We start from the raw sequence: 72,089 nt of genomic DNA on the forward strand, positions 1-72,089 counted from the left end.
GACAGACTTAATTGATATTTATACGACATTCCACCCCAAAACAACAGAATAGTGTTCAAGATGGTAGAATAGAAGGACGTGCTCTCACTCCCTCTTGCGAAAGCACCAGAATCACAACTAACTGCTGAACACTCATCAACAGGAAGACGCTGGAACTCACCAAAAAAGATACCCCACAACAAAAGACAGAGGAGAAGCCACAATGAGATGGTAGAGAGGCACACTCACAATAAAATCAAATCCCATAACTGCTGGGTGGGTGATTCACAAACTGTAGGACACATAGACCACAGAAGTCCACACACTGGAGTGAAGGTTCTGAGCTCCACATCAGGCATCCCAACCTGGGGGTCCAGCAATGGGAGGAGGAATTCCTAGAGAATCAGACTTTTAAGGCTAGTGGGATTTGATTGCAGGGCTTCAACAGGACAGGGGAAAACAGAGACTCCACTCTTGGAGGGTACACACAAAGCACTGTGTGCATCGGGACCCAGTGGAAGGAGCAGTGACCCCATAGGAGACTGAACTACACCTACCTGCTAGTGTTGGAGGGTCTCCTGCAGAGATGGGGGAGGCTGTGGCTCACCATGAGGGCAAGGACACTGGTAGCAGAAGTTCTGGGAAGTGCTCCTTAGCTTGAGTCCTCCCAGAGCCCGCCGTTAGCCCCACCAAAGAGCCCAGGTAGGCTCCAGTGTTGGGTCACCTCAGGCCAACCATCACAGCCTGACACATCAGCAGACAATTGAATTAAAGTTTTACTGAGCTCTGCCCACCAGAGCAACACCCAGCTACACACACCAGTCCCTCCCACCAGAAAACTTACACAAGCCACTTAGATAACCTCATCCACCAGAAGGCAGACAGCAGAAGCAAGAAAAACTACAGTCCTGGAGCCTGTGCAACAACAAAAAAAAAAAACGCGTTCACAAACAGATAAACAGGACGAAAAGGTAGAGGGCTATATACCAGATGAAGGGACAAGATAAAACCCAGGAAAAACAACTAAATGAAATGGAGATAGGCAACCTTCCAGAAAAAGAATTCAGAATAATGATAGTGAAGATGATCCAGGACCTCGGAAAAAGAATGGGGCCCAAGATCGAGAAGATGCAAGAAATGTTTAACAAACACCTACAAGAATTAAAGAACAAACAAACAGAGATGAACAATACAATAACTGAAATGAAAACTACACTACAAGGAATCAATAGCAGAATAACTGAGGCAGAAGAATGGATAAGTGACCTGGAAGACAGGATGGTAGAATTCACTGCTGTGGTACAGAATAAAGAAAAAAGAATGAAAAAAAATGAAGACAGCCTAAGGGACCTCTAGGACAACATTAAATGCCACAATATTCACATTATAGGGGTCCCAGAAGGAAAAGAGACAGAGAAAGGACCCGAGAAAATATTTGAAGAGATGATAGTCGAAAACTTCCCTAACATGGGAAAAGAAATAACCACCAAAGTCCAGGAAGTGCAAAGAGTCCCATACAGGATAAACCCAAGGAGGAACACGCCGAGACACATAGGAATCAAATTGGCAAAGATTAAAGACAAAGAAAAATTATTGAAAGCAGCAAGGGAAAAATGACAAATAATATACAAGGGAACTACCATAAGGTTAAGAGCTGATTTCTCAGCAGAAACTCTACAAGCCAGAAGGGAAAGGCCTGATATACTTAAAGTGATGAAAGGGAAGAACCTACAAGCAAGATATATCTACCCAGCAAGGATGTCATTCAGATTCGATGGAGAAACCAAAAGCTTTACAGACAAGCAAAGGCTAAGAGAATTCAGCACCACCAAAGCAGCTCTACAACAAATGATAAAGGAACTTCTCTAAGCGGTAAACACAAGAGAAGAAAAGGACTTACAAAAACAAACCTAAAGCAATTAAGAAAATGGTAATAGGAACATACATATCAATCATTACCTGAAACATGAATGGATTAGATGCTCCAACCAGAGACACAGCCTCACTGAAAGGATACAAAAACACGACCCATATATATGCTGTCTCCAAGAGACCCATTTCAGACGTAGGGACACACGTAGACTGAAAGCAAGGGGATGGAAAAACATATTCCATGCAAATGGAAATCAAAAGAAAGCTGGAGTAGCAATTCTCATATCAGACAAAATAGACTTTAAAATAAAGACTATTACAAGAGACAAAGAAGGACACTACATAATGATCAAGGGATCAATCCAAGAAGAAGATATAACAAATGTAACTATTTATGCACCCAACATAGGAGCACCTCAATACATAAGGCAACTGCTAACAGGTCTAAAACAGGAAATTGACAGTAGCACAATAATAGGGGGGGACTTTAACACCTCACTTACACCAATGGACAGATCATCCAAAATATAAATAAATAAGGAAACAGAAGCTTTAAGTGACACAATAGACCAAATAGATTTAATTGATATTTATAGAACATTCCATCCAAACACAGCAGATTACACTTTCTTCTCTAGGGTGCACTGAACATTCTCCAGGATACATAACATCTTGGGTCACAAATCAAGCCTCAGTAAAATTAAGAAAATTGAAATCATAACAAGCATCTTTTCTGACCACAAGGCTATGAGATTACAAATCAATAACAGGGGAAAAAACATAAAAAACACAAAAACATGGAGGTTAAACCATACTTTACTAAATAATGAAGAGATCACTGAAGAAATCAAAGAGGAATTCAAAAAATACCTAGAGACAAATGACAATGAAAACATGATGATCCAAAACCTATGGGATGCAGCAAAAGCAGTTCTAAGAGGGAAGTTCATAGCAATATAAGCCTACCTCAAGAAACAAGAAAAATCCCAAAGAAACAATCTAAATTTACACCTAAAGGAACTAGAGAAAGAAGAACAAACAAAACCCAAAGTTAGCAGAAGGAAAGAAATCATAAAGATTAGAGCAGAAATAAATGAAAAAGAAAAAAGAAAACAATAGCAAAGATCAATAAAACTAAAAGCTGGTTCTTTGAGAAGATAAACAAAATTGATAAACCATTAGCCAGACTCATCAAGAAAATGAGGGAGTCAAATCGGTAAAATTAGAAATGAAAAAGGAGAAGTTACAACAGACACCACAGAAATACAAAGCATCCTAAGAGACTACTACAAGCAACTCTATGCCAAAAAAAATGGAAAACCTGGAAGAAATGGACAAATTCTTAAAAATGCACAAGCTTCCAAGACTGAACCAGGAAGAAATAGAAAATATGAACAGTTCAATTACAAGCACTGAAATTGAAACTGTGATTTAAAATCTTCCAACAAACAAAAGCCCAGGACCAGACAGATTCACAGGCGAATTCTATCAAACATTTAGAGAAGAGCTAACACCTATCTTTCTCAAACTCTTCCAAAATACAGCAGAGGGAGGAACACTCCCAAATTCATTCTACGTGACCACCATCACCATGATACCAAACCTGACAAAGATGTCCCAAAGAAAGAAAACTACAGGCCAATGTCACTGATGAACATAGATGAAAAAATCCCTCAGCAAAATACTAGCAAAGAGAATCCAACAAAACATTTAAAGGATCATACACCATGATAACATGGGATTTATCCCAGGGAGGCAAGGATTCTTCAGTACATGCAAATCAATCAACGTGATACACCATATTAACAAATTGAAGAAGAAAAACCATATGATCATCTCAATAGATGCAGAAAAAGCTTTCCACAAAATTCAACACCCATTTATAATAAACACTCTCCAGAAAGTGGGCATAGATGGAACCTACCTCAACATAATAAAGGCCATATATGAGAAACCCACAGCAAACATTAGCAATGTTGAAAAACTGAAAGCATTTCCTCTAAGATCAGCAACAAGACAAGGATGTCCATTCTCACCACTATTATTCAACATAGTTTTGGAAGTCCAAACATGGCAATCAGAGAAGAAAAAGAAATAAAAGAACACAAATGGGACAAGAAGTAAAACATTCACTGTTCGCAGATGACATGATACTATACATAGAGAATCCTAAGGATGCCAACAGAAAACTACTAGAGCTAATCAATGAATTTGGTAAAATAGCAGGGTACAAACTTAATGCACAAAAATCTCTTGCATTCCTATACACTAATGATGAACAATCTGAAAGAGAAATTAAGGAAATGCTCCCATTTACCATTGTAACAAAAAGAATAAAATACTTAGGAATAAACCTACCTAGGGAGACAAAAGATCTGTATGCAGAAAACTATATGACACTGATGAAAGAAGTTAAAGATGGTACCAACAGATGGAGAGATATACCATGTTCTTGGATTGGAAGAATCAACATTGTGAAATTGACTACACTCCCCAACGCAATCTAAGATTCAATGCAATTCCTATCAAATTACCAATGGCATTTTTTACAGAACTAGAGCAAAAAATCTTAAAGTTTGTATGGAGACACAAAAGACCCCGAATAGCCAAAGCAGTCTTGATAAAGAAAAACGGAGCTGGAGGAATCAGACTCCCTGAATTCAGAGTATACTACAAAGCTACAGTAATCAAGACAGTATGGTACAGGCACAAAAACAGAAATATTGGTCAATGGAACAGGATAGAAAGACCAGAGACAAACCCACGCACACATGGTCACCTTATTTTTGATAAAGGAAGCCAGAATATACACTGGAGAAAAGGCAGCCTCTTCAATAAGTGGTGCTGGGAAATCTGGACAGCTACATATAAAAGGATAAAATTAGAACACTCTCTAACACCATACACAAAAATAAACTCAAAATGGATTAAAGACCTAAATGTAAGGTCAGACACTATAAAACTCTTTGAGGAAAATAGAGGCAAAACACTCTATGACATAAATCATAGCAAGATCATTTTTGACCCACCTCCTAGAGAAATGGAATTAAAAACAAATAAATGAATGGGACCAAATGAAACTTAAAAGCTTTTGCACAGCAAGGGAAAACATAAACAAGACGAACAGACAAACCTCAGAATGGGAGAAAATATTTCCAAATGAAGCAACTGACAAAGGAATAATCTCCAAAATTTACAAGCAGCTCATGCAGCTCAATATCAAAAAAACAAACCACAGAATCCAAAAATGGGAAGAAGATCTGAATAGACATTTCTCTAAAGAAGATATACAGATTGCCAACAAACACATGAAAGGATGCTGAACATCACTAATCATTAGAGAAATGCAAATCAAAACTACAATGAGGGGCTTCCCTGGTGGCGCAGTGGTTGAGAGTCCGCCTGCCGATGCAGGGGACACGGGTTCGTGCCCCGATCCCGGAAGATCCCACATGCCGCAGAGCGGCTGGGCCCGTGAGCCATGGCCGCGGAGCCTGTGTGTCCGGAGCCTGTGCTCCGCAACGGGAGAGGCCACAGCAGTGAGAGGCCCGCGTACAGCAAAAAAAAAAAAAAAAAAAACTACAATGAGGTATCACCTCACACCAGTCAGAATGACCATCATCAAAAATCTACAAACAATAAATGCTGGAGAGGGTGTGGAGAAAAGGGAACCCTCTTGCACTGTTGGTGGGAATGTAAATTGATACAGCCACTATCAAGAAGAGTATAGAGGTTCCTCAAAAATCTAAAAATAGAACTACCATATGCCCCAGAATTTCCACTACTGGGTATATACCCTGAGAAAACCATAATTCAAAAAGAGACATGTACTGAAATGTTAATTGCAGCTCTATTTACAATATCGAGGACATAGAAGCAACCTAAGTGTCCATCGACAGATGAATGGATAAAGAAGATTTGGCTCATATATACAATGGAATATTACTCATCTATAAAAAGAAATGAAATTGAGTTGCTTGTAGTGAGGAGGATCACCTAGAGACTGTCATACAGTATGAAGTAAGTCAGAAAGAGAAAAACAAATACCATATTCTAACACATATATATGAAATCTAAAAAAAAAAGAAAAAGAAAAGCATGGTTCTGATGAACCTAGGGGCAGGACAGGAATAAAGTCGCAGAGGTAAAGAATGGACTTGAGGACACAGGGAGGGGGAAGGGTAAGCTGGGACGAAGTGAGAGAATGTCATGGACATATATACACTACCAAACGTAAAACAGATAGCTAGTGGGAAGCAGCCGCATAGCACAGGGAGATCAGCTCGGTGCTTTGTGACCACCTAGAGGGGTGGGAAAGGGAGGATGGGAGGGAGATGCAAGAGGGAGGAAATATGGGGATATATGTATACGTATAGATACTTCACTTTGTTATAAAGCAGAAAGTAACACACCATTGTAAAGCAATTATACTCAAAGATGTTTTAAAAAAAATCCTTAAAAAGGCACGGATCTTCCCCAATACAGTTTACATGAATATTATAGGAAAGTCACTCCAGTGAAGTCAGAGGGTGAGAACATTAAGACTACAATAAAAGTGGGAGACTGTGAAAAAAAAAAAAAGAAGAAGCATGTACACAATATTCATTGCAGCACTATTTACAATAGCCAGGTCATGGAAGCAACCTAAGGGTCCGTCAACGGATGAATGGATAAAGAAAATGTGGTACATATATACAATAGAATATTACTCAGCCATAAAAAGGAAAGGAATTGAGTTATTTGTAGTGAGGTGGGTGGACCTAGAGTCTGTCATACAGTGTGAAGTAAGTCAGAAAGTGCAAGACAAATACTGTATGCTAACACATATATATGGAATCTAAAAAAAAAACCATGGCTCTGATGAACCTAGGGGCAGGACAGGAATAATGACACAGAAGTAGAGAATGGACCTGAGGTCACAGGGAGGGGGAAGGGTAAGCTGGGATGAAGTGAGAGAGTGGCATGGACATATACACACTACCAAATGTAAAATAGATAGCTAGTGGCAAGCAGCCACATAGCACAAGGAGATCAGCTCGGTGCTTTGTGACCACCCAGAGGGGTGGGATAGGGAGAGTGGGAGGGAGATGCAAGAGGGAGGAGATTTGGTGATATATGTATATGTATAGCTGATTCACTTTGTTATAAAGCAGAATCTAACACACCATTGCAAAGCAATTATACTCCAATAAAGATGTTAAAAGAAACAAAAAGATTGGAAATAATAAAAACAAAATCAGAAAATAATTAAGCAAATATAATAAACAATAAAATTTCAATAAAACAAAAAATTGATTTATTAGAAATTAATAAAGTTATAAATTACTATACCAATTGACCTCAAAAAAAGTGAACACCCAAATTGCCAATATGAAAAATTGAAAAAGAGAAATTGACTCAGCTACTCTAAACATTAAAAGATAAAGAATAAATGTCATGATAACTTTATCCTAAAAGTCAATTACTTTGATATAATGCACAAAGTCTTTAAAAGGTACAAGTTACCAAACCTCACTCTTAAAAATATATAACCTGCATAGTACTATATCTATTAAAGAAATTGAATTTTTAGTTTCTTTTAACAAAACAAAAACCTCTGAACAGAGAAAACCCCATGCTCAGATGGCTTCACTGATTAATTCTACCAAATATTTAAGGAAGAAATGACACCAACTCCATTGAAATTCTTCCAGAATATAGAAAGAAAGGGAACCTTCCAGGGTTATCTTCTGAGGCCAGAACTACCCTGATACTAAAGCTAGACATTAAGTTTACAAAACATAATAATATAGACTTATGATCCTCATAAACAGAGACTCAAAAATTCTCAACAAAATATGAGCAAATCAAAGTCAACAATACAAAAAAGGGTAATACATCATGGCTAATTGAGGTTTATCCTGACAATGCAAGAATCAGTCATCATTTGAAAATCACTCTATATAATTCACCACATCAACAGACTAAAAGTGAAAAATATTTCTTTTCATATCTGTAGTGTAGTGTAGTATGGTAGGCAGAATTCTAAAATGGTTCCAAGGATTTCTAGTACACCTCCACATGTACAAGCCCTCCATAGTCCATTAAATGGTCAATTTGATGGATTTTACTCCCATAATTTGGTTATGTTATATGGCACAGTTGATTTGAATAAAAGATTACCCAAGTGGGTTTGACTTAATCACAAGAACCCTTTAAAAATGGAGCATTTTCTCTGGCTGGTCCAAGAAGAGAAAGTCAGATATTCGTAGCATATGAAGGACTTGACACACTGTCACTGGCTTGAACGTAGAGTGGTATATGTGGAAAGGACTTGAGAGTGACCTCTAGGAGTTGAAAGCAATCCCCAGCCTACAGCCAACAAGAAAATAGGGACCTCAGTCCTACAAGCTCAAGGGACTGAAATCTGTCAATAACAAGAAAGAGCTGAGAAGTGACTTTTTCTTCAAATCCTCCAGATGAGAACTGAGTTGACTGACAAACTGATTTCAGGCTTTCAGGATTCTGAGCAGAGAACCTAGCTGCAGTGTGCCAGATTTCTGACCTACAGAACTGTGAACTAATAAATAGGTGTTGTTTTAAGTTGCTAAGTCTGTGGTAATTTGTTATGCAGCAATAGAAAACTAATGCAATGTAGAAAAAGTCTTCATCAAAACTGAACCATTAATGATTTTTTTAAAAAACACCCTCAGCAAGTTAGGAATAGGAGAAAACCACCTCAATCTGATGAAGGTCATCTAAAAAGAAAAAACTAGAGTTAACATCAAAGTTTATGATGAAAGACTGATACTTTCTCCCATACATCAGGGCAAATCCTCAACCAAACAGTCACTGGACACAAGGTCAATACCAAAAAAAAAAAAACAGTTAAATTTTGATATACTAGCAAGGAACAATTGAAAATGTACTGAAAACAATTGAAATTTATAAAACATTACCACTTATAATTACACCAAAAACATAAATTACTTAGGTATAAATATTTTAAAATATAGGTTCTGTATACTGAACACTACAACTACATAAAAAAATGGAAAGATATATTATGGTCACCAATTGGAATACTCAAAAATTTTAAGATATCAATTCATGCTACCCTGATCTACATATTTAATGTAGTTCCAATAAAAATCCCAGCAAGATTTTCTGTAGAATTGGGCAAGCTTCTCCTAAAATTTATGTAGAAAGACAAAGAAACTAGAGTAGCCAACAGGGTTTTGAAAATATGAGAACCATCACTACCTGATTTCCAGAATTACTATAAAGCTATAGGAATCAAGACATCATGGTGTTAGAGAAAGCACAAACACAAAGATCAATGAAACAGAATACAGAGTCCAGAAATAGACCCACACAACTATGGTCAATTAATTTTCAACAAAGTTTCTTGTACAAAATGTAACTCAAAATGGATCATAAATCCAAAAGTAAACACAAAATTTCTAGAAGAAAACACAGTAGAAATTCCTTGTGATCTCGGTTGCATAAAGATTGCTTAGATAATGACATCAAAGTGTGAGCCAAGGAATGCAAGGAATATAGCTCTAGAAGCTGGGAAAGGGAAGGAAACAGATTCTCCTCTAGAGCCTCTGAAGGGGCCACAGCCTTGCTCATACCTTGATTTCAGCCCAGTGAAACTTGCAATTTATGACCTCCAGAGCTGTGAAAGAATACATTTCTGTCATTTGAAGGCAACAAATTGTGGTAATTTGTTACAATAGCAGTAGGAAATGGATACATCCACTTTCACTAAACCATTTCAGGTCTATTGTAAAAGCTGTGCTTGGGTATTGACCTCAGAGGGTTAGCAAAGAGGTAAACTACGGGGAAATCCGGAAGTACAACCCTGGGGGGTTGCCCTTTGGAACCACTCCCTCTATTATCGCTATCAAAGCATTATCACTGTCCCCCAAATAAACAATAAACCAGGATGTTACATGCCCTTGGGCTGCAAAGGGCCTGAATATCCCCAGAAATCCAGGGGAAATATACAAAACCACACCCATAATTGCCAGCCTGCCTGAAGTAGCTTCCCATTGCTCCTGAGCTCGGCCATTACAGTCCCATCCCTATGAAACAAGTCAAATGCAGCTAGGAAGAGGATAAGTGAGTTTATGTAATCACGTTTGGGGAGCACCTTTTGATGTAATCACCTTTTGTGACAGAGAAAGAGTAGGAATAGAAAGGGCGGAGCTGAGTTGATCCTCAGCAGCTAAATACCAGTTTAGTTCAGTATGTGGGGAGGGGTTATCATGGCTCACTTCTCCACTCAGCCTATCAGGATCCCTCCAACTGTCTCTTAATGTGTCATGCTTTAACAACTGCTTTCATGGGATTGGGGTCCTGCTTATAGTGAGGCAATGATAGTTATCCTAGGAAAACAACCCTGCATATTCTAGAGTTCACGTTAAACACCCAGCTTTGGGATTTTCCCGGTGATGTTGCTCCTTAAAATTTTAGTCAGTTGCCTGTGAGCTTATTTGAGGGAATTCAGTCCTACCCTTTGAATTGCTCAGTCTATGAAAAGGGACATCCAGAATGAGACCATCCACTTAAAGCTTTTTTTTCTTTGTAATATTTCCTTTAGAAATGGTTCTCCCTTAGCTCTCAATTTAACATTATATGCCTTAGGATATAATGCCTTAGGATATAATGCCTTAGGATATGAATCAAAGCAATTAGCTGGGTGGTACTTTTAAATTTTGAGACCAGATTATATATGCATTGCTATATATTGCTTTTCCTTACAGAACATCACTGAGATTCTGCCAAGCCAACTAATATAGCTTTAACTCATTTTTAATGATGATATAATACCCTATAAGCACAATTTATTCCAATTTTCCTCACTTTTTAATCAAGAATTGGTGTTGACTTTTGTCAACTTATATAAAGATAAGTATATGATACTTTTATTTTGCTCTTCTAATAAGATATTTTATATTAATAAATTATCTAATATTGAAACAAACTTGTATTCCTGGAATAAATTCATGGTCACAGTGAGGCTGGATTCTGTTAATACCCTATTTAGTATTTTTGCATCAGTATTCATGAATGATATTAGTTTGCAGTTTTATTTTATTTTTTTGTACTACTTTTATCAGGTTTAGGTACAAATGTTGTTCTTGCTTTGTTAAAAGGATGAAGATTCCTTCCTTTTTTATACCTTCTATTTCTCTGTTAAGTTTTTCTAGCCTTCCATTTGTCTCAAGATTTTTCACACTTCCTACCTGGAGTGTGGTTATAATAGCTGCTTTAAAGTCTCTGATAATTTCAATATTCTGTGCCACCCCAGAGATGATAACTCTTCTTTTCCCTTGTGAGATGTTGAGATTATCCTTCAAGTAATTTTGGATTGAATCCTGGACATTTTTAATAGTATGTTATAAGATTCTAGGTCTTGTTTAAATCTTATGAAGAATGTTGATTTTTGTTTATGTTTTAACACAAGATTGACCCAATTAGTTTCAGGTGGCAAGTTTCTCCTTGCATTCTGTGATGCTATGGACTGCAGTTTTGTGTCCTCCCAAATTTTATCTGTTGAAATCTTAATCACCAATGTGATGGTATCTGAAGGTGGGGCCTTTAGGAGGTGACTAGGCCACAAAAGTGGAGTCCTCATGAATAGAATTAATACCCTTATTAAAGACACCCCAGAGAGCTCTCTCACCCCCTTCTACCACATGAGGATACAAAGCGAGAGAGAAGATGGCCACCTATGAACAAGGAAACAGGCTCTCACCACACACCAAGTCTTCCAGCACCTTGATCTTGGACTTTCCAGCTTCCAGAACTGGGAGAAATAAACGTTTCTCATTTAAGCCACCCAGTCTATGCTATTTTTGTTATATCAGCCCATGAATGGACTATAATATGTGAGCTGTGCTTCCAATATAAATTTAACTTTCAAAGCCTTTGTAGTGCTATTCCAACCTGTCATGCATGTATGCCATCCAACAACTTTTCTAGGCTGTGGGTAGTGGTCTACCCCATAGTTTGGTACTCAAAGCCTTTGGTAAGTTGCTTAAGGTCAGAAGCTCATACACAAATTAATGAGATGGTTTTATTGAGCTCTCTCATCTCCATTATCTCCGTGACTCTTTATGGTTATCAGGAGAACACCCCCCCCCCAACAATGGCCCTCTGACTAGAAAGCCAGGGCTTTAATTTCTCCCACTCTGCTATGAACTTCCCATCTACTACATCTGCCTCTGAGATCAAGCATCAAGGGAAAAGAGAAAAAATAAAAGCAACAGGGATTACCCCCATGTTGTTATTCTGGTCAAAGAGAAGGGTTTACCTCCCTTGGAGTTTTGTTGCCTGGCTGGACATTGCTACTATTGCTGCTACTGATGCCACAAAACTCCCTAGGAAATAGAGTGGGAGTTTATGGAAAAATAAACAGAGGATATCACCTACTGTTTCTGACCCATAGGGGTTCCCTTTCCTGCTCTTCAGACCAGAAACAGTAACCTTTCCTTCAGCCCTTTATTTACACACCAGTGCACAACTTTAGGCTGTGTTTGAGTCCAGACTGGGAGATACTGAAGGAAAAAAATTGGAAACCCACCACCAGTCCAGTTATACTTTGAGTTCTGGTTTTCTTCCCCAATTGTAAGTGGCAGGCTTACTATTTATTTAAAGAGTCCTTAGATAACTGCTAGTTGCATTCAGTGGGAAAGAAAGGGTGAAGTGTGCTTACTCTTTCTTAGTTGGAATAAAAACCCTTTTCCTTCCTTTTCAACCTTCTGGGACAATTTATAGAGAATTTGACCTGACTGGTCTTTGAAATTTTCATCGAATTCCCTTGTGAAACCATGTGACCTGGTGCTTTTTGCTTTGATATCTTTTTCTATTTCCTGTATGAAAATTCAATGCTTAAGAATTATATCCCTAATGAAGTCAATTTTAATAATCCATATTTCCTTAAGAAATTATACATTTCATCTCAGTTTTCTAACTTATTTGCATAAATATATGTAGTCTTCTATAGTTTTTGAGGTAAAATTCACATAATATAAATTAATCATTTTAAAGTATATGATACAATAGCATATAGTATATTCACATTGTGCAACCATCACCTCTATCTAGTTCCACATATTCATTACCTCAAAAGAGACACCTTGAATTCATTTAGCAGTCACACTCCATTCCTTCTCCCACAGTTTCTGGTAACCACTAAACTGCTTTCTGTATCTAAGGCTTTATCTTTTCTGGATGTCATATAAAAGGAATCATACAACATGTGACATTTTGTGTCTGTCATCTTTTACGTAGCAAAATGATTACAAGGTTCATACACCTTACGTCATATGTCAGTACATCATTCATATTTATGACTGAATAATATTCCATTGAATGAATATAGCACATTTTGATGAACACTTGTGTTGTTTCCACCTTTTGGCTATTATAAATAGTGCTGTTATGAACCTACATGTACACGTTTCTGTTTGAACACCTGTTTTCAATTGTTTTGGGTATATACCTAGGTGTGGATTTGCTGGGTCATGTGATAATTCTACACTTAATTTTTTTAGGTCAACCATACTGTTCCCCACATCAGCTGTACCATTCTACATTTGCACTAGCTATGTATGAAACTTCCAATTTCTTACCATCCTTGCCAACAATTGTTATTTCTCATCATAGCAATCCTAGTAGATATGAGGTGATATCATTGAAGTTTTGATTTGCATTTCCCTGATATCAGTGATGTTAAGCATCTTTTCATATGCTTGTTGGACATTTGTATATCTTCTTCAGAGAAATTTATATTGAAGTCATTTGCTCATTACTTATTTGTTTTTGTTGTTGAGTTGTTCTCATAATCCTTTTTATCTCTGTAAGGTTGGTAGTAATGTTCTAATTTTCATTTTATATTTTACTTTTTTTGTTTTCTTTTTCCCTAAAGGTTTATCAATTTTGTTCACCTTTTCAAAAAACAAACTTCCAGTTTCATCAATTTTCTCTATTGTTTTTCTGTTCTCTATTTTGTTTATCTTTGGTGTTATGTTTAGTATTTCCTTCCTTTTGTTAACTTTGGATTTATTTTTCTCTTCTATTCCTAGTTCCTTAAGGTATAAAGTAAGGTTATTGATTTGACATCCTTTTTTAATGTAGACATTTGTCACTATAAAATTCCCTCTTATGATTGCTTTTGCTACATCGCATAAATTTTGGTATATTGTGTTTTTGTTTTTACTTCTATCTAAGTATTTTCTAATTTCTCTTATAATTTCCTAATGGTTAATTAAGACTGTGTCCTTTAATTTCCACATATTTGAAGATGGCAGAGTAGGAAGACCCGGAGCTCACCTCCTCCCATAGGCACACCAAAATTACTATTTTCAGAGAAAGTATTGATGAGAACGACCTGAAGATTAGCAGAAAAATCTTCTACAACTAAAGATATAAAGAAGGAATCACAAGGAAAAGGGTAGGAGGGACAGAGACACAATATACTCAAGACCTCAAGACCATACCACTGGGTAGGTGATCCACAGATGGGAGGATAATTACAATTGAAGAGGTTCTCCCAAAAGAGCAAGGGGTCTGACCTCCACATTGTACTCCTGAGCCCAGAGGTCCTGCACTGGGAAAAGGAACCCACAGAACTTTTGACTTTGAAGGTCAGTGGGGCTTAGTTTTGGGAGGACCAGAGGGCTGAAGAAAATAGAGATTCTGTACTTAAAGGGTATACACAAAATCTCACATGCTCTGAGACACAGTGCAAAAGCAGTAATTTGGAGGGAGCTTGTGTCAGACAAACTTCAGATCTTAGAGAGCCTTATGTAGAGGCAGGAGGCCACTAGGACTATTTCTGGAGACATAGACACTGGCAGTAACCATTTTGAGGGACTCATTCTACCAGGAGGGAACAGCTGCTAGGAAAACCCCTTTTGGAATCCCTTCTCTAGCATATTAGGGCCAAGACCCAGCCATGGCAACCAGCCAATCAGCACCAGTTCTGGGATGCCCCAGGCCAAGCAGCTAGCCAGGTGGGGAAACAGCTCCAACCACCAGCAGACTGGCTGTTGTAGGAACCCCTGAGGCCCCAGCTGCCTCAGGACATGGCCCTATCCACTAGAGGGCTCAGGACCTGGCCCCTCCCACCAGTGACCTGACACTAGCCCCAGGATCCTGGGGCCTCACAGCCAGCCATTGGGACACAGCCCTGACCACCAGCAGGCTGACACCAGCTCTGGGACCTAGCCTCACACACCAGTGGGTGGGCATCTGCCATGGGATGCCATGGGCCATAGTCCCTTTCATCATCAAGCCTATATCAGCTCTAGGACACCAGGGCCCCACAGCCACAGACTCCAGGATGTGTTCTACCTATCAGCAGGTGAGCATTAGCCCTTGGACTGGCTTCACACACCAGAGGGCAGGCAGAAGCCCCTAGACTCCCTGGGCCCTGGCCTTGCCAACCCGTGGGCTGACACCAGGTCTGGAACCCCCTGTAGTAAGATCCTCAAGACTTATCTCCACCCACTAGTGGGCCAACACTGGTGCCAGAACATGGCCTCACCCACTGGTGGGTTGCTATCATCCAAAGGACCCCCTGAGCTACGGCACCACACATCAGCAGGCAGACAACAGCCCCAGGAGCACCAAGGTCCCACAGGGAGCAGTGTCAGGACCAGGCACACCGACCAGTGGGCTAGCACTATCCCTAAGACCACCAGGGTTTCACAGCCAGCAGCCTTGTGACCCAGGCCTGCCAACCAGTTGGCTGACCCCAGAACAAGAACTCTCTAGGATGTGCAACCAGCTGTGCCAGGACACATCCCTGCCCAGCAGCAGCCAGCAGCCTCCGCACTAGGCAGAGCCTGGCAACCAACCAAACCATAGGTCAATAATGCCTACCAGTGCACCCACAGTAGTCAACTCACCACAACAGAGGAGATAACACAGCTCAGCTAGAGGGCACCCCAAGAGCATATAGCTCTGGTAACCATAGGGGAGTGTGATGCTGGACCCCATAGGACATCTCCTACGTAAGGCCACTTCTCTAAGATTGGGGAATGGAACCAACTTATCAAATACATAGAAATAAAAACAGAAAATTAGACAAAATGAGGTGACAAAATATGTTGCAAAAGAAAGAACAGGATAAAACCTCAGAAGAAAAACTATGTGAAGTGAAGATAAACAATCTACCTGATAAACATTTCAAGGTAATGATCATAAAGATTCTCAGACAACTCAGGAGAAGAATGGATGAACACAGTGAGAAGTTAGGAAAGAGAAAATATAAAGAAAAACCAAACAGAGCTGAAGAATACAGTGACTGAAATAAAACATACACTAGAAGGAGTCAACAGTGGGTTAGATGATACAGAGGCATGGATTAGTGAACTGGAAGACAGAGTAGGGGAAAACACTCATGCTGAACAGAAAAACAAATTTAATAAGGACAGTTTAAGAGAACTCTGGGAAAATTTCAAGTGTACTAAAATTCGCATTATAGGGGTTTCTGAAGGAAAAGACAGAAAGGAGCAGAAAATATATTTGAAGACATAATAGCTGAAAACATCTCTAATCTGAGAAAGGAAACAGACATCCAAGTTCAAGAAGCACAGAGTGTCCCAAATAAGATCAATCAAAAGAGGACCACACCAAGATACATTGTAATTTAAATGGCAAAAGTTAAAGAGAAAAAGAGAATATTAAAAGCAGCAAGGGAAAAGCAACTAGTTAGGTACAAGGGAACTCCCATAAGACTATGAGCTGACTTTTCAGCAGAAGCTCTGCAGGCCAGAAGAGTGGCATGATATATTCACTGTTGAAAGGATTTTGAAGGAGAAGTAAAGAGTTTCACAGAAAATCAAAAGCTAAACAAGTTAGGCAACACGAAACCAAATTTACAAGAAATGTTAAAGGGACTTCTCTAAGCAAAAAAAAAAAAAAAAAGGAAAGGCCACAACTAGAAATATAAAAATTATGAAAGGAAAAATCTCACTAGTAAAGACAAACACACAGTAAAAGTAGTAGATCAACCACTTATAAAGCTAGCAGGAAGGTTAAAACTCAAGAGTAGTAAAATTAACTATATCCACAATAAGTATATAAGAGATACACAAAACAAAAATATATAAAATACAACATAAAAAACATTAAAAGTAAGAGATAGGATGGTTAGAATGCATTTGAACTTAAAAGACCATCAATATAAAATTATTATTATTATTATATTTCTATTTATTAAATATACAATAATTCTATATATGAAAGGAACCAAAAAGAACTACAATAAAAAACAGAAAACAATTAACAGTATTATAGCATGTTTTACATTGAAAAAAGAGGCCCATTCTAAGCTGTCTTTAAAAGTTTTGCAACATTATATAATTAAAAAATAAAATATTATTAACATCAATAAACTTTTTTCTTATAAAAAACAATTAACAAAATGGCAATAAGTATATAACTGTCAATAGTTACTTTAAATGTAAATGGAATAAATGTTCCAATCAAAACATATACAATAGATATAGAGGACCTACAAGATGGTGGAGGAGTAAGACATGGAGATCACCTTCCTCCCCACAAATACATCAAAAATATATCTACATGCTGAACAATTCCTACAGAACACCTACTGAATGCTGGCAGAAGACCTCAGACTTCCCAAAAGGCAAGAAACTCCCCACGTAACTGGTGAGGGCAAAAAAAAAAAAAAAAAACAGAAAGAAAAGAATAGGAATGGACCCTGCACCTCTGGGAGGGAGCTGTGAAGGAGGAAAAGTGTCCATACACTAGGAAGTCCCTTCACTGGAGGAGACAGGGTGTGAGCGGGGGAGGGGGGGAAGCTTTGGAGCCACAGAGGAGAGCGCAGCAACTGAGGTGCAGAGGGCAAAGTGGAGAGATTCCCACACAGGGGATCAGTGCCGACCAGCACTCAGCAGCCTGAGAGACTTGTCAGCTCACCTGCCAGGGTGGGTGGGGGCTGGGACCTGAGGGTCGGGCTTTGGAGGTCAGATCCCAGGAAGAGGACTAGGGTTGGCTGCGTGAACACAGTCTGAAGGGGACTAGTGCACCACACCCAACTGGGAGGGAGTATGGGGAAAAGTCTGGAACTGCCTAAGAGTCAAGAGACCATTGTCTTGAAGTGTGCAAGTAGAGGAGATTCAGAACACCACCTAAAGAAGCATCAGAGATGGATGTGAGCTGCGGCTATCAGCACGGACACAAGAAACGGGCATGAAATGCTAATGCTGCTACTGCAGCCACCAAGAATCCTGTGTGCAAGCACAGATCAATATCCACAGATCCCTTTCCAGGAGCCTGTGCAGCCCGCCACTGCCAGGGTACCATAATCCAGGGACAACTTACTGGGGGAACACAGGGCACACCTCAGGCTGTTGCAAAATCACACCAGCCTCTGCCACCGCAGGCTCACCCCACATTCTGTACTCCTCCCTCCCCCCAGCCTGAGTGAGTCAGAGCCCCCTAATCAGCCACTCCTTTAACCCCCTCACTTCAGGGTGAAGAACAGACGCCAGAGGGCGACCTACAGGCAGAGATGGGGCCAAATCCAAAGGTGACCGCCAGGAGCTGTGCAAACAAAGAAGAGAAAGGGAAATTTCTCCCAGCAGCCTCAGGAGCAGCAGATTAAATCTCCACAATCAACTTGATGTACACCGCATCGGCGGAATACCTGAATAGACAACAAATCATCCCAAAATTGAGGTGGTGGACATTGGGAGCAATGGTAGGCTTGGGGTTTGCTGTATGTGACTGACTAGTTTCTGATTTTTAAGTTTATCTTAGTATAGTTTATAGAACATATTATCATTGGTGGATTTCTTTATTGCTTTGGTTGCTCTTTTCTTTTTTTACCTATTTTTTAATTTTAATAATATTTTTTAATTTTTTATTTTAATAACTTTATTTTTTTCTCCCTTTTCTTCTGAGCTGTGTGGCTGACAGGGTCTTGGTGCTCCAGCTGGGTGTCAAGCCTGAGCCTCTGAGGGGGGAGAGCCAAGTTCAGAACATTGGTCCACCAGTGACCTCCCAGCCCCATGTAATATCAATCACAGAGAGCTCTCCCAGAGATCAATGTCTCAACACTAAGACCCACTTCAACTCAACAACCAGCAAGCTCCAGTGCTGGACACCCCATGACAAACAACTAGCAAAACAGGAACACAACCCCACCCATTAGCAGAGAGACTGCCTAAAATCATAATAAGTTCACAGACACCACAAAACACACCACCAGACGTGGTCCTTAACACCAGAAAGACAAGATCCAGCTTCATCCACCAGAATACAGGCATGAGTCCCCTCCACCAGGAAGCCTACACAACCCACTGAACTAAACTTACCCACTGAGGGCAGACACCAAAGACAACCAGGACTTTGAACCTGAAGCCAGAAAAAAAGGAGACCCCAAACACAGTAACTTAAGAAAAATGAAAAGACTGAGAATTAAATAGCAGATGAAAGACCAAAGTAAAAACCCACCAGACCAAACAAATGAGTAGGAAACAAGGGGTCTACCGGAAAAAGAATTCAGAGTAATGATAGTAAAGATGATCCAAAATCTTGGAAATAGAATGGAGAAAATACAAGAAACGTTTAACAAGGACCCAGAAGAACTAAAGAGCAAACAAACAATGATGAACAACACAATAAATGAAATTTAAAATTCTCTAGAAGGAATCAATAGAAGAATAACTAAGACATAAGAACGGAAAAGAGACATGGAAGATAAAATAAATGGAAATGTGGATTAAATGTCTCTGTGGAAATGACTACCAAAGAGAAGAATAAAGAAAAAAGAATGAAAAGAATTGAGGATAGTCTCAGAGACTTCTGGGACAACATTAAACTCGCAAACATTAGAATTACAGGGATCCCAGAAGAAGAAGAGAAAACAAAAGGGACTGAGAAAATATTTGAAGAGTTTATAGATGAAAACTGCCCTGATATGGGAAAGGAAATAGTCAGTCAAGTCTAGGAAGTACAGAAAGTCCCATACAGGCTAAACCAAAGGAGGAACATGCCAAGACACATATTAATCAAACTATCAAAAATAAAATACAAAGAACAAATATTAAAAGCATCAAGGGAAAAGCAACAAAAAACATACAGGGGAATTCCCATAAGGTTAACAGCTGATCTTTCAGCAAAAACGCTGGAAGCCAGAAGGGAGGGGCAGGACATATTTAAAGTGAAAAAGGGAGAAACATACAACCAAGATTGTACTAACCGGCAAGGATCTCATTCAGATTGGACAGAGAAATGAAAATCTTTACAGACAAGCAAAAGCTAAGAGAATTCAGCACCACCAAACCAGCTTTACAACAAATGCTAAAGGAACTTCTCTAGGCAGGAAACACAAGAGAAGGAAAAGACCTGCAATAACAAAGCCAAAACAATTAGGAACATGGTAATAGGAACATACATATCAAAAATTACCTTATCACAATTTGTATGGAAACACAAAAGACCCCGAATAGCCAAGACAATCTTGAGAACAAAATATGGAGCTGGAGGAATCAGGCTCCCTGACTTCAGACTATACTACAAAGCTACAGTAATCAAGACAGAATGGTACTGGCACAAAAACAGAAATATAGATCAATGGAACAGGATAGAAAGCCCAGAGATAAACCCACACATATATGGTCACCTTATCTTTGCTAAAGGAGGCAAGAATATACAGTGGAGAAAAGACAGCCTCTTCAATAAGTGGTGCTGGGAAAACTGGACAGGTACATGTAAAAGTATGAAATTTGAACAGTCCCTAACACCACACACAAAAATAAACTCAAAATGGATTAAAGACCTAAATGTAAGGCCAGACACTAGAAAACACTTGAGGAAAACATAGGCAGAACACTCTATGAAATAAATCACAGCAAGATCCTTTTTGACCCACCTCCTAGAGAAATGGAAATAAAAACAGAAGTAAACAAATGGGACCTAATGAAACTTAAAAGCTTTTGCACAGCAAACGAAACTATAAACAAGACGAAAAGACAACCCTCAGAATGGGAGAAAATATTTGGAAATGAAGCAACTGACAAAGGATTAATTTCAAAAAATTTACAAGCATCTCATGCAGCTCAGTAACAAAAAGCAAACAACCCAATCCAAAAACGGGCAGAAGACTTAAATAGATATTTCTCCAAAGAAGATACACAGATTGCAAACAAACACATGAAAGAATGCTCAACATCATTAATCATTAGAGAAATGCAAATCAAAACTACAATGAGATATCATCTCACACCAGTCAGAATGGCCATCATCAAGAAATCTAGAAACAATAAATGCTGGACAGGGTGTGGAGAAAAGGGAACCCTCATACACTGTTGGTGGGAATGTAAATTGATACAGCCACTATGGAGAACAGTATGGAGGTTCCTTAAAAAACTACAAATAGAACTACCATACGACCCAGCAATCCCACCACTGGGCATATACCCTGAGAAAACCATAATTCAAAAAGAATCATGTACCAAAATGTTCATTGCAGCTCTATTTAGAATAGCCAGGACATGGAAGCAACCTAAGTGTCCATCAACAGATGAATGGATAAAGAAGATGTGGCATATATACACAATGGAATATTACTCAGCCATCAAAAGAAAGGAATTTGAGTTATTTGTAGTGAGGTGGATGGACCTAGATTCTGTCATACAGAGTGAAGTAAGTCAGAAAGAGAAAAACAAATACAGTATGCTAATACATGTATATGGAATGTAAGAGAAAAAAAGGTCATGAAGTAAATAGGGGTAAGACAGGAATAAAGACACAGACCTACTAGAGCATGGAATTGGGGATATGGGGAAGGGTAAGGGTAAGCTGTGACAAAGAGAGAGAGTGGCATGGACATATATACACTACCAAACGTAAAATAGATAGCTAGTGGGAAGCAGCCGCAAAGCACAGGGAGATCAGCTAGGTGGTTTGTGACCACCTAGAGGGGTGGGATAGGGAGGGTGGGAGGGAGGGAGATGCAAGAGGGAAGAGATATGGGAACATATGTATATGTATAACTGATTCACTTCGTTATAAAGCAGAACTAACACACCATTGTAAAGAAATTATACTCCAATAAAGATTTTTTTTAAAAATTATGTGACGTGATGGAGGTGTTAGCTAATACTATGATGGTAATTATTTTGCAATATAAGTATAGCAAATCAAAACACTGTAAACCTTAAACTTAAACAATATTATATGTCACTTTTATCTAATACATCTAGGGAAAAACAAAAAAAATTAGCTTAAATGTAAATGGACTAAATGCTCCAATCAAAAGACATACACTCACTGAATGGATACAAAAACAAGACCCATATATATGCTGTCTACAAGAGACCCACTCCTGACCTAGGGACACATACAGACTGAAAGTGAGGGGATGGAAAAGATATTCCATTCAAATGGAAATCAAAAGAAAGCTGGGGTAGCAATTCTCATATTGGACAAAATAGACTTTAAAATAAAGACTATTACAAGAGAAAAAGAAAGACACTATATAATGATCAAGGGATCAATACAAGAAGAAGATATAACAATTGTAAATATTTACACACGCTACATAGGAGCACCTCAATACATGAGGCAAATGCTACCAGCCATAAAAGGACAACTCGACAGTAACACAACTTCAAAACCCCACTTTCACCAATGGACAAATTATCCAAAATGAAAATAAACAAGGAAACACAAGCTTTAAATGATATATTAAACAAGACTGACTTATTTGATATTTATAGGACATTCCATCCAAAAACAACAAAACACACTTTCTTCTCAACTGTTCATGGAACATTCTCCAGGATAGATCATATCTTGGGTCACAAATCAAGCCCTGGTAAATTAAACAAAATTGAAATTATACTAAGTATCTTTTCCAACCATAACGCTATGAGAATAGATATCAATGACAGGAAAAAAAAAACCTAAAAAATACAAACACATGAAGGCTAAACAATACACTACTAAATAACCAAGAGATCATTGAAGAAATCAAAGATGAAGTCAAAAATTACCTAGAGACAAATGACAATGAAAACACGATGACCCAAAACTTATGGGACGCTGCAAAAGCAGTTCTGAAAGGGAAGTTTATAGCAATAAATCCTACCTCAAAAAAAAAGAAATATCTCAAATAAACAACATAACCTTACACCTAAAGCAATTAGAGAAAGAATAACAAAATAAACCCAAAATTAGCAGAAGGAAAGATCATAAAAATCAGATCAGAAATAAATGAAAAATAAATGAAGACCTTCCTCCCCACAGATACACCAGAAATACAGCTACACGTGGAACAACTCCTACAGAACACCTACTGAACGCTGGCAGAAGACCCCAGACCTCCCAAAAGGCAAGAAACTCCCCACATACCTGGGTAGGGCAAAGCAGAGAGATTCCCGCACAGAAGAGCGGTGCCGAGCGGCACTCACCAGCCCGAGAGGCTTGTCTGCTCCCCCGCCGGGGCGGGCGGCGCTGGAGCTGAGGCTCGGGCTTCGGTCAGAGCACAGGGAGAGGACTGGGGCTGGCGGCGAGAACTCAGCCTGAAGGGGGCTAATGTGCCACAGCTAGCCGGGAGGGAGTCCGGGAAAACTCTGGAGCTGCTGAAGAGGCAGGAGACTTTTTCTTCCCTCTTGGTTTCCTGGTGCGCGAGGAGAGGGGATTAAGAGCGCCGCGTAAAGGAGCTCCAGAGACGGGCGCGAGTCGCGGCTGAAAGCGCGGAGCCCAGAGACGGGCGTGGGACGCTGGGGCTGCTGCTGCCGCCGCCAAGAAGCCTGCGTGCGAGCGCAGGTCACTGTCCACACCGCCCTTCCGGGAGCCTGTGCAGCCTGCCACTGCCGGGGTCCCGAGATCCAGGGGCGGCTTCCCTGGGAGAACGCACGGCGCGCCTCAGGCTGGTGCAACGTCACGCCGACCTCTGCCGCTGCAGGCTCGCCCCGCACTCCGTGCCCCTCCCTCCCGCCCGGCCTGAGTGAGCCAGAGTCCCCGAAGAGGCTGCTCCTTTAACCCTGTCCTGTCTGAGCGAAGAACAGACGCCCTCCGGCGACCTACACGCAGAGGCGGGGCCAAATCCAAAGCTGAGACCCAGGAGCTGTGAGAACAAAGAGAAAGGGAAACCTCTCCCAGCAGCCTCAGAAGCAGCGGATTAAAGCTCCACAATCAACTTGATGTACCCTGCATCTGTGGAATACATGAATAGACAACAAATCATCCCAAATTGAGGAGCCAGGAGTCAGTGCTGTGCCTCTGAGGTGGGAGAGCGAACTTCAGGACACTGGTCCACAAGAGACCTCCCAGCTCCACATAATATCAAACGGCGAAAATCTTCCAGAGATCTCCATCTCAACACCAGCACCCAGCTTCACTCAACGACCAGCAAGCTACAGTGCTGGACACCCTATGCCAAACAACTAGCAAGACAGGAACACAACGCCACCCATTAGCTGAGAGGCTGCCTCAAATCATAAAAAGTCCGCAAACACCCCAAAACACACCACCAGACGTGGACCTGCCCACCAGAAAGACAAGATCCAGCCTCATCCACCAGAACACAGGCAGTAGTCCCCTCCACCAAGAAGCCTACACAACCCACTAAACCAACCTTAGCCACTGGGGACAGACATCAAAAACAACGGGAACTACGAACCTGCAGCCTGCAAAAAGGAGACCCCAAACACAGTAACATAAGCAAAATGAGAAGACAGAAAAACACACAGCAGGAGAAGGAGCAAGATAAAAACCCACCAGACCTAACAAATGAAGAGGTAATAGGCAGTCTATCTGAAAAAGAATTCAGAATAATGATGGTAAAGATGATCCAAAATCTTGGAAATAAAAGAGACAAAATGCAAGAAACAGTTAACAAGGACCTAGAAGAACTAAAGACGAATCAAGCATCGATTAAAAGCACAATAAATGAAATAAAAATTACTCTAGATGGGATCAATAGCAGAATAACTGAGGCAGAAGAACGGATAAGTGAGGTGGAAGATAAAATAGTGGAAATAACTGATGCAGAGCAAAATAAAGAAAAAAGAATGAAAAGAACAGAGGACAGTCTCAGAGACCTCTGGGACAACATTAAACGCACCAACATTCGAATTATAGGGGTTCCAGAAGAAGAAGAGAAAAAGAAAGGGACTGAGAAAATATTTGAAGAGATTATAGTTGAAAACTTCCCTAATATGGGAAAGGAAATAGTTAATCAAGTCCAGGAGGCACAGAGAGTCCCATACAGAATAAATCCAAGGAGAAATACACCAAGACACATATTAATCAAACTGTCAAAAATTAAACACAAAGAAATCATATTAAAAGCAACAAGGCAAAAACAACAAATAACACACAAGGGAATCCCCATCAGGATAACAGCTGATCTCTCAGCAGAAACTCTACAAGCCAGAAGGGAGTGGCAGGACATAATTAAAGTGATGAAGGAGAAAAACCTGCAACCAAGATTACTCTATCCAGCAAGGATCTCATTCAGATTTGATGGAGAAATTAAAACGTTTACAGACAAGCAAAAGCTGAGAGAGTTCAGCACCACAAAACCAGCTTTACAACAAATGCTAAAGGAACTTCTCTAGGCAAGAAACACAACAGAAGGAAAAGAACTACAATAACGAACCCAAAACAATTAAGAAAATGGGAATAGGAACATACATATCAATAATTACCTTAAATGTAAATGGACTAAATGCTCCCACCAAAAGACACAGACTGGCTGAATGGATACAAAAACAAGACCCATATATATGCTGTCTACAAGAGACCCACTTCAGACCTAGAGACACATACAGACTGAAAGTAAGGGGATGGAAAAAGATATTCCATGCAAATGGAAACCAAAAGAAAGCTGGAGTAGCAATTCTCATATCAGACAAAATAGACTTTAAAATAAAGACTACTAGAAGAGACAAAGAAGGACACTACATAATGATCAAGGGATCAATCCAAGAAGAAGATATAACAATTGTAAATATTTATGCACCAAACATAGGAGCACCTCAATACATAAGGGAAATATTAACAGCCATAAAAGGAGAAATCAACAGTAACACAATCATAGTAGGGGACTTTAACACCCCACTTTCACCAATGGACAGATCATCCAAAATGGAAATAAATAAGGAAACACAAGCTTTAAATGATACATTAAACAAGATGGACTTAGTTGATATTTATAGGACATTCCATCAAAAAACAACAGAATACACATTTTTCTCAAGTGCTCATGGAACATTCTCCAGGATAGATCATATCTTGGGTCACAAATCAAGCCTTGGTAAATTTAAGAAAATTGAAATTGTATCAAGTATCTTTTCTGACCACTATGCTATGAGACTAGACATCAATTACAGGAAAAGATCTGTAAAAAATACAAACACATGGAGGCTAAACAATACACTACTCAATAACGAAGTGATCACTGAAGAAATCAAAGAGGAAATAAAAAAATACCTAGAAACAAATGACAATGGAGACACGACGACCCAAAACATATGGGACGCAGCAAAAGCAGTTCTAAGGGGGAAGTTTATAGCAATACAATCCCACCTTAAGAAACAGGAAACATCTCGAGTAAACAACCTGACCCTGCACCTAAAGCAATTAGAGAAAGAAGAACAAAAAACCCCCAAAGTTAGCAGAAGGAAAGAAATCATAAAGATCACATCAGAAATAAATGAAAAAGAAATGAAGGAAACGATAGCAAAGATCAACCAAACTAAAAGCTGTTTCTTTGAGAAGATAAAGAAAATTGAAAAACCATTAGCCACACTCATCAAGAAAAGAAGGGAGAAGACTCAAATCAATAGAATTAGAAATGAAAAAGGAGAAGTAACAACTGACACTGCAGAAATACAAAAGACCATGAGAGATTACTACAAGCAACTCTATGCCAATAAAATGGACAACCTGGAAGAAATGGACAAATTCTTAGAAACGCACAACCTGCCAAGACTGAATCAGGAAGAAATAGAAAATATGAACAGACCAATCACAAGCACTGAAATTGAAACTGTGATTAAAAATCTTCCATCAAACAAAAGCCCAGGACCAGATGGCTTCACAGGCAAATTCTATCAAACATTTAGAGAACAGCTAACACCCATCCTTCTCAAACTCTTGCAAACAATATCAGAGGAAGGAACACTCCCAAACTCATTCTACGAGGCCACCATCACCTTGATACCAAAACCAGGCAAGGATGTCACAAAGAAAGAAAACTACAGGCCAATATCACTGATGAACATAGATGCAAAAATCCTCAACAAAATCCTAGCAAACAGAATCCAACAGCACATTTAAAGGATCATACACCATGATCAAGTGGGGTTTATTCCAGGAATGCAAGGATTCTTCAATATACGCAAATCAATCAATGTGATACACCATATTAACAAGTTGAAGGAGAAAATCCATATGATCATCCCAATAGATGCAGAGAAAGCTTTCGACAAAATTCAACACCCATTTATGATAAAAATCCTGCAGAAAGTAGGCATAGAGGGAACTTTCCTCAACATAATAAAGGCCATATATGACAAACCCACAGCCAACATTGTCCTCAATGGTGAAAAACTGAAACCATTTCCACTAAGATCAGGAACAAGACAAGGTTGCCCACTCTCACCACTCTTATTCAACTTAGTTTTGGAAGTTTCAGCCACAGCAATCAGAGAAGAAAAGGAAATAAAAGGAATCCAAATTGGAAAAGAAGAAGTAAAGCTGTCACTGTTTGCAGATGACATGATACTATACATAGAGAATCCTAAAGATGCTACCAGAAAAATACTAGAGCTAATCAATGAATTTGGTAAAGTAGCAGGATACAAAATTAATGCACAGAAATCTCTGGCATTCCTGTACACTAATGATGAAAAATCTGAAAATGAAATCAAGAAAACACTCCCATTTACCATTGCAACAGAAAGAATAAAGTATCTAGGAATAAACCTACCTAAGGAGACAAAAGACCTGTATGCAGAAAATTATAAGACACTGATGAAAGAAATTAAAGGTGATACAAATAGATAGAGAGATATACCATGCTCCTGGATTGGAAGAATCAATATTGTGAAAATGACTCTACTACCCAAAGCAATCTACAGATTCAATGCAATCCCTATCAAACAACCACTGGCATTTTTCACAGAACTAGAACAAAAAATTTCAAAATTTGTTTGGAAAAACAAAAGACCCTAAATAGCCAAAGCAATCTTGAGAACGAAAAACGGAGCTGGAGGAATCAGGCTCCCTGACTTCAGACTATACTACAAAGCTACAGTAAGCAAGACAGTGTGGTACTGGCAAAGAAACAGAAAGATAGATCAATGGAACAGGATAGAAAGCCCAGAGATAAACCCATGCACATATGGTCAACTTATCTTTGATAAAGGAGGCAGGAATGTACAGTGGAGAAAGGACAGCCTCTTCAATAAGTGGTGCTGGGAAAACTGTACAGGGACATGTAAAAGTATGAGATTAGATCACTCCCTAACACCATACACAAAAAGAAGCTCAAAATGGATTAAAGACCTAAATGTAAGGCCAGAAACTATCAAACTCTTAGAGGAAAACATAGGCAGAACACTCTATGACATAAATCACAGCAAGATCCTTTTGGACCCACCTCCTAAAGAAATGGAAATAAAAACAAAGATAAACAAATGGGACCTAATGAAACTTCAAAGCTTTTGCACAGCAAAGGAAACCATAAACAAGACCAAAAGAGAACCCTCAGAATGGGAGAAAATATTTGCAAATGAAGCAACTGACAAAGGATTAATCTCCAAAATTTATAAGCAGCTCATGCAGCTCAATAGCAAAAAAACAAACAACCCAATCCAAAAATGGGCTGAAGACTTAAATAGGCATTTCTCCAAAGAAGATATACAGACTGCCAACAAACACATGAAAGAATGCTCAACATCATTAATCATTAGAGAAATGCAAATCAAAACTACAATGAGATATCATCTCACACCAGTCAGAATGGCCATCATCAAGAAATCTAGAAACAATAAATGCTGGAGAGGGTGTGGAGAAAAGGGAACCCTCTTGCACTGCTGGTGGGAATGTGAATTGGTACAGCCACTATGGAGAACAGTATGGAGGTTCTTTAAAAAACTAAAAATAGAACTACCATATGACCCAGCAATCCCACTACTAGGCATATACCCTGAGAAAACCATAATTCAAAAAGAGACATGTACCAAAATGTTCATTGCAGCTCTATTCACAATAGCCCGGAGCTGGAAACAACCTAAGTGTCCATCGTCGGATGAATGGATAAAGAAGATGTGGCACATATATAGAATGGAATATTACTCGGCCATAAAAAGAAACGAAACTGAGCTATTTGTAATGAGGTGGATGGACCTAGAGTCTGTCATACAGAGTGAAGTAAGTCAGAAAGAGAAAGACAAATACTGTATGCTAACACATATGTATGGAATTTAAAGAAAAATGTCATGAAAAACCTAGGGGTAAAACGGGAATAAAGACACAGACCTACTTGAGAATGGACTTGAGGATATGGGGAGGGGGAAGGGTAAGCTGTGACAAAGCGAAAGAGAGGCATGGACATATATACACTACCAAACGTAAGGTAGATAGATAGTGGGAAGCAGCCGCAGAGCACAGGGAGATCAGCTCGGTGCTTTGTGACCACCTGGAGGGGTGGGATGGGGAGGGTGGGAGGGAGGGAGATGCATGAGGGAAGGGATGTGGGAACAGATGTATATGTATGACTGATTCACTTTGTTATAAAGCAATAACTAATAATAATAATAAAAAAGACCTGTATGCAGAAAATTATAAGACACTGATGAAAGAAATTAAAGATGATACCAACAGATGGAGAGATATACCATGTTCTTGGATTGGAAGAATCAGCACTGTGAAAATGACTATTATATACAAAGCAATCTACAGCTTCAGTGCAACCCCTGTCAAACTACCAATGGCATTGTCCACAGAACTAGAACAAAAAAATTTCACAATTTATATGGAAATACAAAAGACGTGGAATATCTAAAGCAATCTGGAGAAAGAAAAATGGAGCTGGGGGGGATCAGACTCCCTGACTTCAAACTATACCACAAAGCTATAGTAATCAAGGCAGTATGGTACTGTCACAAAAACAGAAATATAGACCAATGGAACAAGATAGAAAGCCCAGAGATAAACCCACACACATATGGTCACCTTATCTTTGATAAAGAAGACAAAAATATACAATGGAGAAAGACAGCCTCTTCAGTATGTGGTGCTGGGAAAACTGGACAGCTACATGTAAAAGAATGAAATTAAAACACTCCCTAATGCTATACACAAAAGTAAACTCAAAATGGATTAAAGACCTAAATGTAAGGCCAGACACTAGAAAACTCTTGAGGAAAACATAGGCAGAACACTCTATGACATAAATCACAGCAAGATCCTTTTTGACCCACCTCCTAGAGAAATGGAAATAAAAACAAAAATAAACAAATGGGACCTAATGAAACTTCAAAGCTTTTGCACAGCAAAGGAAACCATAAACAAGGTGAAAAGACAACCCTCAGAATGGGGAAAATATTTGCAAATGAAGTAACTGACAAAGGACTAATATGCAAAATATACAAGCAACTCATGCAGCTCAATATCAAAAAAACCCAAACAACCCAATCCAAAAATGGGCAGAAGAACTAAATAGACATTTCTCCAAAGAGGATATACTGATTGGCAACAAACACATGAAAGAATGCTCAACATCCCTAATCATTACAGAAATGCAAATCAAGACTAAAATGAGTTATCACCTCACACCGGTCAGAATGGCTGTCATCAAAAAATCTACAAACCATAAATGCTGGAGAGACTGCGCAGAAAACGGAAGCCTCTTGCACTGTTGGTGGGAATGTGAATTGGTACAGTCACTATGGAGAACAGTATGGAGTTTCCTTAAAAAACTAAAAATAGAACTACCATATGACCCAGCAATCCCACTCCTGGGCATATACCCTGAGAAAACCATAATTCAAAAAGAGACATGTACCACAATGTTTATTTCAGTACTACTTACAATTTCCAGGACATGGAAGCAATTTAAGTGTCCATCGACAGATGAATGGATAAAGAAGATGTGGCACATATATACAATCGAATATTAGCCATAGAAAGAAATGAAATTAAGTTATGTGTAATGAGGTGGGTCTGTCTTACAAAGTGAAATAAGTCAGAAAGAGAAAAACAAATGCCATATGCTAACACATGTATATGGAATGTAAAAAAAAGGTTCTTGTGAACCTAGGGGCAGGACAGGATTAAAGTTGCAGGCATAGAGAATGGACTTGAAGACACGGGGGAGGGGGAAGTGTAAGCTGGGACAAAGTGAGAGAGTAGCATTGACATATATACCACATATTCTTAAGCCAATCATCTGTGGATGGACACTGGGTTGCTTCCATGTCTTGGCTATTGTAAGTAGTGCTCATATGAACATTGGGATGCATGTATCTTTTCAAATTAGAGTTTTGTTATTTCTGGTTATATACACAGGAGTAGAAATGCTGGATCATATGGTAGCTCTATTTTCATTTTTTTTTTTTTTTTTTTTTTGCGGTACGCGGGCCTCTCACTGTTGTGGCCTCTCCCGTTGCAGAGCACAGGCTCCGGACGCGCAGGCTCAGCGGCCATGGCTCACAGGCCCAGCCGCTCCACGGCACGCGGGGTCCTCCCAGACCGGGGCACGAACCCGCGTCCCCTGCATCGGCAGGCGGACTCTCAACCACTGTGCCACCAGGGAAGCCCTATTTTCAGTTTTTTTAAGGAACCTCCATACAATTTTCCAAAGTAGCTGCACCAATGTACATTACCACCAAGAGTTTAGAGGGGTTTCCTTTTCTCCATATGCTCTCCAGCATTTACTCTTTGTAGATGTTTTAATGATGGCCATTCTGTCTTTTGTGAGGTGATACCTCATTGTGGTTTCGATTTGCAGTTCTCTAATAATTAGCGATGTTGAGCATCTTTTCAGTTGCCTGTTAGCCATCTGTATGTCTCCTTTGGAAAACTGTCTATGTAGGTCTTCTGCTCATTTTTTATTGTTCTGTTTGTGGGGGTTTTTTTTTGGTATTGAATTGTATGAGCAGTTTTTATATTTTGGATATTAACCCAATATCAGTGATATCATTTCCAAATATTTTCTCCCATTCCATGCATTGTCTTTTCATTCTGTTGATGGTTTCCTTTGTTGTGCAAAAGCTTTTAAGTTTAATTAGGTCCCATTTGATTACTTTTGTTTTTATTTCTTTGCCTTGGGAGACAGATCTAAGAAAATATTGTTACAATTTATGTTAGAGAAGGATTTATCTATGTTCCCTTCCAAGAGTTTTATGGTGTCATGACTTACATTTAGGTCTTTACACCATTTTGAATTTATTTTTGTATGATGTGAGTGAGTGTTCTAATTTCATTAATTTACATGACTTACATGTCTACCTTTCCCAACACCACTTTTTGAAGAGATGGTCTTCTCTACATTGTGCATTCTTGCCTACTTTGTTGTAGATTAATTGACCATAGTTACGTGGGGTTATTTCTGAGCTCTCTATTCTGTTGCATTGATCTATATTTCTGCTTTTGTGCCTATACCATGCTGCTTTGATTACAGTTCCTTTGTAGTATCATCTGAAGCCTGGAAGACTTATGACTCCAGCTTTGTTTGGTTTTTGTTGTAATTGTTTTGGTAATTCTAGGTCATTTGTGGTTCTATATAAATTTTAGGATGATTTCTTCTAGGTATGTGAAAAATGTCATGGGTATTTTGATTAAGATTACATTAGATTTGTAGATTGCTTTGGGTAGTATGACCATTTTAACATTATTAATTCTTCCAATCCAAGAGCATGGGATAGCATTCCATTTCTTTGGGTTATATTCAGTTTCGTTTATCAATGTTTTATAGTTTTCAGAGTATAGTTCTTTCACTTCATGCTTAAGTTTATTCCCAGATATTTTATTTTTTGACATGATTTTAAACAAGATTTTCTAAACTTTCTCTGTCTGATATTTCATTGTTAGTATAAAGAAATCCAACAGATCTCTGTATATTAATCTTGTATCCTTCTACCTTGCTTAATTCATTTGTTAGTTCTAATAGTTTTTGTGTGGAGACATTAGGGTTCTCTATATAGAGTATCATGTGATCTGCAGACAGTGACAGTTATACATCTTCCCTTCCAATTTGGATATTTTTATTTCTTTTTCTGGTCTGACAGCTGGGGCTAGAACTTAAATACTATGTTGAATAGAAGTTGTGAGAGTGGACATCCTTGACTTGTTCCTGAATTTAGTGGGAACGCTTTCAGCTTTTCACCATTGAGGATTATGTTGACTGTGGGTTTGTCATAAATGGCTTTTATTATGTTGAGATATGTTCCCTCTATACCCACTTTGGTGAGAGTTTTTATCATGAATGGATATTGAATTCTGTCAAATGCTTTTTTGCATTTATTGAGATGATCATGTGGTTTTTGTCTTTCCTTCTGTTAATATCGTGTATCACATTAATTGGTTTGCATATGTTGAACCATCTTTGTGACCCTGGAATAAACCCAACTTGATCATGGTGTATGGTCCTTTTTATGTATTGTTGGATTCATTTTCCTAATATTTTGTTGAGGATTTTTGTTTTGTTTTGTTTTTGTTTTTTGTGATACGTGGGCCTCCTACTGCTGTGGCCTCTCCCATTGCGGAGCATAGGCTCCAGACGCGCAGACTCAGTGGCCATGGCTCACGGGCCCAGCCGCTCTACAGCATGTGGGATCTTCCCAGACCAGGGCACGAACCCACGTCCCCTGTATCAGCAGGCGGACTCTCAACCACTGTGCCACCAGGGAAGCCCTGTTGAGGATTTTTGCATATATATTCATCAAAGATATTGGCCTGTAATTTTTAATTTAATTTTTATCAGAGTATAATTGATTTACTATGTTGTGTTGGTTTCAGGTGTACAGCACAGTGAATCAGTTATACTTATACTTATATCCACTCTTTTTTTTTAGATTATTTTCCTATATAGGCCATTACAGAGTATTAAGTAGAGTTCCCTGTGCTATACACCAGGTTTTTATTAGTTATCTATTTTATATATAGTAGTGTGTATATGTCAATCCCAATCTCCGAATTTATCCCTCCCCCTCCCCATCCCCTGGTAACCATAAGTTTGTTTTCTACATCCGTGACTCTACTTATGTTTTGTACATAAGTTCATTTGTACCCATTGTTTTAGATTCCACATGTAAGCGATATCATTTGATATTTTTCTTTCTCTGTCTGACCTACTTCATGTAGTATGACAATCTCTAGGTCCATCCATATTGCTGCAAATGGCATTATTTTGTTCTTTTTTATGGCTGAGTAATATTCCACTGTATATGTAATTTTTTTTGTAGTTTCTTTGTCTGGCTTTGGTATAAGGGTGATGGTGGTTTCATAGAATTTGGGAGTGTTTTCTCCCTTTCAATGTGTTGGAATATTTTGAGAAGGATAGATATAAGTTCTTCCTTGTATGTTTGGTAGAATTCCCCAGTGAAGCCATCCAGTCCTGGATTTTTGTTTGCAACGAGTTATTTTAATAGAGATTTTATTTTGCTTTGAGTGATCAGTCTGTTCCAATTATCTGTTTCTTCTTGAATCAGTTTTGGGAGCCTGCCTGTTTCTAGAAACTTGTCCATTTCTTCTAGGTTGTGCAGTTTGTTGGCATATAACTGTTCATAGTATTCTTTCTTTTTCTTTTTCTTTTTTTGTATTTCTGTGGTATCAGATGTTATTTCTCCTTTTTCATTTCTTATTTTGTTTATTTGGATCCTCTTTTCTTCTTGGTGATCCTAGCTAGAGGTTTGTCAATTTTGTTTATCCTTTAAAAAAAGAACAGCTCTTGGTTTTATTGATCTTTTCTATTGTTTTTATCTCTATTTTATTTATTTCCTCTCTGATCTTTATTGTTTCCTTCCTCCTGCTGACTTTGGATTTTGTGTGTTGTTTTTTCTAAGTCTTTTAGGTGGTAGGTTAGGTTGTTTATTTGAAATTTTTCTTTATTCTTGAGGAAGGCCTGTATCACTATGAACTTTCCCCTTAGAACTGCTTTTACCCCATAAATTTTGTAAGGTTGTGCTTTCATTGTCATTTGTCTCAAGGTATTTTCTGATTTCTTCTTTGATTTTATAATTGACCAATTTTTAGTAGCATGTTGCTTAGTCTCCCTGCACTAGTTCTTTTTCCTGTTTTTCTTTCTGGTGTTGATTTCTAGTTTCATACTGTTGTGGTCAGAAAAGGTGCTTGAAATAATGACAATCATCTTAAATTTAAAATTGCTATTCTGTGATCTAGTATGTGGTCTACCTTAGAGAATGTTCTATCAGCACTTGAAAAGACTGTGTTTTCTGCTTTGTTTTGTTTTGTTGATGTAGTGTCCTGTAGATATCAGTTAAGTCCAACTGGTCTATTGTGTTATTTAGGACTTCTGTTGCCCTATTAATTTTTCTGTCTGAATGGCCTGCCTATTGATGTCAGTGGGGTGCAAAGTCTCCTACAATTATTGAATTCCTGTCAATTTCTCCCTTTATGTCTGTTAGCATTTGTTTTATATATTTATGTGGTCCTGTATTGGGTGCATGTGTGTGTGTGTGTGTGTGTGTATATATATATATATATATATATATATATATATATTATATATATATATATATATATATATATATATATATGCTTCTATCTCCTGTTCTGCTTAATTTCCATTATTCTATCTTCCAGACCACTTAATAGTTCTTCTGTATTAGTTAGTTTTTCATTTGTTGCCTTTTGCTCGGTTTTCACCTTGGCAATAGAGTTGTATAATTTTGATTGGCTCCTCTTTATAATTTCTAGTTCCTTGTCACAGTGATCTACATTTCTATCAGTAGTCTTTCTTAATTCCTTCAGCATTTTTATTACAGCCTTTTTGAACTTGGGTCTGGTAGACTGGAGAGGTCTGTTTCATTGTTCTTTCAGGGGATTTCTCTTGTTCTTTTAATTGGGACTGGTTCCTCTGCCTTTTCACTTTACTTATATTCCTCTGACTCTATGAATTTAGGAGACACATTTACCTACTGTGGTCTTGAAGGGCTGTTTTTATGTAGGAACATCCTTGTGTAGGCTGTGAGTTCAATATTTTGGTGCAAGGGCTGTATTTGGTACGGATGCCTGCCATGTCCTTTCTCAGAATGTGTTGCTCATTACTCCCTTGCTAGTGGTGTGATTTGCGTTGTGGTGACCAAAGCCTGCAGTGGATGTTGGGTGGGACCTCCTCTTTGCTCTGTCAGGAACACGGTTTGCTCCCCAGTTGTTGGAGTAGAGGTCCCCAGATCCAGTTCTACACTATGGTGTGAGATAAGTGGGACTGGAGCACTCCCACTGGAAAAGGATCTGCTGTGTTTTCCTCCCCAGGAGCTGCCCCTCAGGACATAAAATTCTATGACATCAACTGTCACCCAGTGTGTTTGCTCACAAAGTACACTGTTGTTGGCACTGTCCTTGGCCCCTCCTCCACTGTGGGGATGCTGGTAAGCAGCTCAGATTTCAGCCTTGCTTCTGCCTGTGTGCCTGCAAAGCCTGCTGCTGCTAGCACCCAACACAACTCAGCCATGAGAGCACAGTAATCAGCTCAGATTTTCCCAGGTGCTGCGCTCACAAAGCCACCAGCATGAATCTGCTGAAGTCGCACACCCACCAGGAATCCGCTTAGATTTCAGCCCTGCTTCCACGTGTGGGCAACCCTCTGGTGCTTGTACAATCTCAGAGCTCTGCTGTATCCCCCGTGAACACGCTAAGAATGAGGTTGCTATGGCAGGGCCACACCCCACACTTCACAGGCGCATTAACAGTGGGGTTCCTACAGTGGACCTAGGCTCCATAAAGTGAAACTCATAGAAACAGAGGGTAAAATGGTGATTAATGGGGGCTGGGAGGCTAGTAAAATGGGGATATGCTGGTCAATGGATATAAGTTTTCAGGTATAAGATTAATAAACTTTGGGTGTCTAATGTACAGCATGATGAATATAGTTAATAACATTTAATGTATACTTGAAATTTGCTAAGAAAGTAGATCTTTTTTCTTTTTTACATCTTTATTGGAGTATGAATGCTTTACAATGGTGTGTTAGTTTCTGCTTTATAACAAAGTGAATCAGTTATACATATACATAATTTCCCATATCTCTTCCCTCTTGCATCTCCCTCCCTCTCACCCTCCCTTTGCCACCCTTCCAGGTGGTCATAAAGCACCGAGCTAATCTCCCTGTGCTATGTGGCTGATTCCCGCTAGCTATCTATTTTACATTTAAACATTCTCACCACACACAGAGAAAAATATGTGAAGTGATGGATGTGTTAATTAATGATTGTGTTAATCATTTCACAATGTTTATGTTTATCAACTCATCAAGTTCTGCACTTTACATATATATGATTTTCTTTATCAATTATACCTCAATAAAGTGGTGGTGGGGGGAATAAAGTCCATTTAAACAGTACAAAGAAAGGATTCTCAGTTGACAGTTCTTTAAGCATCTTAAATAGGTTATTCCACTGTCTTCTGGTCTCTGAGGTTTCTGCTGATAAATTGGCTGATGATCTTATTGAGGACTCATAAGTTACGTGTTGCTTCTCACTTGCTACATTCAAAATTCTCTCTGTCTTTAGGTTTCAACAATTGAATTATATTTCTTGGTATGTATTTTTTTTGTGTTTATCTTGCTTGACATTTGTTGAGTTCTTGGACTTGTAGAGTCATATCTTTCCTTTCATTTGGCAGATTTCTAGCCATTAGTTCTTCAAAAAATCTCTTTGTCACTTTCTCGTGTTGCTTTCTGGGACTCTCATAATTCATGTATTGGCCTGCTTTATTGTGTCCCATAAGTCCCTTAGGCTCGCTTCATTGTTTTCATTCTTTTTTAATTTTATTTATTTATTTTTAGGCTTTTCCAATAAATACTTTTTTTACATCTTTATTGGAGTATAATTTCTTAACAATGGTGTGTTAGTTTCTGCTTTATAACAAAATGAATCAGTTATATATATACATATGTTCCCGTATCCCCTCCCTCTTGCATCTCCCTCCCACCCTCCCTAACCCACCCCACCAGGTGGTCACAAAGCGCCGAGCTAATCTCCCTGTGCTATGCGGCTACTTCCCACTAGCTATCTACCTTACGTTTGGTAGTGTATATATGTCAATGCCTCTCTTTCGCTTTGTCACAGCTTACCCTTCCCCCTCCCCATATCCTAAAGTGCATTCTCTAGTACGTCTGTGTCTTTATTCCTGTCTTACTCCTAGGTACTTCATGACATTTTTTTCTTCTTAAATTCCATATATATGTGTTAGCATATGGTATTTGTCTTTCCCTTTCTGACTTACTTCACTCTGGATGACACACTTTAGACCTATCCACCTCATTACAAATAGTTCAATTTGGTTTCTTTTTATGGCTCAGTAATATTCCATTGTATATATATGCCACACCTTCTTTATCCATTCATCCGATGATGGACACTTAGATTGTTTCCATCTCTGGGTTATTGTAAATAGGGCTGCTATGAACGTTTTGGTACATGACTCTCAGAATTCTGCTTTTTTCAGGATATATGCCCAGTAGTGGGATTGCTGGGTCATATGGTAGTTCTGTTTGTAGTTTTTTAAGGAATCTCCATACTGTTCTCCATAGTGGCTGTACCAATTCACATTCCCACCAGCAGTGCAAGAGGGTTCCCTTTTCTCCACACCCTCTCCAGCATTTATTGTTTCTATATTTTTTGATGATGGCCATTCTGACTAGTGTGAGAAGATATCTCATTGTAGTTTTGATTTGCATTTCTCTAATGATTAATGATGTTGAGCATTCTTTCATGTGTTTGTTGGCAGTCTGTATACCTTCTGTGAAGAAATGTCTATTTAGGTCTTCTGCCCATTTTTGGATTGGGTTGTTTGATTTTTTGTTATTGAGCTGCATGAGCTGCTTATAAATTTTGGAGATTAATCCTTTGTCAGTTGCTTCATTTGCAATTATTTTCTCCCATTCTGAGGGTTGTCTTTTGGTCTTCTTTATGGTTTCCTTTGCTGTGCAAAAGCTTTGAAGTTTCATTAGGTCCCATGTGCTTATTTTTGTCTTTATTTCCATTTCTCTAGGAGGTAGGTCAAAAAGCATCTTGCTGTGATTTATGTCATAGAGTGTTCTGCCTATGTTTTCCTCTAAGAGTTTGATAGTTTCTGGCCTTACATTTAGGTCTTTAATCCATTTTGAGCTTCTTTTTGTGTATGGTGTTAGGGAGTGATCTAATCTCATACTTTTACATGTCCCTGTCCAGTTTCCCAGCACCACTTATTGAAGAGGCTGTCCTTTCTCCACTGTACATTCCTGCCTCTTTTATCAAAGATAAGATAACCATATGTGCGAGGGTTTATCTCTGGGCATTCTATCCTGTTCCATTATCTATGTTTCTGTTTTCATGCCATTACCATACTGTCTTGATTACTGTAGCTATGTAGTATAGTCTGAAGCCACAGAACGTGATTCCTCCAGCTCCGTTTTTCTTTCTTATGATTGCTTTGGCTATTCGTGGTGTTTTGCATTTCCATACAAATTGTAAAATTATTTGTTCTACTCCTATGAAAAATACCACTGGTAGTTTGATAGGGATTTCATTGAATCAGTAGATTGCTTTGGGAAGTAGAGTCATTTTCAGAATGTTGATTCTTCCAATACAAGAACATGGTATAACTCTCCATCTGTTTGTATCATCATTAATTTCTTTCATCAGTGTCTTATAATTTTCTGCATACAGGTCTTTTGTCTCCTTAGGTAGGTTTATTCCTAGATATTTTATTCTTATTGTTGCAATGGTAATTGGGAGTGTTTCCTTGATTTCACTTTCAGATTTTTCATCATTAGTATATAGGAATGCCAGAGATTTCTGTGCATTAATTTTGTATCCTGCTACTTTACCAAATTCATTGATTAGCTCTAGTATTTTTCTGGTAGCATCTTTAGGATTCTCTATGTATAATATCATGTCATCTGCAAACAGTGACAGCTTTACTCCTTCTTTTCTGATTTGGATTCCTTTTATTTCCTTTTCTTCTCTGATTGCTGTGGCTAAAACTTCCAAAACTAGGTTGAATAAGAGTGGTGAGAGTGGGCAGCCTTGTCTTGTTCCTGATCTTAGTGGAATCGCTTTCAGTTTTTCACCATTGAGGACGATGTTAGCTGTGGGTTTGTCATATATGGCCTTTATTATGTTGAGGAAAGTTCCCTCTATGCCTACTTTCTGCAGGGTTTTTACCATAAATGGGTGTTGAATTTTGTTGAAAGCTCTCTCTGCATCTATTGAGATGATCATATGGTTTTTCTCCTTCAATTTGTTAATATGGTGTATCACGTTGATTGATTTGCATATATTGACGAATCCTTGCATTCCTGGAATAAACCCCACTTGATCAGGGTGTATAATCCTTTAAATGTGCTGTTGGATTCTGTTTGCTAGGATTTTGTTGAGGATTTTTGCATCTATGTTCATCAGTGATATTGGCCTGTAGTTTTCTTTCTTTGTGACATCCTTGCCTGGTTTTGGTATCAAGGTGATGGTGGCCTTGTAGAAGGAGTTTGGGAGTGTTCCTCCCTCTGCTATATTTTGGAAGAGTTTGAGAAGGATAGGTGTTAGCTCTTCTCTAAATGTTTGATAGAATTCCCCTGTGAAGCCATCTGGTCCTGGGATTTTTTTGTTGGAAGATTTTTTATCACAGTTTCAATTTCAGTGCTTGTGATTGGTCTATTCATATTTTCTATTTCTTCTTGATTCAGTCTTGGCAGGTTGTGCATTTCTAACAATTTGTCCATTTCTTCCAGGTTCTCCATTTTATTGGCATAGAGTTGCTTGTAGTAATCTCTCATGATCTTTTGTATTTCTGCAGTGTCAGTTGTTACTTCTCCTTTTTCATTTCTAATTCTATTGTTTGAGTTTTCTCCCTTTTCTTCTTGATGAGTCTGGCTAATGGTTTATCAATTTTGTTTATCTTCTCAAAGAACTAGCTTTTAGTTTTATTGATCTTTGTTATCATTTCCTTCATTTCTTTTTCATTTATTGCTGATCTGATTTTTATGATTTCTTTCCTTCTGCTAACTTTGGAGTGTTTTTGTTCTTCTTTCTCTAATTGCTTTAGGTGCAAGGGTTGGTTGTTTATTTGAGATGTTTCCTCTTTCTTATGGTGGGATTGTATTGCTATAAACTTCCCTCTTAGAACTGCTTTTGATGCATCCCATAGGCTTTGGGTCGTCGTGTCTCCATTATCATTTGTTTCTAGGTATTTTTTTATTTCTGTTTTGATTTCTTCAGTGATCACTTCATTATTAAATAGTGTATTGTTTAGCCTCCATGTGTTTGTATTTTTTACATATTTTTTCCTGTAGTTGATGTCTAGTCTCATAGCGTTGTGGTCAGAAAAGATACTTGATACAATTTCAATTTTCTTAAATTTACCAAGGCTTGATTTGTGACCCAAGATATGATCTATCCTGGAGAATGTTCCATGAGCACTTGAGAAAAATGTGTATTCTGTTGTTTTTGGATGGAATGTCCTATAAATATCAATTAAGTCCATCTAGTTTAATGTATCATTTAAAGCTTGTGTTTCCTTATTTATTTTCATTTTGGATGATCTGTCCTTTGGTGAAAGTGGGGTGTTAAAGTCCCTTACTATGAATGTGTTACTGTTGATTTCCCATATTATTGCTGTTAGTATTTGCCTTATGTATTGAGATGCTCCTATGTTGGGTGCATAAATATTTACAATTGTTATATCTTCTTCTTGGATCGATCTCTTGATCATTTTGTAGTGTCCTTCCTTGTCTCTTCTTGCAGTCTTTATTTTCAAGTCTATTTTGTCTGATATGAGAATTGCTACTCCAGCTTTCTTTTGGTTTCCATTTGTATGGAATACCTTTTCCATTCCCTTACTTTCAGTCTGTATGTGTCTCTAGGTCTGAAGTGGGTCTCTTGTAGATAGCATATATATGGGTCTTGTTTTTGTATCCATTCAGCCAACCTGTGTCTTTTGGTGGGAGCATTTAGTCCATTTACATTTAAGGTAATTATCGATATGTATGTTCCTATTCCCATTTTCTTAATTGTTTTGGGTTCGTTATTGTAGGTCTTTTCCTTCTGTTGTGTTTCCTGCCTAGAGAAGTTCCTTTAGCATTTGTTGTAAAGCTGGTTTGGTGGTGCTGAACTCTCTCAGCTTTTGCTTGTCTCTAAACGTTTTAATTTCTCCATCAAATCTGAATGAGATCCTTGCTGGGTAGAGTAATCTTGGTTGCAGTTTTTTCTCCTTCATCACTTTAAGTATGTCCTGCCAGTCCCTTCTGGCTTGCAGAGTTTCGGCTGAAAAATCAGCTTTTAACCTTATGGGGATTCCCTTGTGTGTTATTTGTTGTTTTTTCCGTGCTGCTTTTAATATGTTCTTTGTATTTAATTTTTGACAGTTTGATTAATATGTGTCTTGGTGTATTTCTCCTTGGATTTATCCTGTATGGGACTCTCTGTGCCTCCTGGACTTGATTAACTATTTCCTTTCCCATATTAGGGAAGTTTTCAACTATAATCTCTTCAAATATTTTCTCAGTCCCTTTCTTTTTCTCTTCTTCTTCTGGAACCCCTATAATTTGAATGTTGGTGTGTTTAATGTCATCCCAGAGGTCTCTGAGACTGTCCTTAATTCTTTTCATTCTTTTTTCTTTCTTCTGTTCTGCAGTAGTTATTTCCACTGTTTTATCTTCCACCTCACTTATCCGTTCTTCTTCCTCAGTTATTCTGCTATTGATCCCATCTAGAGTATTTTTCATTTCATTTATTGTGTTTCTCATCGTTGCTTGATTCATGTTTAGTTTTTCTTCGTCCATGTTAACTGTTTCTTGCATTTTGTCTCTTTTATTTCCAAGATTTTGGATCATCTTTACCATCATTTTTCTGAATTCTGTTTCAGGTAGACTGCCTATTTCCTCTTCATTTCTTAGGTCTGGTGGGTTTTTATCTTGCTTCTTCACCTGCTCTGTGTTTTTCTGTCTTCTCATTTTGCTTATCTTACTGTGTTTGGGGTCTCCTTTTTGCAGGCTTCAGGTTCATAGTTCCCGTTGTTTTTGGTGTCTGACCCCATTGGCTAAGGTTGGTTCAGTGGGTTATGTAGGCTTCCTGGTGGAGGGGACTAGTGCCTGTGTTCTGGTGGATGAGGCTGGATCTTATCTTTCTGGTGGGCAGGTTCACGTCTGGTGGTGTGTTTTGGGGTGTCTGTGGACTTTTTATGATTTTAGGCAGCCTCTCTGCTAATGGGTGGTGTTGTGTTCCTGTCTTGCTAGTGGTTTGGCATAGGGTGTCCAGCACTGTAGCTTGCTTTTCATTGAGTGAAGCTGGGTGCTGGTGTTGAGATGGAGATCTCTGGAAAATTTTCGCCATTTGATATTATGTGGAGCTGGGACGTCTCTTGTGGACCCGTGTCCTGAAGTTGGCTCTCCCACTTCAGAGGCACAGCACTGACTCCTGGCTGCAGCACCAAGAAACTTTCATCCACACGGCTCCTCAATTTGGGATGATTCGTTGTCTATTCATGTATTTCACAGATGCAGGATACATCAAGTTGTTGTGGAGTTTTAATCCGCTGCTTCTGAGGCTGCACAGAGTGATTTCCCTTTCTCTTCTTTGTTGTCACAGCTCACGGGTCTCCGCTTTGGATTTGGCCCCGCCTCTGCATGAAGGTGGCCGGAGGGCGTCTGTTCTTCGCTCAGACAGGACAGGGTTAAAGGAGTAGCCGCTTCGGGGACTCTGGCTCACTCAGGCCATGATGGAGGAGCATCACGGAGTGCGGGGCGACCCTGTGGTGGCAGAGGCCAGCGTGACGTTGCACCAGCCCGAGGCATGCAGTGCGCTCTCCCAGGGAAGCTGGCCCTGGATCCTGGGACCCTGGCAGTGACGGGCTGCACAGTCTTCCCCGAAGGGTGGCGTGGACAGTGACCTGTGCTCACACACAGGCTTCTTGGTGGCGGCATCAGCCTCAGTGTCCCATGCCCATCTCTGGGGTCCACGCTTTCAGCCGCGGCTCGCGCCTGTCTCTTGAGCTCCTTTAAGCAGTGCTCTTAATCCCCTCTCTTCGTGCACCAGGAAACAAAGAGGGAAGAAAAAGTCTCTTGTCTCTTCGGCAGGTCCAGACTTTTTCCCGGACTCCCTCCCAGCTAGCTGTGGTGCATTAGCCCCTTTAGGCTGTATTCATGCTGCCAGCCCCAGTCCTCTCCCTGTGCTCCATCCGAAGCCCGAGCCTCAGCTCCCAGCCCCACCCACCCAGGTGGTTGAGCAGAAAAGCCTCTCGGGCTGGTGAGTGCCTGTCAGCACCGATCCTCTGTGCGGGAATCTCTCCGATTTGCCCTCCGCACCCCTGTTGCTGTGCTCTCCTCCGTGACTCTGAAGCTTTCCCCTTCTGCCACCCACAGTCTCTGCCCACAAAGGGGCTTCCTAGTGTGTGGAAACCTTTCCTCCTTCACGGCTCCCTCCCACTGGTGCAGGTCCCATCCCTATCCTTTTGTCTCTGTTTATTCTTTTTTCTTTTGCCCTACCCAGGTACGTGGGGAGTTTCTTGCCTTTTGGGAGGTCTGAGGTCTTCCGCCAGCATTCAGTAGGTGTTCTGTAGGAGTTGTTCCATGTGTAGCTGTATTTCTGGTGTATCTGTGGGGAGGAAGGTGATCTCCACGTCTTACTCTTCTGCCATCTTCCCCAGAAGTCTTTCATTCTTTTTTTTAATTTCTGCTCCTCAGACTCACTAATTTCAAATGTCCTATCTTCAAGCTCACTGATTTTTCCTTTTGCCTGCTCAAGTCTGTTGAACTTCCCTAGTGAATGCTTCTATTCTGTTGTTATAGTTTTCAACTGCAGAATTTTTGTTTCCTTCTTATAATTTCTCTTTGTTTATATTCTTATTTTGACCATATATCATTGTCCTGATTTCCTTTAGTCTTCTCTTTGTTGTTGTTGTTGTTTTAGCTTTTTGAGCATATTTAATTCAATTGTTTTAAAGTCTTTGTCTAATAAGTCTGAAGCTTGCATGTCTTCAGGGATGGTTTCTGGTGCCATCTTTACTTTTCTCCCTTAGAATGAGCCATGTTTTCCTGTTTCTTTGTGTGCCTTGTAATTTTGTTGTTGTTGTTGAAAACTGGGCATTTGAAAAAAACCTGCCAACTCTCTCAATCTTTGCAGACTGGCTCTGTGCTGGGGAAGTCTTTCACTAGTCAGCTGGGCCTTAGTTCTGAGGCTTCTGATAAGCATGAGGAAAAAGCTTAATATCTCCTTGGGCCTTTTTTGAGCATGTGTCTTGACTCAGATTCTGTGTAGCTTTTTTTTATTTCTCCACATACTTGGTTGCTTTTAAATATTGTAACTTCTGAAAGAGTCTTTTCTTGAAGACTTTGATGGTCTGGTGTATGTTTCACTTGTCAGTGTTCCTGCAGCCTTCCCAAGGTGTCCCTACTGCTTCTCCTGCCTGAGAACAAAGTTGAGCAAAATTGAGAACAGTCCATTAGACAGCCCTCAGACTAGTTAACTTGTGGCAAATAAAGTCTGCTCTGCTCCCTCTAATTTAAACAAGGGTATTGGGAAGTGGGCTGCTGCTTCCTCCAGACCAGGACATGCCATGCCTCGGAGGGTGTGGCATAAAAGCACACAAATATATCATGGAATTTCCTATCATTTTGAATGTGGCATTTTCTTGATTGGGCAATAACTTGGGTATTGTAGATCTTTTATTGTTTTCCAGAACTCCTATAAAGACATTTTATGTTATCTAGGTTTTATTTTTAATGTTTCTATGGAGAACCAGGGCCTGGAGTTTCCCAATCCATCATTTTGTTGATGTCACTCAGGCTTATCTATATTAAGGAAATTGGATAAATAACTAATAACCTTCCAAATCAGAAAGCACCAGACCCAGAGGAGTTCACTGGTGTATTCTACCAAACATTTAAGAAGAAAGTATATTAATTCTCTAAAATCTGTTCCGGAAAATAGAAGTATAGGAAATACTTCCTAATTTATTCTATGAAGGCAGCATAACCCTAATACCAAACAAGTCAAAGACATTATAAGAAAGAAAGCTACAGACCAATATATATCATGAACATAGATTCAAAAATCTTCAACAAAATACCAGCAAATAGAATCCAACAATGTATAAAAAGAATTACACGCCAAGTGGAATTTATTCTAGGTATGCAAGGCTGCTTCAACTAATGAAATCAATTGATGTGATCCATCATATCAGCTGGCTAAAGAAGAAAAGTCAATCAATAGATGCAAAAAATGCATTTGACAAAACTCAACACCTATTCATGATAAAAACTCTAAGCAAACTGGGAATAGAGAGAAATTTTCTCAACTCAGTAAAGAACATCTACAAAAACACCTACAGTTAACATCATACTTAATGGCAAGAAACTAGAGATGCTTTCCCACAATTAGGAACAAGGAAAGGATATCCTCACTCTCCACTCCTATTCAACATCATACTGCAAGTCCTAGCTAATACAATAAGACAAGAAAAGTAAATAAAGGCATACATAGTTGGATGGAAGATCTAAAATTGGTTTTGTTTGTTTTTTGTTTTTGTAGATAGCATAATTGTCTGTGTAAAAAAATCCAAATAATCAGCAGAAGGTCATCCTGGAAATAATGATTATTGCAAGACTGTAGACAGGGTTAATATACAAAACTCAATTGCTTTCCTATGCACCTGCAATGAACAACTGGAATTTGAAATTAGAGCAGAATGCTATTTACATTAGCACCAAAATAATTAAACACTTAGGTGTAAACCTAACAAAATATGTGCAAGATCTATATGTGGAAAACTAAAATAATCTGATGAAAGAAATAATAGTGAGAAATTAAGATAAAAATGCAAAGTAAGATACTAATTAAGTAAGATGCGAATACCCTTTATCAGATTGAAATCGTTTGCCAAGCATTTTAATCCTGAACAGGTGTTGACTTTATCAATTCTCTTGGTACATCTACTGAGATGGCCATTTTTTGCTTGATTATGGTAGTACAAAGAATAACAATCATTTCGTTTTTAAGATCAAATTTATTGAGGCATCATTTGTATACAAGATAGTGCAGCCATTTTACATATACAGTTTAATGAGTTTGACAATGTATACACCCATGAAACAGCCTCTGCAATCAAGATATAGAATATTTCCACCACCGAAAAGAAGTTCCCTCATGCTCCAAGGCCTAGGCAACAACTTATCTTTTTTCTGTCAAAAAAATATTATTTTGTCATATAAATAGAATTTATAAAAGAATTTACAAAAGGAATTTATAAAAGGATATAATATAAATGGAATTTTATACTATATACTCTTTTGAGAGAGGCTTTTTTAACTCATCATAATGTATTTGAGATTTCTCCATGATTTTGCATACATAAGTTTATTCTGTTTATTGCTGAGTAGTTTTACATTATATAAATATACCATTGTGTTTATCCATTTGCCCATCAAAAAGTCTTAGGCTCTTTTCCAGATTGGAGGCTATTATGAATAAAGCTTCTATGAACATTTCTGTGCAAGTCATTTATGGACATGAGTTTATTTCTCTTGAGTGAATACTTAAGAATGAGATTGTTGAGTCATATTGTAAGTGTATATTTAAACTTATGATTTTTTCCAAATTGTTTGCCAATGTAGCCACAACATTTTGCACTCCCACCAGCAATGCATGAAAGTTTCACTTGTTCTACATCCTAATAAGCACTTGGAATTTTCAATCTTTTAATTTTATTCATCCAGTGGTTGTGTAGTTGTCTGTTAGTGTGGTTTTAATTCTCATTTGCCTGACAGGTGGTGATATTAAATATCTTTCACATGCTTGCTGCACATTTCTACATCTTCTTTTGTGAAGCATTTGTTCAAATATTTAGCCCAATTTTTAATTTGTTTTTAATTTACATGAGGCAAATTTTATATTTTGGTGTATGTTCTATGGATTTTAACAAATGCATAGATGCATATTATTACCCTTATGATAAAAAGAAACAAAATAGTTCCATCACTCCCCAATATTCCACCATATTAAACCTTTGTAGTCAAACCCTCCAAACAACTTTAATTCCTAGCAACCTCTTATCTGTTCTCCATCCTATAGTTTTATTTTCCCAAAATGTAATATTGTATGATTTGGAACCTGGCTTCTTTCACTTAGCATTGCTTATCCTAGTTCTTAATTTGTTTTGTGTGTTCTTATTGTTGAATTTTAAGAGATCTTTATTTATTCTGGATTTTTCTTTCTAATATACATTGCAAATATATACTCCCAGTCTGTGGTTTGCCTTTTCATTTTATTGATAGTGTCTTTCAAAGGGCAGAAGTTTGTAATATTGACAAAGTGCATTTCATAAAGTTTACCCTTTATGATTCATGCTTTGTTTTTTTTGGGGGGGTTGTTTGTTTGTTTTAGGAAATAAAATGAATATTTTATTATCAATGTAAAGTAGAAAAACTGAATTCCATATTATATATACTATACACAACTATGTAAACAAATAAGAAATACAGAGGAAAGACCAATAGAAATACATTAAAATATTAATAATAGTTATCCTTGAGTGGTAAGACTTTGTCTCTTTTATTTCTGTGTATTTTTTGAAGGTCTTAAAAGTTTTAATAATTATTCATTCCACTAGAAAGAATTTTTACATAAAATAATTAATCCATGCCTTTGTTACCCCCAGGAATGTAGATATATGCCATATTATCTCTTTAAGTATTTTTTTAAACATCTTTTTTGGAGTATAATTGCTTTACAATGGTGTGTTAGTTTCTGCTTTATAACAAAGTGAATCAGTTATACATATACATATGTTCCCATATCTCTTCCCTCTTGCATCTCCCTCCCTCTCACCCTCCCTTATCCCACCCTCTAGGTGGTCACAAAGCACAGAGCTGATCTCCCTGTGCTATGTGAGCTGATCTCCCTGTGTTTTGCGGCTGCTTCCCACTAGCTAACTATTTTACGTTTGGTAGTGTATATATGTCCATGCCACTCTCTCACTTTGTCACAGCTTACCCCTCCCCCTCCCCATACTGTCAACTCCATTCTCTAGTAGGTCTGTGTCTTTATTCCCGTCTTATCCCTAGGTTCTTCATGACATTTTTTTTTATCTTAGATTCCAGATATATGCGTTAGCATACGGTATTTGTTTTCTCTTTCTGACTTACTTCACTCTGTATGACAGACTCTAGGTCCATCCACCTCACTACAAATAACTCAATTTCGTTTCTTTTTATGGCTGAGTAATATTCCATTATATATATGTGCCACATCTTCTTTATCCATTCATCCGATGATGGACACTTAGGTTCATGCTTTGGTTTTTGCATTGATAAACACTTTAGGTAGTTTCCACATCTTGGCTATTGTGAATAGTGTTGCAATGAACTTGGGAGTGAAGTTATCTCTTCAAGATAGTGATATTGGGGCTTCCTTGGTGGCGCAGTGGTTGAGAATCTGCCTGCCAATGCAGGGGACATGGCTTCAAGCCCCAGTATGGGAAGATCCCACATGCCACGGAGCAACTAGGCCCATGAGCCACAACTACTGAGCCTGAGCGCCTGGAGCCTGTGCCCCACAACAAGAGAGGCCACAACAGTGAAAGGCCCATGCACCGTGATGAAGAGTGGCCCCTGCTTGCCGCAACTAGAGAAAACCCTCACACAGAAACAAAGACCCAACACAGCCATAAATTAATTAATTAATTAATTAATTAAAAAAATATTTGGCCAAGTTTGTATTAGGACCAGAGATAAAATGTATAAAATGTTTGACATATGGTAGGCACTCACTAAATAGGAAGTATTAAAAAAAGCATTAAAAAAAAGATAGTGATATTGTTTCCTTCGGAGATATACCCTGCAGTGGAAATTCTTAACTTTTGAGGAATCTCCATACTCTTTTCCATAAAGGTTGCACCATTTTGCATTCCCAACAGTGTGCAAGGGTTTCAGTTTCTCCACATCTTCACCAACACTTGCTCTCTCTCTCTCTCTCTCTCTCTCTCTCTCTCTCTCTCTCCCTCCCTCCACACACACACACACACACACACACACACACACTAGCCATCCTGACATGTGTGAGGTGATATCTCACTGTGGGTTTGATTTACATTTCCCTAACAATTACTGATGTTGAGCATATTTTTTTCATGAATCTGTTGGTCATTTGATGTCTTCTTTGGAAAAATGTCTATTTAAGTCCTTAGCCCACTTTTAAATCAGGTTGTTAGTTTGCTTTTTATTTTGTCTTGTTTTGTTGGCTGTTGAGTTGTAGGAGTAACTTGTATATTTTGGATATTAACCCCCTATTAGATATAAGGTTTCCCATTCTGTAGATTGCCTCTTCACTCTGTTGACTGTTTCATTAATTTGCATTCCTGAAATGAATCTCTCTTGGTCATGATGTATTAGCCTTTTCATATGTCATGGGGTTCAATTTACAAATAGTTTGCTTGCAATTTTTACACGTTCATGAAAGTTAATGACATATTTTTCTTATAGTTTCTTTGTCAGGTTTTGGTATCAGGGTAAGTCTGGTCTCATAACACAATTTGCAAACTGTTTCATCTTTATTATATTCTCTGACAGAGTTTATGTAACATTGGTAAATATTTCTTTCTTGAATGTTCCAAGAATTTGCCAGTGCATCCACCTACCTCTGAGTTTTCTTGGTAGAAAGGAATTCAATTACAGATTCGATTTAGTTAACATATAGAGAGTTATTCACACTTTTGATTTGATCTTGTGTCTATTTTGGTAAGTTGTAATATTTTTAGGAAATTTTATCTTTTTACTGAAGTTATAAGCTTTACAAGCATAAAGTTTCTCATAATGAGTACTTCTTATTACTTCTGTTATTTGAATTGGGTAAAAGTTACTATTTTTGGTCTGCAATTTTATGATTTTGGTAAATACATATAGTCACATAATCTAAAACAAAAGAAAGATACAGAACAATTCCATCACAGCAAAATAACTCTCTCATACTGTCCCTTTTTAGTCAATTCCTCCACCCCTCCTAGGTCCTAACAACAACAGATCTGCTTTTCAATAACACTGCCTTTTCCAGAAGGTCTTATGTATGGAATTACACAGTATGTAGCCTTTGGAATCTGTAGTTTTTCTTTTTTCTCTTACCACAACACATTGGAGATTCATCCGTGTCATTGCATGTATAAGTAGTTTGTTTATTTTGCTGATGAGTAATATTCGATTGTATGAATGCATCAAAGCTTTTTTTTTTAATTCACCAATTGAAGGACATTAGAGTTGTATCCAAGTTTCGGCAATCATAAATAAATCTGCTATACTTGTATACGGATTTTCATGTGAACATGAGTTTTCATTTCTCTAAGGTAAATACCTGGTATTCCATTGTATGGGTGTAGCACTGTTTATTTAACCATTCACCAATTGAAGGACATTTGAGTTGTTTCCTTTTAATTGGTGAGTATGAATAGAGCCACTAAAACATTTCATTACAAAGTTTATGTGAATTTAAGTTTTGTTTTCTATTGGAAAAAATATAGGCTAGGAATAGGATTTCTAGGTTACATGGTAAGTTTTTTTTTTCTAAATTTATGTGAAATTCCCAAACCACTCTCCAAACTGTACTATTTTGCATTCCCACCAGGAATATTTGAGAGTTTCTTTTTGTATACTTACCAGCACTTAGTATTATGAATTTTTGGTTTGCCTTAGTTTGTTTTTGTTTTTTAAGACATTCCAATAGGTGTAGTGTATCTCTTTGTGATTTTAATGTGTATTCTAATTTTTTTGAAAAATGACATACCCCAGAGTGTGGTCTCTTTTGGAAATTGTTTCATGCACACTTAAAAGGAATGTGTATTCTGCTATTATTTGGGGTAGTGCTTTATAGATGTCATTTAAGTCAAAACTGTTTAATATTATTGTTCAAATCACCCATATCCTTACATATTTGTTAACTAATTTTCGTCAGTTACTAAGAGAAGCATGCTAAAATCTCTACTTATGATTGTGAATTTATGCCTCCTTTTATTTCTATCAATTTTTTGGTGGGGGGAGTTTAACATTTATTGAGGATAAAGTTTTTTTTTCCTCTTTTTATTTTTTTCTAATTTTTTATATATATCAAGCCTGTGATAATGGGTGCATACAAATTTATAAATGTTATATCTTACAATTGAATGGATCCCTTTATCATTACAAAATGTTCCTCTTTGTCTTGATTCAAAGCCTGTTTGATCTTGCATTAATACAAGACACCAGCCATCCTTTTAGTTTCAGCCTGTATTCTTATATTTAAGGTCTATCTATTGTTTAATAAAACATATAATTGAATTCTATCTTTTTTAGTCTTTTCACTGAAGTGTGAGGTGTATTTATATTTAATGTAATGAGGACATAGTTCAGTTTGATCCTAATATCTTTTTTAAAAAGATTTGTATTGAAGTATAGTTGATCTACAATGTTGTGTTAGTTTCAGGTGTACAGCCGGATGATTCAGTTATATATATATATGATTAATGATTCAGTTATATATATGTATGTATATATATATATATGTATATACAGTCTTTTATATATGTAGTTATATATATATATAATTTTCCAGATTATTTTCCCTTATAAGTTATTACAAAATATTTCAAATATCCTGCATTTGAACTCACCTCCTCTCATGATTACTGGTTTAGATATCATATTTGTGTGAGGATGATTTCCTACCTTTACTATATGTTTGCCTTTACTGGTGAATTTTCCTATTTTGTAATTTTCTTCTTTCTAGATGTGGCCTTTTCTTTTCTGCCTAGAGAAGTTCCTTTAGCATTTGTCATAAAGGTGGTATGGTGGTGCTGAATTCTTTTAGCTTTTGCTTGTCTGTAAAGATTTTGATTTCTCTGTCAAATCTGAACAGGAGTCTTGCTCGGTAGAGTATTTTTGGTTGTAGCTTTTTCCCTTTCATCACTTTAAATATATCATGCCATTCCCTTCTGGCCTACAGAGTTTCTGCTGAAAAATCAGCTGATAACCTAATGGGGATTCCCTTGTATGTTATTTGTTGATTTTCCCCTGTTGCTTTTAATATTTTCCCTTCATCTTTAACTTTTTTCAGTTTGAGTAATATGTGTCTCAGCATGTTCCTCCTTGGGTTAATCCTGTATGGAACTCTCTGTGCTTCCTGGACTTGGGTGACTGTTTCATTTCCCATGGTAGGGAATTTTTCAGCTATTATCTCTTCCAATATTTTCACAGGCCCTTTCTGTCTCTCTTCTCCTTCTGGGACCCATATAATGCAAATGTTGGTACATTTGATGTTGTCTCAGAGGTCTTTTAAACTGTCCTCACTTCTTTTCATTCTTTTTTCTTTATTCTGTTCCACAGCAGTAATTTCCACCACTCTGTCTTCCAGCTCTCTTATCCACTCTTCTGCCTCATTTATTCTGCTATTGATTACTTCTAGTGTGATTTTTATTTCAGTTATGGTATTCTTCAACTTTGGTTTTCTCTATATTTCCTAACTCTTTGTTAAAAACTTCTTGTACCTTCTCACTCTGTGCATCCATTCTTTTCCTGAGTTCTTGGATCATCTTTATGATCATTACCCTGAATTCTTTCTTGGGTAGATTGTTTATCTCCACTTCACTTAGTTGTTCTTTAGGGATTTTACCTTGTTCCTTTGTCTGGAACATATTCCTCTGCTGTCTCATTTTGTCTAAATTGTATTCGTATTTTTATGTATGTGGAAATTTAGATATGTTTCTCAACCTTGGAGAAGTGGTGGCCCCCTGTAGGGGATGTCCTATGCATCCCAGGAGTACACTCCCCTCTCTTCACCCATGTGCCAGGCACCAGCTGGTCCCAGGACAGGTCCTGACCTGTTTGAGGACTCAGTTCCACTGGCTGAGGAATTGTAGTGTTTTGTTTTTGGTTTTTGGTTTTTGGGGTGTTTTGTTTTGTTTTTGTTTTTGTTTTGCTTTGCTTCTGGTGTCTGTCTCCTGGTGTGTGAGGCTGGTCTAGAGACTTGTACAGGCTTACTGGTGGGAAGAGCCAGTGCCTGCCCACTGGTGGGTGGAGCTGGATCTTGGCCATCTGGTGGGCAAAGCCATCTCAAGGGGCATGTGTAGAGACAGCTGTGGGCTCAGAAAGTCTTTAGGCAGCCTGTCTGCTGATGGATGGTGTTGTGTTCCTGCCTTGTTTGTTGTTTGACCTGACTCATACCAGCACTGGAGCCTACAGGCTGTTGGGTGGAGCCAGGTCTTGGTGCTAATTACCAAAGCAACATGCCTGTCTCCAGCAAGAGTTCAAGTAGATGAACACTCCCTTATGTTTCTGCCACTAGCTTTTATGACCCCAGAGAGGGCCACAGTCACCCCCAATTCCCAGGAGAATCTCTAAGACCAGCAAGTAGGTCTGGCCCAGGTTCCTATGAAGTCACTGCTTTTGCCCTGGGTCCCTGTGCACATGAGACCTTGTGTGTGCCCTGCAAGAGTGGAGTCTCTGTCTCCCACAGTCCTGTGGTGTTCCTGCAATCAAGCCCCACTGGCCTTCACAGCCAAATGCTCTGGGAGCTCCTCCTCCTGATGCCAGGCACCCAGGCTGGGGAGCCTGACATGGGCCTCAGAATATTCACTACTGTGGGAAAACTTCTGCAATACAATTATTCTCCAGTTTGTGGGTGGACCACCCAGGGAGTATGGGATTTGATTATATCATATGTGTGTCCCTCCTACCATCACGTTGGGTTTCTTCTTTATGTCTTTGGATGTAGAATAGCATTCTTGGTAGGTTCCACTCTTCTTATTATTGGTTTTTCATCAATTAGCTGTAATTTTGGTATTCTTATAAGAGGAGGTAAGCTCAAGGTCCTTCTACTCCACCATCTTATCTCCTCCCATAAGCCTAATGTCTTAATACTACTTTTCTATTTGTCCCACCTATTCTATGTGTCTTTAGTTCTCCTCCCCTGACTTCTTTTTAATTAATTAGTATTTATTGGTCCATTTTATCTTGTTTATTAGATTTTTAGTTATATAATGTTGTATTATTGTCATGTTTACCCTAAATACTACACCATGCATTCTTGCCTTATTATAGTCTACCTTAACTTAGTAGTTTAACCACTTCTCAAAGAATGAAAGAACCATAAAACCATTTAACTCCATTTATTTCCTTTATGTACTTCACTTTAAAAATATTTTTAGTTCTACCTACTATAAATCACATAGCAAGTAATTAACATTGTTGCAAAAAACAGTCAGTATTCTTTTACATTTACTCATATGTGTATCTTTTCCAAGGGAACTTCAACCCATTCTACAATTCTGTTTGTCCATCTAGGTTCATTTTACTATAACTTAAAGAACATCCTCTACTACTTATTGTAGCTTGAGTTTGCTGGCAATAAATTCTATCAGTACTTGTCCAAAAATGTCATAATTATACCTTAATTTTTGAAGAACATTTTGGCTGGGTACAGAACATAGCTTGGGATTTTTTTAAATATAATTCCTTTAAAAAAGTCATTTCATTGCCTATGACTTTCCATAGTTTCTTTTCAAAGTTCATTTCTAAGATGTATTGTTATTTCCTAAAGATAATAATTCTTTCTTGATGCTCTTGACATTTTTTCACTTGTTTTTAAACAGCTTGCTCATGGTGTACCTAGGTCTAGTTTTCTTTCTGTTTTCCCTAACTGGTATTCTCTAAGCTATTAGAATCTATATATTAATTTATTTAATCATTATCACTTTTATGTGGAATCTAAAATCTGGCACAAATGAACATATCTACAAAAGAGAAACAGACTAAGAGGCATAGAGAATAGACTTGGTGCAAAGGGGAAGGAGGATGAGGGAGGGAAGGACTGGGAGTGTGGTATTAGCAAATGTAAACTATTATTTATATGATGGATAAAGAGCAAGGTCCTACTGTATAGCACAGGGAACTATATTTAATATCCTGTGATAAACCATAATGGAAAAGAATATTTTTAAAAAAGAATGTATATATGTGCATAACTGAGTCACTTGCTGTACAGCAGAGATTGGCACAACACTGTAAATCAACTATACTTCAATAAATAATAAATAAATTTTAAGAAATAAAAATAAAATTTATTTCATCATTTGGCTTTCTGACACATGTTTATAACTCTTTACTATATTATTTTCATTATCATGGGTATCTTTGCCTCAATTAAGATACTTTCTAGTGATCTCTTGAACTCACTAATGCTGATTTCTAAAACTAAAAAAAACATACCCAAAATTAGGTAATCACTAAGTATATTTAACAGTAGATTGGATATGAAGACAGGGTTAGTCAAAAGATACTATGGTTCAGGGGCTGAAAAATCACTCTGGCCTAGGATTTCTAGGCTTAGAGATTGGGAGCTTATGATGTTAAAAAAAAAAACAAAACAAAAAAACAAAAAAAAACCCCTAAACTTCCAGAGTTTAATGTCCAATAACTTCATGAGACCTTCAGCACCCAGGTACCCAAGATGCTAAAATTCAGGGGATATTGCATCCCATAGCTTTCCTCCAAAGAATTATGTGGTTCTACCAGTAACAAAGGCTATACTGCCACAGGATATCAGAACTTTATACTTCTAGAACCACAGGGTACTATGGTTTGAAACGCTGCTTCCAGAACTTTATGGATTCAGGCTCTAAAGTCAAAATCTATTTGGTCTATGGCTGCAGGATTCTGTTTCAAGGGTGCTCTGGTAGGTGGGGTACAAGAATGAAGCCTAGATGGACCCAGGACTCTATGGCTTCTAAGCACTATAAGGCCAGTGCACTGTATTCTTCTGGCTATATAGTCAAACAAAACAAAACAAAGCAAAGCTGTGGGCCCTTGACAGTTCTGAATCTAAAATGACTACAGTTTTAATGTTTTTGACTCATGCTTTATGATGCCAGAGTACTCTAGCCAAAAGTCTCTATGACTCTGGGCCTTTATGAGACCTGGAGGTTTGTGGTTGAGGTTCTTGATGGGTTCAGGCCTCATAAACCTATGTTTCAGTGTTCCTAGGATTCTGTGGCTCCATGTCTACGTGGCTCCTGATATGTAAGGTACCAAGACTCTAAAGTAGGCCTAGGTCTATAAGGTCCAAAGGTGAAGAGATGGCAGGGTGTCTTGTCTCAGGGAATCACTGCACCAGCACTCTCTGCTTTCTGAGCTTTCTAAATCAAGAGTAATGAAAGGTCCCCGGGGTCCTTGTTACCTGCTTCATTTTGGTACCAAACATGGAGCCGCTCGCGTCAATAACAAACACCACATTTTTCTTAACAGGTGGAAGGCTTCTGGGTGCAAACTAATGAACAAAATAGGCATCGCAAATCTGGAAAAAAAGAATTGGAATCAACAAAAACTGTGAAAGCCAGACTAAATCAAGTCCCCTCTTATTTTGCTGCATAAAACCCTGCTCTTTTCCTTCCTAGGCCTTATCACATTTGCTATTAAATAGGCATTTGTGGGATTGTTTGCTCAATGTCCATCTCCTCCCCCAGAAGTGTATCTGTGCTGATCAGGCTGCCAGCCCAGGGCCTGCCCCTGAGCTGTGGAGAAAATGAGACTGGCTTGTGGCCCAAGGCTCCAGGGATCAGGATCTCTGTAATATGTGAGTTCCTGTCTGTGAGAGCTGGGCTTGCATAGTCTTGAGGGCCCCTAGGGACGTTTTGCCTGGGCTCCAGGAACTGAGAGTGTTGTTTTAACCTCCCTCTATAGAGTGAGCCTGAGGCCCGGCTCCATTGCTGCCAGGGGCTGGGAGTTTGCAGGGCCTCCCTCTCCTCCTTAAACCTCCTTTCTGCTGTTGCTGGGCAGAGCAGGGAGGGGAGGAGGGAGCAGAGGCTGGCTGAGCTATTTGTTCAGAGGGGATTGGTTAGACCAGGTGCAGATGTCTTGGGCTATCGGGGATATGATTGGCTGCTGACCCCCTTCCCCCACTCCATCTCTCCTTCTGCAGAGCCTGGGGCCTGGGACAGTTGAGGGAAGGGGAGGGGGAAGCTGGAAGGGCCCCCAGGACCAGTGGCAGCTCAGCCTAAGGAAGTATAGGCTTGCTGAGGGTCTGTGCTGCCCAGGAGCCTGAAGCAAGCTCTGTCCTGGGATAACCAGCTTATTTTCCTCTCAGCCCTTCAGGCATTCTCTGGTCACAAAGCTGGACACACTATCTCCTCCCATCTTGGAGGGCGGGAGGGGGGTGGTGGAGAGCAGGAAGGAGATGGGAGGACATCTTGCTCTTCCCCTCCACCCCAGCCTTTGAATTAATTCACAAGCACAAGCGTAGGCTTTGCACTTTTTTCTGACCCTCTACAGCAGTTCCCCAAGCCCTGGGTCAACCATCCTGCAACTGCCCAAGCCGCAGGCAGAGTCCAGCTGTCCTTCTGTGTTCTTCCCATACCTGGGTAGGTGAGAGCTTCTGGGAAAATCACATGCCTACCTCTCCATGGTCCCAGGCTCACCAGTGGTCCCACACCTCACATCCTATTGTATAAACCAGAGGCATGACCCAGGTCACCAACCTCTCACACTCCCTTCAGCTGTCATGCCACCCCATTCTCAGGAAATGCCTCCCCTCCCTCTTCATGAAAAAATTAAGGGCCCCAGGCCATGTCCCTTGGAATGCCCACCCCACCCTTTCGCAGGGTCCACACACCTATATGCCTCCTCCCTCTACTGAAAGACAAAACAATCCTTCCCTGACCCCATGCATGCTCAGCCTCCAGTACCTCCTCCACTAGCCAGACTCCTACTCTCCAACCCAGCCCATGCACCCAAATGTGTCTTCTTTAGAGTTTAAAAATGTTGGTGTCTTTTCCATCCACTAAGACAACCTCCTTTCATCCCGATCCCACCCAAACTTCAAATCAGCTCCTTTCTTCCCGGTAGCATGCCAAGGTAATGAACTCAACAGCTGCAATGATCTTCTCACCTCCGGTTTACTCCTCTGCCCACTGCACACTGGCTCCCACCCCCACCGCTGATCCATCTCTCACCAAAGGTAGCAACGACCAGTTGGTTGGAAAGCTCAGTGGGTGTATTGCAGTTCTCATCAGACTGCACCTCCCTGATATATTTCACAATTGACAATCACTTCTGCTCCTCAGAAGAATCTTTCCCCCTGGGATCCAGAGAGGATGAACACTCCTTATTCTCCTACCAGCTCTCAGGCCCATCGGATTCAGTTTCTTTCTTCAGCTCCATTTCCCCCCATCCCTTAAACAGTGTTGCCTAATATATGTCTGTCATGGCATGCAAAGAAAATGATTACGTTTGTGTAGCACAATGGATGGAAGTGGTGGGGATTTACCGCCATGAATAGGCTGATGGCAGCTCATGGAGCCAGATACCCCAAGGGCTGTGGAGATCAATAGCACCTACCTTAGCAACTGCCATCCTGGATCTGCTCTTCTGGCTCTATACATTTGGCCTGGGTCACCTCCCTAGCTCTCTTGGATTCAACTCCCGTATCTCCACTGCTGACCCCACAACTCTTTCCCCAGTCCAATGCTCTTCACACTTCCCCCTCCACAACTTCATACCCACTCACCACTGGACCTGTTCCCTTGGATGGCTGAAGACTCCAATGTATGCTGCCCAAACAACAAATTCATTACCTTCCTCCCATCTCACCCTTGTGTATCTTTGTCATTTAGAGGCACCATCATCCACATGGTCACTCCAGACACAAACCTGAGTGTCACCCCTGAATCCTCCTGTGTCCCTCACTCCTCACATCCAACCGGCAACAAATTCATGCTGGTTTGATCTGCTGGATATGTCGCAGGCCCAACCCTCCTCACCATCCCAAACTAATGAAGCCCAAATTTAGGGCTCCTTTCCCTCTGGTTTCCCTGCTTCTCCTGGGGCCCCTCCCATCCATGCATCGTTGCAGCAGCTGCACGGTCTGGTGTTTCTAAACACAAACCTCATAGCGTCATTCCCTCTCAGGGCTCCCTGGGCATGTTCAACATAAATTTTATGTTCCTTATCAAGCCCCTGCAGCACTCATGGCCTTCAGTCTCACCTCTTAGCATTTCTTGGGCCTCAAATCAACACTCCAGGAACTCCAATCCACTTGTAGTTCCCTACACACCCCTGGATATTCCCAGCCTCCATTCTTTGTATCATGCAGCCCTCAGTTTACTAGACTGCCTTTGCCTTCTGAGAGCCCCCTTCCCAACTTGGTACACTTCTTTGAATTCTTTACGACCCAGGTCAGGCTCCCTGACCTCCTCACCCCTCATGATGGCTTCCATCATACTTATGTTGTCATTGACAAAGCACTTCTCATCTTGTGTCATTCTCGTGTCTCTCTGTTTCACCTGGAGACAGTGAATAAGTTCTGTGTGTGATTCACTTCAGGGTTCCTGACATCAGCCAGCAGTGGGCATAATGGATTAGGTGCCCATGGAGTGAGTGTGTTGGGCTTTGAAAGGCGGGCATCCTTAAGTAAAATGGTAGGTGAACTGAGGGGTTCTTGGTTGGGGGATGCAGGAATCATACCACACAGTGGATGGGAGTATCAGTCGTACTATTTAATGTCTAGTTCCATCTGTTCTATCTGTATCTTTACTCCAGGCAATGCTGGAGAGGTAAAGAATGAACAAGCAGACAATGCCTCAGCTCACATGTGCACGCACACGCGCACACACACAGACACACGCACACACACACACAGCCCAGAACACCAGGTTAAGGCCCTGCTGCCACCTACTGGCATGATACCCTCAGCTCCTATTCTGAGAGAGTGAATTCCTTCTATTCCCCTTACACAACAGGCCTCTGTCATACCTCTGTGCCTCTGCATATGCTATTCCCCTCTCTCTGCATGCCCTCCCCTTCATCCTATCGGCCCAGGTGGGGGTAAAGTCTATTCAGTTTGCCTATGCTAATTTAAAGGCCAACTCGTTCATGAAGGCTCTTGTGAAACCCTCCTCAGTGGTATGCATACGCAACCCATTACAGATTAATACACAGCCCTTAGAACCTTTTATGACTGCTCTGGCTCTATGTATCGGGTTACCTCAGGATGGGACATTTCCAAAGGGAGATGAGGGGCTGTGTCCAACTCATTCCTGACTTCCCAGAGTCACTGAGGGCGGGACTGGGCTAAAGCAGTTTCCTGCTTGATGGAGAGGAGTCCACATATGAATGAATGAATGAATGAATGAATAAGTAAGTGCATGAGGAGAGGTGTAACCAAAGCACTATATTAGCCCAGAACAGAGAGAGGAATTGTAAGTGGGGTGGGGTCATCATGGAGGTGGCACTGAAGCAAGGTTTTCAGGGATGAGGAGGACACTTACCAGTGGAAAAAGGAGGGAGAAGACATTCCCAGGGTGGCAGATAGTATGAGCACATACTCAGGCACAGATGACTGGCAGGTTCAGGTGCTTTGGGACATTGGTGTGTGGTGTGGCGTAGTGTGGGGCAGCTGGAGGATGGTTTGTGTGCTGGAGGTAGTGAGAGGTGTGGTGGGAGAAGCAGGCTGGGACCAGACATCTCAGGCTGCCATGCAATTGTTGTTGTCAAGCCAAGCGTCCCGGATCAGCCTCTATCCGTCTGGTAGAGCCTGAAGGGACCTCTTCACATTCTTTGTGAGTGTGTGAGCTCAGAATTTAAGGGCTCCCTGTTTAGGCAAATGGCTCAAGTGAGGCAAAAAGAATTTTTAAAACTTAGAGACATCCAGAAAGCCCAAGGGGCCATGAGAGTATCAGAGCTGCAGAAAGTGTGAGAGACTAATCACTGGCCAATGGTTCCTTTCCAAAAGGTCTGGTTAAGAGTGGGCTATGACTTGCTTCAGTTAGGAATGTATTCACCTGGATCTTGATTCAGTTTATGCACTTCCGGGTCTCCAACGCTTTGGGGGACACATGTGCCTCACCAGGTGTGAAGTCATGTGTCGCTACACACCGTCCTGTCCGTGTTCACTAGTCCTCACTGATCCCTAGGGAGAAACAAACGCACACCTTGGGGAGGCCAGCGCCTTGTTTCCCAGGCCTGTCCGACTGCAGAGCCCACGTGCTTTCCATTCCCCTGGCCCTCCGTCCTGCACGTCTCCAACGATGTCCTCCATGACTACATCATACTGGGCCACGAAGTCGGCCCTGATGCCTGAACCGGAGAAGGCAGACTGGTCTTGCAGTGTCACGCAGAAGGTAATTCGGACACTGGTCTCTCCCCTCTCAATCCTGGTGGATGGGGGTGAGTCAGCCTCACCTGCATGGGTGGGGAGGGGGTAGGTGGGATGGAGAGCTCGCCAGGCAGAAAGCCAGGTAAAGGGACATCAAAAGAGGCAATATCTGGGGAGGGTGAGAAGTAAGCCCTGCACCACCTGCTGTTCCTTTGGCCTGCAACGCCCCTCCACCCGCCCAGATGCTACATTCCTCTCCCAATCCTACAACCAGCTCCCCCTACTCTGCCTCTTCCACGGGCCCAGCCTGACAGACCCAGCCCCCACTCAGCTCCCAGCCTCTGGCAGCCTGGCCCTCACTCACAACTTCATCCTGGCTCATTTGCCATCCATCCCGCAAGCCCAGTCTCTGGAGGAGTGTCACGTCCCCAGGAGCCTGGATCTCCTCCCGGAGAGACCGTGTCGTGTGTGTTGTGGAGAGAGACAGATACACAGTCAGGGCCTCGGTCTCCTCCCATGCCCCTTACTGCTGTGGGAAACTGCAGCCCAGCAACGTTCTCTTCTAGATAGAATTTCATGTGTTTCCTCCCCGCTCTGGCTTCTTGACTCTCAGAATCACGTGTGTGAATAAGACTTTTAGAGCCTCATGAAATCACAGATGAACTTCTGGTCCCGGATGTTTGCTGAGCTGGCCACAAGATCAACTCCTCTGGAATTTCAGCCCAAGACAAATGTCCATTTAGACATGCCTCTGTGCCTCCTTTTTTCCAGAAAATGGAAACTAGGGAATTCTGCTCCCCGCCCCCCTTTCCTGCTACAGCTGTCAGGAAGCTTAGGGGCAAACTGAGCCCCCATACTCTCTGAGGCATCTGCTTACATACATTCCCTTGGCTTCCTTCCTTTCAGAGGTCTTTGTTCTGTTTTATCCCCACAGGATTGGCTCTCCCCTCCGTTTTAACCTTTAAGGAGAAGGGGGGAGGGAGCTGCCATTTATAGCTTAGGGTTTAAGCATGCAGGCTCCAAGGACTCAGATGCTGCCTGTGGGCCCCTGGACAAGTTATTCACACTCTCTAAGCCTCAGGCTCCTCATCTGTAGCACGGGAAGGATAATAGCTCCTCTTTCATAGACAGTGTTTGTGCAAATTCAAGGAGATCATTTATGTAAAGCATTTGGAACCATGCTTGGATCTTAGTAAGTGCTCGATAATGCTAATGATTACAGTTATCATCAGGTCTTCATTACTCTGTACCAGTGATTTGCAGAGAGGAATTTTCTCAAATTCTCACAGTGGTCCTGCGCCATCGATTGCACGTCCTCATCGTACAGACGGGAAAACTGAAGCAGAGCCAGTGAGTGATTTGCCTGCTGCCCCACCTTTGGAGAAGGTCAAAGCTGGGATTTGAACCCAGGTCTGTGTCTGTCTCTCTCTTGTCTGTATTCCATACTGTCTCTCTGGGTCAGCAGGGTCCAAGTAGGTAGGACATCCGAAGCTAAACAGTTTAGTGAGAGTGGCCACGTGACATGGGTGATTTCTCTGTGCCTGTCCACTTGTCCCTCAGCGGAGGCGTCTAGGCCGGATCTGTGGTTCTCCAATATGACTGGACATCAAGTTCGCTTGCAAATGGGTTAAAAAGATAGGTTCCTGGGCCCCTCCCCAACCTCCTGAAGCAGACTTCAGGAGGGTGGGGTCCAGGAATCTGTATTCTCACAGCTCACATAGCGATTCTGCTGTAGCCAGTGTGGCCATCAAACACCTTGAGATGAAGTTTGAAGCAAGCTTGGCAGCCAGGACGTCTCTCTGGCATACAGGGCCTGAGATGATGTCCTCTGGGGCAGCCTGCACTTCACACTGTCCTCCCATTGCCCTTCCATTCTCAGTGGTGATTCCAGAGGAAAGCAAGTGTGGGCTCTGAATCCCTTAGTAGAATAAATAGGAAAAGGTTACTGATCAACTCATTCAGTCATTCACTCATTCACATTTACTGATTCATTCATGCATTTGCTCACGTTACATTCACCCACTCTTTCCTTACTCACACATTCACTCATTCCCCTTTTCTTTCCCATTTACTCTCTTCATCAGTCAGAATGCCATCAAAAAGCAGATGGCTTACTCAATCGGTAAACTGAAGATAAATTAGCAAAGACATAAGTCTCCTGGGGCACAAAGTACTCTGGATGCTCCCCGTCTACTATCTAATGTGACGCTCCCGAAGACCAGGTTGGGTGAGCTAATGCTGTTCGCATGTTACAGGCAGCAGGCATGAAGCCAGAGAGGGCCAGAGACATGCCCCAGGCCACACGGCTACCCTGTGAGGGAGCTGGGGTAGTTTAACCCTCGTCGCCTGTCTCCCAGTCAGGACTCCTTCCACCAGAGCACACTGACTGCTGACTCATATTCCATAATTAGAATGCGTGTACACAATGCCTATATTTGTACATGAAAATGTGTGCCTGTAACTGTACATTTGTGCAGATGTTCCTCACACAACATCTGTGATTAATAACACGCTTATATGCAGAAGAAGGGTGAACCACTTGCTCATCTGGGCTCCCACAAACCCAAGTGGTTCCTTTTGGTGCCGTCACTGTTTCCCTCACTGTTCTTGAGAACAGGCCACCCCAGTACCCAGCACGGGCCATGAACACTGTAGTCACTAGCAGAGGTTTGTTGAATGAACGAGGAAATGTTTGAGTGAGTTGAGTGAGCGTCTGTGACAGATTGGGATGCTGCGTGGGGCCTGTGACCAGCCCCAAGCAGAGAATCAAAGCACAAGTCTCTAGAGTTTGGGAGCATAAGCCCTGCTCTTTGTCAAATAATTACCCTCCTTTTGAGAAACAGCTCCTGGCACCTGATGATTGAGTTAACAAAGTTAAATCACTGGCTCTGGTAGAGTTTGAACACCTAACCATGGGACCCCAAGTGACCACGGAAACTGAGCTGCCCATCCTAGGCTTGGTGCCATCTGATCCGCCAAGCCATAAATTTGGACAGGCAATAACAACACTCCATCACCAAAGAGTAGAGGTATAAACAAAGTCAGTCTGGAGCAGGTCCTGAAAGCAAAAGTGAGTTATAGGAGGTGCAAACTCCCATAGTCCCTACTCGTGCCACACTGCTTGCTCTCCCTCAGCTCACTTCTAGGCCCTTGTGGTGAGTTCCCAATAACCAGCTCACTGAAGGAGAAAAAAACCCAGGAGCATGGTTTGCAGATGATGCTGTATGATAAGTAGGAACTAAGCCCCACTTAGATGTGACCCTGATGGGAAGTAAGGAGGGGAAATTCTCCTAGGAGGCAAAACTCGGAGCTGTGCATCTGGTTGATCTCTTAATTCAGAAAGTGACCTGGCCAGCACACTGATCAATGCCAATTAACAGTCTTGTCAGATGGTCAGATGGTCAGACACTGGGAAGGAACAAGAATGGAGAACTGAGCAATAACAAAAAGGCAGCAAAATACTTAGAAAGCACTTATTACATGTAAGGCACAGTCTAATTGCTTTGCGTACGTATGTATGAGGAGTAAGTGAACGGATCTCTCGGAATGGGCTGAGTGTGAGAATATTTGTGTCTCATGTGAATGCTTACAAAAGGGAGCATGATGACCCAGCCTGTGGAAATCTGTCAGCCTCTTTCTCTAGACATTCTAGTGCTTGTTAGATGAGCCAGTGGACAAAACTGCCATTGTAGAAGGGATGGATGTTATGCAGGGATTTGACATGGATTTACCATCACATGGGTTGACTTGGCTACCAACACTGTTGAATGCCCAATTTCTCAACAGCAGAAACCCCAATATGTCACCATTTCCTGGGGAGACCAACAAATCCTTGGATGACAGAGGGATTACATTGGACCTATTCCATCAGGGAGTGGGCATCAATTTATCCTTATGGAAATAATCACATACTCTGGAATGGATTTGCCTTCCCTGGTGCTTTTACCAGCACCACCATCCTTGGATTTTCTAATTACTTTATACAGTTTGTACATCATTGAGATATCCCATACAATATTTTTTTTCTGGTCAAGGAACACATTTCACGGTGAAAGAGGTAAAACAAATGGTCTAACGACGATGGGCAATCACCCATAAGCAACCGCCTTTGCAGAAGTGTGGGATGGCCTATGGAAGATTTAGTTTTGGTGACAGTTAGGAAACAACACTTTGTGAGGTCTGGGGGCCATCCTGCAGAATTCAGTGTATTCTGTGAATCAACGACCAATATATGATGCTCTTTCTCCCATAAACAGAATACACAGGTCTAGAAACCAAAGGGTGGAAATGGGAATGGAACCTCTCATCACTTCACTTAGTGAAACAATTGCAAAATTTTGATTCACAGGAAGTTGAGACTTCCACCTGGCCATTTGGAGCTCCTCATGACATTGAACCAATAGGCAAAAAAAAAAGGGTGTTTACTATGTGGCTGGGATGAGTGGTCCCAACTATCAAGGGGAATTAGGGAATCTCTCTGCTACACAATGGGGTAAGGAAGAGCATGTTTGGAACTCAGGAGATTCACTGCATGACCCTACCACTGCCATGTCCAGTGGCAAAAGGTCAATGCATATTATAGCCAGCCAATACAGGTAGGACCTCCAAGAGCTCAGATTCCACACAGTCATTGTGGAGGCAACCTCTAGCGTCTCAGGAGCATAACGCACAACTTGCAGTTCAGGATTGCTGGACCTACTGGAGCAGGGCTTAATCTACCTTCTATATATGAGTATATGAGTCCCAGGAAATCCCCTTAGTACCTTCATCCACATCATACACAGTGATGATCCAAAGATTATCCAAAAGATACAATACCCACACACTCACAGGACATGGTGGTTCAATGCACAACCTAGCTCATAGCTTGTAGCATATCTAGAATGGGTTGCAAGGCAGGTAGAGAAGGAAAGGACATCACCCAAAAATTCCTAGACTGGAGGCTGGAGATAGTAGGTAATAAGATTTGGGGTGATCTCCTTTTGAAGGGATGAATGGCAATTGTACATGGATTAATAGTATTATGTTGGACCAAAGCATTTTTGAAAGTGTAAGTTTGGAGAAAAATATTGTTATCCATTTTGTTTTCACAAATGGTTGGTCTCTAGTAGATATTTCTTGTTTTCTTTTCCTCCCTCCCTCCCTTCCTTTCTTTTCTTCCTCTCATTCTCCCTCCCTCTCTCTCTCTCTTCTTCCCCGCACCCAACTCAGCATTCATTCTACCTTGTTTTATTCAGTCCAGGTGAAATGTTGCTGTAGGGTTTCTATTCTCAATGCAGGGGTAAAGAGCAGATAGGACGGTGGGTAATCACCCCACAAGGGAGTGAAAATTGGTCCTTGTGGGGGACAAAAATCACAAAAAAACTTTCACAAAAATTATAATAGTTTTTGGCCCTCTAAAGCTCAGCCCTACCTGAGGAATCTTACTCTTAAATATTTAATTTCTGTTACTGGGTTTTCTTGGGTTTCACATGAGCAACAATGAGGAAAATACACAAAATGTATGCAAGATCAACACTACAAAACCATGGCAAATAGGTGACTATGATTGGAAGACTTTCAGTCTATTGCTCATTCTTGCAGAAGTGACCTGCTTGTGCCTTTTGGCTGCCATTGACTGCCTTTATGTTTGATCCTCAGTGGCTGTGTGTGTTGTTTGGGCTTTGAGAATTAAAGAAAAATGGCTTTCATTTAATTCTACAAAAGTTATTCAATCTATCATTAATTATGCCAAGTACTGAAAAGAAAAATGTTGATGATACCTGAATGAATATCCAGCAGCTAGTTAAAAGTTTTCTCATATCAAGCAACACTTAAAAGTTAATTACACTAAAAATAATTTTTAAGAAATTAATTTAAAACTTCATTTGTTTTACTTCTGCTGAAAAAATAAGTTTGAATAGCATTTTAAAATTTTGATTACACTGCTAATATCATCAGTTATATAAATTGCTAATTTACATATGTACTCTGATACCTTACAGTGTAAATAGGTTACATTTAAAGTTGCTCAGCAAATAGTTAAATGTTCATAGCTTTTACAAATTGTTAAAACTTTTAAACATTTTATTTAGTCATTATAAACCCTGTATTGAATAAAATATCTTATGTATAAAGTGCAAATGTACATAGTTATTAAATAGATATACAGTATATCTGTGGTACTCAAATTTCATGGGGGGTAGCAATTAGGACAAAAATGTCTAAATAGGCTTCTTGAGGGGTGATAATAAAAAATAGATAAACTGCTCTAGGGGCTTTTCCCACTCCTAGCCAAATGGAGGATATATGATACATTCTAGAATTATCTGGAATTAATGATATACTGTGGGAGTTCTTTCATTGTAGTAGTGACCTCCAAGCTGACAAAAAACATGAACCAGGGTCTATCCCCATTTCCCCTGGCACTCCCTCTTCCTAGCTCTGGCCACTCCCCACTTGCCTGGAACTGGACCTGATCTCGTCCTCCCTGCCTCACATGCCTTCAGTCCTTACACTTGGGTAGTGAGAAAAAGTCCATCACTTGTCCTGTCCAAGTCTAAGCCTTGTAGGAAAGGAGAAGAGGTAGGAAGCCCTGCAAACCTAGTGGTCTGCAGAGGGAAGATAAGTGGGAAGGTCAGAGTTCTTCATGACTATGATTCACCCTTATCTCTATCAAGCACTCTGAACTCAATTTTTATTAGAATCATAGTCCCCAAGTTCCTTGCTACCCCTCACCATCACCCCCCCACCCATTCCATTTTCAGATGGACATCACCTGGAAGTCTGAGAGGGTCCCGGACGTGGTGCCCACCCACTAGAGAGTCCTTCCTAGGTCTAAGCTGCCTCTGGCCTTGTTTACCTCTCCCAGGTACTATCCACCCCGAGGGAACCATGGCCTATGGAATTAATGGAAGAAACTTTGCTTCCAGTGAAGAACAACCTCGGCAGCAAAAGCAGGTCTCAATCCATGACCACAGGCAAGGAACTACCTTGTTCCAGGTGCAGCTTTTTCCTTTTTTAGATCCTGGTCCCTAAGCAGCAAACCTTGTTCCTTTACTGCTTACAGTCTACAGGAGGGGAAAGGCAGCTGTTACTAGAGCCTCATTGTCTGCAAGACTCTGTCCCAGATAAGGAATCTGGTAATGTGGCAATTAGATGATGAGAGCTTCCTGGAAAGAAAGGTCGAGGGAAATACTCCCTAAAACAGGACAAAGGTGGATCTCTGATTGCCTGCGGGCCGCATGCCTTAGTGGGCACTGGAGCTGGGAGGACATCTTCAACTGCACGAAGGGACTTTGGCACTTGCCTCACAGTGCTCTTCCCTACCCCAACTCCTGCCTCCATCTTGGGTGATTTCACAGTCCAAATGGATAACCCAACCAATACCCCATCTTCCCAGGCCATTGACCCCTCATGTCTAGGAACCACCACCTTCTCTCCCGTTTAACCACCTACTCCTTGGACCTTCTCATCACCCAGAGTTCTCTCTGCTGTCTTCTTAAATATAATCATCCCATTGTCTGACCATCTGACTAGTGCCCCAGTTTATCCTTCCAGTTCTCTCAACATTCCTTCCCAGACACCTAGAACATGGCATGTAGCAGGCACTTAGTATATTCACTTAATGTTCTGCCTTGTTCAGACTTCAGAGACTCCTGTCCACAAACCCCTGCACTGTCTCCCAGTCTGTCACACAATCTCCTCATCTTCCTCACCAAGCCTGCCTGGTTCCCATGGTCCATCTCTTCCACCATTCTGTGAACCTACTATGTGTCACTGTGGATACAGCAACGAAGATTCAGACACACACTCACTGCCCTTGGTCTTGTCCTTATTCCACAACCAAACCACAGAACGAAAACCTTGGAATAAACTAACACTCATCTTGATCCCTACAAGATTACTGAGCACCTTGCCACGGGGAAGGGGTCTCCCAAAAACCATAGGCTCCATGCTCTACTGGGGCTTCCCCACTGCCTAACATCCTTCCACAGTCCCCTCTCCAAGTCCTTTCTGTACAGTCCCTTCCCACAGGTCCTCCCCACCCACCTCCTCAGGGATTGGGCTGCACGAGCCAGCCTTCAACATCTCCCTGTCTTTTGGCTCCTGCCTGCTCAAGTCTCTCTTTTCCCAAGAAAATCCCTACTTGTTCCTGTATCTCCCTTTAGCTACCTCCCTCTCCCTCCTTCTTGTCTTACCCAAATTTCTCAAAAGGAGAGTCTATACTTGATGTTCAATCTCCTCTATTTTTCTGCTCCAGACTTTCCCACCTCAGGGCTCTTCTTTAAAGTGTGTCCTCTATGCCTATAATCCCCATGACTCCTCACACCACTGCAATCCTGCCTGCTCTATAGGCTAGAGATGGGGCCCAACCTATCCTAGAGAGACATGCTAAGTTTGCTCTAATTTTACTCTATTTGACAATGTCACCTAAAGCTAAGCACAGACTGAGGTGGAAACTTTCCCAATTCATTTTCAAATGTGATACCAAAATGTGACAGCCCACCAAAAAAAGCAATAAACTCAGAAATGGCAAATAGATTTAATGTAGAGTGTCAATTTCAATTGATTGATAGTGGCTGCCTAGAGTGCTGTGTTGAGTAGGTTTCTGAGGATGCACCCTGGCTCGAAGAGAAAGACTGCTGGGATTAGGAATATCTGAAAACACAAGTAAAAGAAAATCAAAAAGTCAATTGATATCCACCAAAAAAGAAGGAACAAAATGCCAAAAGTAGTGTTTTCTCACACTCTCCATGTGGTCCTCCAACCTTGGCCTCCCTATAACCACCCAGCTCCTCATCCCATTCCCATGAGGCCCGGCTGCCCCCAAGTCTAAATAGATACCTGAAATCTCACTTGTAGGAGAAACCACAGGCACCAGAGCTCCCACTGGTGCTGGCACCAGCTCCACCAAGGCCCGCGAAGAGCCCAAACGTGAGAGTGGCTGTCAGGCTGGTGCTAGCACCAAAGCTGCCACTGGCACTGGCACCAGCGCTGGCACCACCACTCTCCTGGGCTTTGGCTTTAGCTTCAGCTCCCGTCTGGATCCGGGCTTTGGCCCAGGGTCCAATATCAGCTTCGTCCCAGTTGCAGGGCCCAGCAGCATTCTCAGAGCCGAGCCCAATGCCCATCCGAGCTCTAATCTCAGCTCTTGCCTTGGCTTCAGCTGCAGCCTCAGCTGCAGCCTTCATATCTGCTTCCATTGCCTCTCGGTACTGAGCTGCCCATTCCTTGGGATCCTTCTTTTGTACCTGAAACAGGAATAACAACCATCTGAAGGATCAGAATCTGAACACTGAGCACCTACAGGATGCAAATTATAGTAATACAATAAATACTACTAGTAATTATACACCTAATATTCCATCCCTGCTCTGACACTTACTATCTCTGTGACCTTGGACATAACACTTGACAACCTCTCTGAGCCTGAGTTTTCTCATCTGCAGTAAGGCAATGACATGTCAGTTGTAAGGATTAAACTATTCAGATAGAGTGTTTGCACATTAATACAGGCTTCAGAATGTTCATGCATGAGCCGCAGGCTGCTCTGCACACAGCCTACCCTAAACAGTGGCACCCCATGCTCTTGGTATGCCAGGCTTGGACAGCTCTCCAATTACCTTGCAGGCAAACTTGAGGACTTTCATCTTGCTGGTCTCATAGTAAGAGCGCAGGCCCCAGAAGAACTCATACTCAGGCGGATTGCTATTAGGGACTCTGGCATAGTCCAGGTACCTTGAAAAGAGAGGTTCAAAGCCTTTATGTCTGTAAGACCACTCATGGCCCACTCATGCATTTAGGTGGCAAACTCCCCCACTAAATACTGCAGCTTTTCTCCCAATATTCAGCCCTATCTCACTGGTCCTGCCCAGCAGCCACGTGGAGGTGCAGGGGGCACGTGTAGGGTATTTGTTCATAGGAAGGCCACAAGTTTTGTGCCCCTTGTCA

At 40.3% G+C, this 72,089-nt stretch overlaps 1 protein-coding gene and 1 non-coding gene across 4 annotated transcripts in view; both read right to left on the minus strand.

The window, feature by feature from the left end:
• Nucleotides 1-70,661: 70,661 nt before the first annotated feature.
• Nucleotides 70,662-72,089, minus strand: part of LOC132482167 (melanoma-associated antigen D2) — an 8,242-nt gene continuing 6,814 nt past the window's right edge. For all 3 annotated transcript variants that reach the window (XM_060087262.1, XM_060087264.1, XM_060087263.1), the window contains exons 11-13: nt 71,762-71,876; nt 70,983-71,389; nt 70,662-70,796 (exon numbers count right to left, since the gene is read on the minus strand). In XM_060087262.1, coding sequence (XP_059943245.1) covers nt 70,991-71,389; nt 71,762-71,876 — 514 coding nt within the window. In that variant the 3' untranslated portion in view covers nt 70,662-70,796; nt 70,983-70,990. The remainder of the gene's footprint in view (nt 70,797-70,982; nt 71,390-71,761; nt 71,877-72,089) is intronic.
• Nucleotides 72,038-72,089, minus strand: part of LOC132482807 (small nucleolar RNA SNORA11) — a 129-nt gene continuing 77 nt past the window's right edge. Inside the window, exon 1 of the small nucleolar RNA XR_009530973.1 lies at nt 72,038-72,089. This exon is cut by the window's right edge and continues 77 nt beyond it. This is a non-coding gene — a small nucleolar RNA (small nucleolar RNA SNORA11).

This window comes from Mesoplodon densirostris, chromosome X (assembly GCF_025265405.1).
Source record: "Mesoplodon densirostris isolate mMesDen1 chromosome X, mMesDen1 primary haplotype, whole genome shotgun sequence".
In the NCBI taxonomy this organism is placed as follows: Eukaryota; Metazoa; Chordata; class Mammalia; order Artiodactyla; family Ziphiidae; genus Mesoplodon; species Mesoplodon densirostris.